Source organism: Typha angustifolia, chromosome 7 (genome assembly GCF_048772165.1).
Source record: "Typha angustifolia cultivar Huaian chromosome 7, ASM4877216v1, whole genome shotgun sequence".
NCBI lineage: Eukaryota > Viridiplantae > Streptophyta > Magnoliopsida > Poales > Typhaceae > Typha > Typha angustifolia.
The window spans coordinates 8,899,189-8,971,277 of record NC_133245.1 but is presented as its reverse complement, the minus strand read 5'-3'; the positions used below and the strand labels follow the sequence as shown (position 1 = coordinate 8,971,277).

Sequence of the window (72,089 nt, the reverse complement as noted above, 5' to 3'; positions counted from 1 at the left end):
TTTACTATCTGCATGGACCAGCATAGCTTACCCTACTTCATGGAGCAACGTGTGCACACTCCACCCTAGCAACGGTGGGTCACAAATCTCCTTCGGTATGACTACGAATTTGTCTACAAAAAGGGGATCGAGAATCGAGCGGTCGATGCCCTTTGGCACCAACTAGACACAAGTGAGCTCACCTCTTTTTCAGCATTAACCTTTCCTCTAATTTCAGATATGTGGGGAACCAATACAGAGGATCAAATCATAGAGGAGCTTGAGTTAGAGTTCAAAGATCGTTTCCCAAATTTCAAACCTTGAGGACAAGGTTGCGGAAGCATGGTGGATTGATACAATTCGAACTTCACCGATGTCATCTCAAGCATGGATTTACTTTAGGGGAGTCATTGTTTCTTATTTTAATGTTTAATTCTTAAAAAAATAAGTTTTCTGTATGTCGGGTTCGAATGCGGGTGGAATGCGTTCGAACGTGATTGTGAACACCTGCATCACATTCGCATATCTAGGGAGTGTGAATTGTGCATTCAAATGCGCTGTGAACGCCTACATCGCGTTCGCAAATCCAAAGAAGAGAGAAATAGATGCGTTCGAACGCGATCGATGAAAATATACTATTTAGGGTTATTTTTGAATTGTTTGGTTAGCCTCTAAAAGGTGTGGATGGCAACCATAGAGTCATTATTGATGAATTGAGTTTTTGCCTTCCCTCCTCCGTCTTCTTTGCTCTCATTCTCTCGTTCCTCGGCAACGCCGCTTCTAACCTCCCTCAACCGGCCAATCACCCTACTATTTTAGGGGTGGCCCTCTCCTCCCCCTTCTTCCAATCTATCCAACACTTGCCCTAACCGTTCTATTAGCCATAATTCTTCCACCACCTCTTTTCATCGGTGCCACCCCATTAACATCGATCCACCTCCAACCATCATCATCTAGGATCTCGTGCCTCCATCCACAGATCCTAATCAGACCCCCTGATGTTTCTCTACTAATCGGACAATATCTAGAGATCCCCATATCTGATTTGTCTAAAACTTGATTTCTTGGAAAGCTCTTTTTCGGGGCTACCACATAACAAAATCTCATGACAATCCAACGGTAGCATCTTTCGAGATCTATTTACAAAGTCCCATGTCAGATCTAGTCCAGATCTGAGAATTGGAAGAGATCGAACTTAGCCTAAAGGAGAGATCGTATCATGTCGCCTTCTATCGCCGCGTTACTTGGACACTAGCGGCCACCACCGCGTTACTTGGACACTAGCGGCCACCACCAACGGTGCTGGCCTCGCTCGTTAGCCTCAATTAACTTACCTCTTCACGTCGAAGAGGTGGATACTCGAGATGGGGGCTTCAAGCCCATTTTTCATTGAATTAGGAAGCTCCATAGCTGCCGACCGATGGTTCAAATTGGGTTGCAACCCAAGTCAACCTCGTCGACTTTGGGGAGTCGGTGGAGCTTGGCTGCTGGTGATAGGGATCACCGGTAGCAACATCACTCTCTCTCTCTCTATTCTTAGAGAATCTGAGCTAGTGGGGGTTGATCAATCCCCCCCCCCCCCCCCCCCCCCCCCACTAGCTTGTGTTGGCTACAAGATGGGCCACAGCCCACACCTGTAGCTAGCAGTGGACTAGGCTCGTGAGGCTAGTCCACCCGACCCCTGTGGACTACGGGGTGGGCCACAGCCCACGCTCCTAGCCAGCGGTGGATTGGGCTTGTGAGCCTAGTCCACTCGACCTCTGTGGGTTACAATATGGGTCGCAGTCCACACTCGTAACTAGGGGTGGATTGGGCTTAGCCTAGTCCATCCCAATTTTTGTGTGGTTAATGTGGTGGACTAGGCTCTTAAGCCTAGCCCACCCAATTTCTAGGCAACTATAGTTTGGGTCGTGGACCATACCTGTAGCTAACCCATCTTTCGGCCTAGTGGATTGTGGGTAGGCCCACAGCCCACTTCCTTAGCATTAATACTGACTGGGCCTTGAGCCCAGCCAAGCTTGTGAACCCTTGAGCCCAGCCCAACATGTGGACTATAGGCTAGTCATTATTAGTCGTTTATTTTTATTTAACTTTTGTTAGCTACTTTTTTTTTATTTATTTTCTCAATCATGTTATTAATATAATTAGGAATAATACATAATTAAAATAGTCATTTAAATTTATTAGTCTTTTCAATTATCTTTGACACTTACAAATGTGGATGACTCTAATTTGACCATAAATAACCATTTTTAATTAATACAAAATAATATATTAATACGAAAGGATAAATGTAAAACCAAGTCACCTACTCGAACCTAGAAAATCAAACTTAATTTATATAACAAGGTATTCATATGTTTATTTTATCTTATAAATTATTAGACCCATTATTATGCAAGGAGGATCTCGAAATTTAGGAGAAGCCGACTGATTAGGAGAGTGAGACAGATTCCAGAGATATTCTAGGCGAGTTAGATCCTATATTAGTCTACGAATAATGTCTACATATGTCATTTCTTACTTGCATTAATTACATGTTGTTTCTTACTTGCATTAATTACTACTAATTGCACATGTATGATAGGCTCCATGCATTATTTATAATACATGTTACTTTGATGATCATGATATAATAAATAATAGAAGTCATGGCACCACATACACATATCATTGTTAGTCGAATCCCAACTAGGCAGCGCCCCTCTCACCCACTCAACCCGGGGTTAAGAGTATAGTGTATTATATAGTATTATATTAGCGATCTACACCTAAGGTTGTTAGCTGGTGGAGCATTCAGGTGATTACACTACCCTAGTTGGAGACTAGTCTAGTATGATATTAGTAAAGATGATTGACAGGTAGGGTTATAGTTCTAGCGGTACCCAAGGACGTAGGGTTAGGGCGTCTATCGAGCTGTGAGCTCTTACTCGTCATATGTGATGATTCTGCTCTGTGCAATGATTCAACTATAAGTAATGATTCTGCTTTATGCGATAATTTACTAGAGCGGTGTTGATAGGCCTACGACTGGGGTCCTTAGTCTGATGGCCATAGACAATCTGTCATATGCAGCATCGTTAGGCATGTATGGGCGACAATACCGCTAGATGACTAGTCCCCCCTCGATACTATGTTGCTTTGTGAGATATGACATTAGTGACATGGTTTCTGCGTGGATTTTTATATATATATAGAGCTATGATGATGAAAGTTATTAAAAATTGTACTATACACATTTCCTTGATATGTTCATAATTATGAATTTGCATTTCTATTTATCATGCAATACAATATTCATAAATTACTATTGGATTATACTTGTTGGGCCTCGTGCTCACCGCCATTTTGGTGGAAATATTTCAGAGCTAATTATGGAGGACGCGGATATCGAGAAGTAGCAGATTTGTTTTCCTATTAGTATTATTTATTCTATTATTCTTAGTTAGACTTAGCCCCTGCGAGGGTTTTTATGCTTAAAATTTGTGTATGGACTTGTATTCCTAGAGGCTTGTTGAGGCATGTGATAATTATAACTTTGGATTATTTGTTTGGATTATTATGGTATTTCTAGACTTATCCAGATACTTTGTGAGATTATTTCACTAATAGGTCACGTGAGAATTACGTAGAACTCTTCATGTGAGGAACACGTGATTTTTAGAAGTGGGTGTTTCAGTGGGGTAAGGATGAGCCGATTGAGTGGGGTGAGGGCTCGAATAGGGTGAGGGTGATGGGTGATGGGTGAGAGGGTGAGGGTGAGGGGTGAGTCAAGTAATAAGGCAATAATGCTTATCGAGCCTATCGAGCCAAGCCTGAGCAAGCCGGCTCCAACTCAGGCTCGGCTCGATATTAATTTTGAGCTAATTTTAGTTGCTCGGGCTCAGCTTAGCTCTAACTGAGTCGAGCCGGACTTGAGCTTCAGCCGAACCAAGCCCGAGCCAAGCTCGAGCAGATCATCAAGCTTGACAATCCTACTCCCTGCATATTATTGTTGACAAAGTAAGTCCAATAAAATTGAATCTTGCTTAGTAGTCCAGTTGCCAATCTTTTGCTAGAGGAGCCTGGCTCGTGTTTCCTTGGCATGTTCCCCCTATCTTTAATATAATTAAGAACATAAACTATGTAATGAATAGAAATTGTTTACATAAGTTTTTATAATAAAGAAAAGTCTATGGTGCATATTGTAAGCCCACACTAACCACCAATGCAAACTCATGTCAGCATACTTATAAATCCACATTGCATACTTATAAATCCACACTACTTACTTATAAATCCACACTGTATAGTATAAATCCGCACTACATAAAATAGGTATACAGTGCATACTATAAGCCCGCACTAATTACTGAAAAAGGACATGCGTGCATAGTTATAAATCCGCACACCATAGTATAGATCTGCATTCATAGAAAATAAATTCATAGGCATATCTTAAAGGATAGAAATAAATCTTAGAAAAAAGTTACTCTCATACAAGAAAAAATAAAACTATTCTAAAAAAAATCAGAAAATAATGGAAGTAGCTATGGCAAAAGGAAATTACTTGTGCTAGTAGGAGGTCACGATAGCAGATCTACTACTAGAACAGATGGAGATTAGTGGATGGTGCAAAAGGCAAGACTATCAACCTCCGGTGCTTAACTCCTCGGTGCTTGCTCATTGATCGGAAACAATCACCTTAGTTTCCTCCTGTTGGTTGATCGGAGAGAGAAGAGGTGTGCTCTTGTAAGGAGAGTGTGTGCGTATTATGCTCGCACTGTGCGGACAATGAGAGAGCTTGGTGCTGGGCTTGGTGAAGGAGACCATGACTTCCTTTTAATAGAAGAGAAAGAGGAAAGAGGGAATATTTACTATAAATGAATGAGCGATAATTAGTGCTATCAACTCACAAGGGTAAAATAATAATTTTAGGGTATTAATAAATTGTTTTTAGAAAGTTGTATAGAATAAGATAAGATAAAATGTTAAATTAGTATATTAGAATAAGGTAAGATGTTGTTTAATTACTACAATAGAATAAGAAGGGTTATTGTAATAACCCAAGTAGGGTAAAGAAAAACTTGCTGGGCACGACGCGACTGGCCATACTGTGGCCGGCCTCGTGCCCAGCATGCCATGCTTGCTGTGGCAGTGGTGGAGGTGCCACGCACCTCCACCGAGCAACTCTTCTCTACGCCGCGACGACGTGTGGAGGTGGGATCCAGCCCACCAGCCGTTTCGCTACCACCGTGTGACCATCTCTCTCTCTCTTCCTCACATTCTCTCTCTCTCTCTCTAGCTCTCTCCCTCTCTCTCTCCCTCTAGTCCACCAATAGTCATTGACCGCTGGGAAGAGCCGTCGTCGGCCCTTCTATTCACCGGTGAGCCTCCATCTCTGTCCTCTCTCTCTCTCTCTCTCTCTCTCTCGGTTTTCTCTCGAGATCGCCAGAGGTGTGAGCCGCCGGGGAGAGGCCGGCCGTTGAGTGGCCAGCAGCGGCCGTACCCCTCCACTATGGCCTAGCCCTCTTCCCCTTTTTCTTCTTCCTCTTCTTCTTCTTCTTCTTTCCTCCTCCTTCCTTTCTTTCCTTCTCTCGAGTAGCACCCTGCAACGAGGTGCTGGGCATGCTGCTCATGGTGTTAGGCTCAGCACTTGCTATGTTAAGGTGCTAGGCTAAGCCTAGCACTATGTATAGTTTTTTTAATATATATATATATATATATATATATATATATATATATATGCATATTATTGATTACTAATTATATTTGATTATGTTATTAATTATTTAATTAGTTTAGTTAATCTAATGTATTTAATTTATATGAATTAAATCTAATTATATCATAGTTAGTAAATAAATTTAATTATATCATGTTTAGCAAAATACCTACAACATAAATTACTATATTAATCCAAGATAGGTAATAGTAATTATTAGGATTATGTACGTATATTCTTGCATAATTATTTGCAGTAACTTAGTTTTTATTTTTTTAATTATCAAAGAGAACAATAGGCAGATAATTATGTTTTAAATATACTATTAGATAATATAATTATGGTTAATAAATAACAAAACAAATATAGTAATGAAAAATATATGATTATAACGAGAAATTATCTTTTAGCCAGGTTAATTTTAATTAATAGAAAGAGTGATATTATATGTTATAAATAATTTGAAATTCCGACCTCCTTGTTCAAGACCCTATGGACTTAGCTATCGAGGCTTGATTGTTGTCGTAGCAGTGTGAACGAATGGTTGTTTGGTAATTGCAGTGGTGGTGAATAGTCTTATCCCTTAGACACCATTTTCAAATTATGATATATTATATAATTATGTATATGCATGTTTTGGCCTCCAACATGATTATATGACTTTATCTAAAGATAATTACAGTCGAGCATATTTATCATACATGTAATTAGGCTGATCTTGGATATGAGTATGATGATGATATATAGAGATGATTAAATATGACTACATTGTTATAATTTTATGTCCAGTTGATCTGTAGCATGAGTATGTATGTTGTGATAGATTAGTATGTGTATGCATGTGTTGACTTGATACAATTCGGACTTCACCAATGTCGTCTCGAGAATGGATACACTTTAGGAGTATCTTTGTTTCTAGTTTTATTGTTTAATTTCCAAAAAAATAGGTTTTCTGTAAGTCACGTTCGAACGCGGGTGAAGTGCATTCGAACGCGGTTGTGAATGTGGTTGTGAGAGTGTGCATTGTGTGTTCGAACGCTGCATTCGAACACACTGTGAACGTCTGCATCACGTTCGCAAATCCAAAGAAGTGGGAAACAGGCGCGTTCGATTGTGTGTTCGAACGCCTGCATCACGCTCGCAAATCCAGAGAAGAGCAAACTCGGTGTGTTCAAACGCAGTCATGCGCGTTTGAACGCAGTCGGCAAAATTGTATTATTTAGGGTTAATTTTGAGTTGTTTGGTTAGCCTCTAAACGAAATGTGGATGGCAACCAGAGGTCATTATTGAAGAATTGAGTTTTGCCTTGCCTCCTTCATCTTCTTCGCTCTCGTTCTCTCAATCCCCGCCGACATCGCTTCTAACCTCCCTCGACCGGCTAATCACTCTAGACCCTTAGGGGAGGCCCTCTCCTCCCCCTCCTTCCAATCTATCCAGCACTTGCCCTAACCCTTCCATCAACCATAACCTTTCCATCACCACTTTTCACCGGTGCCACCCCACAAATGCTGGTCCTCCACGAACCACCATCATCTAGGATCTCGTGCCTCCATCCACAGATCCTAAACAAACTACCCTGATGTTCGTCCACTAATCGGATAATATCTCGAGATCCTCACATCCGATTCACCGGAAACTTGATTTGTTGGAAATTTTTTTTCTGGGGCTACAACATATCTAAATTTCACATCGATCTGACAGCGGCATCTTTCAAGATCTTATTATAAAGTTCTATGTCAAATCTAATCCATATCAGAGAATTGGAAGAGATCGAACCATAGCATAAGAGGAGATCATATCAAGCTTGGTATCAGAGCCAGGTTCCTCAGACACGCACTTCCTATGATGACAACCAGAGCCATGGCTGCACGGCAAGATGAAGAAGAAGAGATTCTCCCAATAGAGGAGGGGGAAACGGTTGTAGGGACTTCCACCCGCAGAACCGCCTGATCTAATCGGAATACGGAAGAACCTAATGTTTAAGCCATGTTGGGGTCTCTTTCCGAACAAATGGCCATTAACAACCAGATGATGATGGAGATGATGCGGGAATTATGGGCGATGAGGAAAGCCATGGAGAACGAGAATGCACCATCGACTCCACGACGCAAGTCCACTTCCATGAACCCACCGCCGTCGGTTCAGAATTTTCAACCACAAGAGCCGCTACTGCCACCACCCTATGGGCAGAGGCAGGCAAGGATGGTTCCACCAGGCCCAGTTGTAGGTGAATCCATCCGACGAGCAAACCACTATGGAGATCACCTTGGAGATCAAGATCCATGGGCGGGTCAATACGATTCGGAATCACAGCGAGTTAATCAAAACCGAAGGAGAGATCATCAACCCTTCATGGTGCATCCTCCCCCGATTAGACAAGGACATGGACATGATTTGGAACGAGACAACGGCATCCGTGGACAAGTCGTGTGTCTCGAATTTCCCAAGTTCAAAGGTGGCGACCAGATCGATTGGTTGTATAGGGCGGAGCAATTCTTCACATACCAAGGTACGGTGGAAGAATACAAGGTGACACTTGCGAGCTTCCATGTTGAGGATGCGGCACTTCATTGGTTTCGAGCAGCCAATGCTAATGAGGCTATTGAACTTGGGCTGAATTTTGTGCTGATATCATACGGCGATTTGGAGCGTCGGGGTATGAAGACTTTCATGCTCTCCTCTCAAAGACGGTGCAAAATACCACGGTTGGGGCATACCAAGAAGAATTTGAGAGGATAAGTAGCCGATTTCATTCACCATGGATAGATCAGCAACTTCGCAGCACCTTCATCTCCAGGCTGCAAGGAGATATACAAGCCGATGTGAGGGCTTTAAAGCCTAGAACCTTAAAGGAGGCCTTCGAAGATGCGGTGCTCATGGAAGACAAACAAAGGGCCATGAAGTTATACCTGAAATAGAGTTGGACGAGCCAAGGAAGCCGTAATCAAGCTCAACCAACCATAGTGGCGCGAAATATTACTAGAGTACCAAGAACCGCTGCTGCGATGGTGCCTCCTCGAGCACCCTTGAAGCCATCCCAAGATGTGAAGTATACACCTAGAAGTCCGGGATGAGCACTCACACCTGCTCAAGTGAAGGAACGAAGGGCCAAAGGCCTATGCTTTCATTGTGATGAGAAGTTTGTGCCCGAGCATCGCTGCGCTAAACCGATGGGATCGGTGATGCTAATCGACGGATTGGGGGATGTGGAGGATGAGTTTGCAGCTGAAAATGAAGGTGTGGCTAGAAATCAATGAGAAGAAGCTCAGGACCAACCCGTGGAGGACGTGATAGCCGAAATCTTCTTCCACGCCTATTCGGGGACAGCTACGCCAAAGACTTTGCAGGTGAACGGTATAGTCAAGAAAACCACAGTGAGAATCTTGATTGACATCGGATCTACTCACAACTTCATTGACAAGAGGCTCCTTAGGAAGATTGGGCTTGAGTTGGAACCAACGGAAGGGTTCAATGTGACGATTGGAGATGGCACCACATTGCGAGCAGATTTTATTTGTGAAGGTGTGGAATTGAAGGTGCGAGGCCAAACTTTCACGTTGGATCTTTATCCATTGGCCTTACGAGGTGCCGATATTATTTTAGGAACCCAATGGCTTCAAAGCTTGGGGCCCGTAACATTTGATTTCTCAAACCTCACACTGACATTTCAGAGGAATGGTCGAAGGGTGCTACTTGATGGAAATCAACCACGGCAAGGGCCGACATTGCAACCACTTGTGGGCTTTCCTTGTGCAGGGGACCGAGCTCTACTGTTACAAATGGCTGTTGCTGAACCAAAACATCAACCACCAAGGGACATAGCCGCTGACATGCAAGAGCTGCTGTAGGAGTTCAAGGATCTCTTTGAGGAACCCCGAGGACTGTCGCCGACCCGCCGGCACGACCATCGCATATAGATCATTCCAAGGGCTGAACTAGCAAATGTTCGGCCATATCGGTACCCGTATGTCCAAAAGGAAGAGATCAGTAAATTGGTGGTGGAAATGCTCGAGCAAGGGATTATTCAACCGAGTAGAAGTGCCTACTCGTCGTCGGTGCTGCTGCTTCGGAAGAAAGACGGGAGTTGACGATTTTGCGTCGACTACCGAGCCTTGAATGCAATTACTATCAAGGACTGGTATCCAATACCGGTGATTGAGGAGTTGCTGGATGAACTCACAGGGTCGGCCTACTTCAGCAAACTTGACTTAAGAGCTGGGTACCATCAAATCTGCGTCGACTCAGAAGATGTGCACAAAACGGCGTTCCGAACTCACGTTGGCCACTATGAGTTCCGACTCATGCCATTTGGGCTCACCAATGCACCGGCCACCTTCCAAGGGCTGGTGAATGACCTTTTCCGCCCGCTCTTGCATCGGTACATGCTCGTCTTCTTTGACAATATTCTAGTGTATAGCAGGAATTGGAGCGAGCACTTGCGGCATGTGCGGGAGGTATTAAAAATCTTGCGACAAAACCAGTTAAAAGTCAAGATGAGCAAGTGTCTTTGGGGAGAGTTACGAGTGGAGTACTTGGGACATATAATCTCAGCAAGAGGAGTGGAAGCCGATCCAAGCAAGATCAAGAATATGGTGGACTAGCCGATTCCTACTAATCAGCAAGAATTGAGGGGATTCCTTGGGTTGACAGGGTACTACCTGCGATTCGTTTCCAACTACGGCAAAATTACTGCCCCGCTGATCTCCTTACTCAGAAAAGGTGGGTTTCAATGGACGGGCAAAGCGACGGAGGCCTTCGAAGCCTTGAAGACAGCTATATCTACTGCTCCGGTTCTAGCACTACCAAATTTCAGCAAGGCCTTTGTGGTGGAATGCGACACTTCGGGTGAGGGCATTGGAGCAGTTTTGATGGAAGAGGGTAGACCCGTGGCATATATGAGCAAAGCATTGTCAAACCAGTCGCGACAGTTATCCACCTATAAGCGCGAAATGCTAGCGATTCTACACGCCGTCACCAAATGGTGACCTTACTTGATTGGCCAACGGTTTACTATCCGCACGAACCAGCGTAGCTTACCCTACTTCATGGAGCAACGTGTGCACACCCCAGCCCAACAACGATGGGTTATGAAACTCCTTGGGTATGACTACGAATTAGTCTATGAAAAGGAGATCGAGAATCGAGTGGCCGATGCCCTTTTGCGCCAACCGAACACAAGTGAGCTTGCTTTGTTTTCAGCACCAACATTCCCTCTATTTTTAGATATGTGGGGAACCAATGCAGAAGGTCATACCATAGAGGAGCTGGAGTCAGAGTTCAAGGTTACAAGTTGTTACAATCTATAATCATCTATATCACAACACATAATTTCTTTTCCACTATACAAAATCATCATATGTCTTACTTATCCATCCACAATCCATAATTATAACCCTCATAAAGATCAAAATAGTCTTTCTGCGCATATATCTCTTTACATCAATCTCCTAATATCAAATATATCCATAAAATATCAAAAATCCAAAAATATGTTATATCTGCTCAGAATAACTTCAAATCTACTTATAATAATTCTTCTGTACAAAATTCATATCTCCACATATTTACAAATTTCTACGCTTTATCACAATATATGAACAACTCCATATATCTAATATTATGCTCCACAGACTATGACACCTCAATATCAATATTAATGCATGATTTTAATAATACCTCTTCCTATTCATTAGTCGCTCAGATAACTTCTCAATATACCAATATCACCAATTATTTCTATCCATATCGACAAGTATCAAAACTTAATAATCTTAACATCACAACCTAGATTCCTATATCAACCAATTTATACCAAACTCATCGAGATTGACTACTAGGGTAACCCTAAAATAAACCGACAACTACTATACTTGATGGTTTGCCAGATCATCCTTAAACCTAAGCTCTGATACCACCTGAACTGTAACGCCCCCACCCGGCACGGACACGTGCACGCCCACGCGCCCACACGGCACGCGCGGCGCACACGACAGGTCAGGCGAGGCCCGTCACGCACAGATACACTCCTGTGCACATACAATCATGACATCATCAAATAACACCTGCTAACATATCTATGATCACATAATCCATCACCAAATAAATCATACTCTTAACCAAATAAACCTGTTAATATATGAATATCAAAATACACAATAATACACACTAGACCGCTACATAATCTGGTAGGACCCACACAGGCCACAACAAACCATCAAGATACAACTAAACAACTAATACAAGAGTACACTATGATTCGACCTGTATTATACAAATCATCGTCTAATACAAAAGAGTACAAATATCAAATACTGGTACAACTCAATTTCTATATAAACTATCATCTATGCCATCTCGCATCTATAGCTCACCTCATCATCACTCTAAAATATCTTCTCAAGTCGCTATCACGTACCACATATCTGAGGGGTTAGAAAAGAAATAAAGAGAGTCATGAGCAAAAGGCTCAGTGAATAGACCTTACCCCGAATCAGTGATGCCAAACAGAGAGTAAATCATGTACTGGATAATATGAATCAGAAAGAGTATCATGTCATGAATGAGTATATGAATGTATCCTCAATAATATATAAATGAAAAGTAGATAATACGTCATAACTGATAAAAGTATATAATCCTCGACCATGAGTAAACAAATCTCCATGTCATCTATCATCATAACTCTCTCTCAAATATGACACATGATGCATGCCGATCATGACTATGCTATGATATCAAATGCAACCATATATGATGCATATTGACCACTCGATAATCAGGTAACCGAATGATAATGAAATCATATGCATTTCTCAACATCACGATCATCACCGACATCTCGGTATAATATCATCATACTAGACCACTATGCACAGTCAACACCCGGTACCCAGTCTCAACATCATGCCCGAAGGCTCAGAGCATACTCTGCCATCCGCAAGGAGTATCTCAAATATAACCATACCCTGCCATCCGCTAGGGTATCAACATCCATCCAGACCGGGCACCCTTCTAGCTGATAGAAATCTCGTGAGGATAACTCGCCACATATGCCCTGGCGAACGGCATGTGTCCGAATGTCTGCTGCGCACACAGACTAACGACCTCGGACGTAAGGCCAACAGGATCGCGACCATGTCGAGCGATCAATCATCCACCAAGCGCGTCCTAACCCTCGCGCCCACTCGGGTATCCTCACGCTTTCTATCAACTATCCTATCAATCACATTTCATGCTTTCCTTTTTAAATGACAAATCATATGCATATATCCAGTACAATAACAAGTCAATGCATAACCGGAATTTAGGTGGAATAGGAATCAAGAGCAAAATGATGTAATGCAAACTCCAACCATGTATCTAACACATGCATACTCATGCTAATCTACCACATGCATACTCATGATAGAAATCATCCCGACATAAAATCATAACAGCATAATCATCTCCAATCATCTCTATATATCACCAATGTACTCATATCCCAGATCAGTCTAATCAAATGCATGATAAAATATGCTTGACTGAAATCATCTCTATATAAAGTCATATAATCATGCTGGAAGCCAAAATTATGCATGTACATAATATGTAATATATCCTAATTTGAGAAAGGGATCTAGAGGATAAGACTACTCACAGTCTGATCAGAAGATACAAACCACGCATCTCTCACGTCCGTCAGGTAACCGAGTGACACTCATCGCTAGCAAGGTCCACGGGGTCTCAAATAAGGGGGTTCGGGATCTGAAAATGTTTAAGTAACATAAAGTTAGTTGTTTATCCCATTATAATCCGTTCGAGTAAAATATGATGATTTATTAGATTTTAGAATTTCTACTTGTTTTTATGATTGGCTAGATTTTAATTATAAATAAAATATAGATAAAAATCTAATTATAATTAAATTATATCTTGATTAATTAGGGACTATGTAGTCATTATCTTATTTGCTACAAAATAATAATGTATAATAAATTAATAGAGTTACTTAAAAATGTATATCATAAGAATATTAGAATATAAATCTAATAATTATAATTTACAAATTTATCTATTAATCTAATATACATATAAGTAAGTACATAAATAAATATAAGTATTACCTATATTTATGCCTAATTAATCATTAATTATAAAAATTATCATTAATAAAAATACATTGAAGGATATATAATATTATTAAAATAGTTAATGTCTAAATAATCTATTTGCATTAATTAAGAAGCAAAATACTTAAATAAATAACATAAATAAACTAATTAGTTAATAAATTAATTACAACTGCCATCAGTGCTGGGCCGAGCCCAACACTGTGCAGAAAGAGAAAAGAGGAGCTAAGGAAGAAGGAGAAAAAGAAAGAAAGAAGGAAAGAAAGAAGAAGAAGAAGAAGAGGAAGAAGAAGAAGAAGAAGAAGAAGAAGAACAGAAGAGAAAGAGAAGAAAGAGGGGAGGTGAGGGAGGCGGTTGCGGACCCGGGCCGGCGGGGAGGGCAGCGGCCGGCCTCTCGCCGGTGGCTCGGCTCCGACGAGCCCACCCTCGGGCAAGAAAGAGAGAGAGAGAGAGAGAGAGGGAGAGAGAGAGAGAGAGAGAGAGAGAGAGGAGCTCACCGGCGCTCGAGGAGGTGGCGACGGCGACGACCGGCCTCGGAGAGAGAGAGAGAGAGAGAGAGAGATAGAGAGAGAGCATCCAGAGAGAGAGAGAGAGAGAGAGATTTAAAGAGAGAGGGAAGGCGGTGGGAGGTGGCTGCGGCGGCGCTGGGGCCCGCCGCTGCCAGATGGCCGCAGCCGGTTGGCTGCGACGACGCGAGGGGGGGTGCGTGGCACCTCCCCCACGCAGCCCCACTGCATGGGCACGAGGCCGGTCACACTGTGGCCGGCCACGTCGTGCCCATGCAAAATTAATTTTTTTTTTTTTTGGTTGGGTTGTTACAGTGATGGACGTGTTCGAGGATTTAGAGAAGGTGATCAACATGCACAAAGGTTTAGATCTGAACTAAGGATCTTTCGCGAACCTGACAATGCTATTCGGGGGAGAACCGCACGTTTGGACTTTCCAAAATTCCAAGGCGGTGATACAACGGATTGGGTATTTCAAGTTGAACAATATTTTGATTGTCTAGGTACAGCGGAAGATGCAAAAGCCTAGATGGCAAGCTTTCACCTCCAAGGAACGGCATTGCATTGGTATAGATCGATTATTCGTGGTGGTGGATTTATTGGATGGGCTGATTTTTATCGGAGGATTAAACATAGATTTGGGACAGCGGCATATAAAGATTTTGCTGCCACATTAAGCAAGATGGTTCAAAGGACTACCGTATTGGAGTACCAAGCTGAGTTTGAAAGAGTTAGTAGTCGTTGCGAGCCACCGTGGCCTGAACGTATATTGATGAGTACCTTTATTTCAGGGCTGCGAGAGGAGATACAAGCAGATGTTTGTGCTCTATGTCCTACTACTATTGAGGAGGCCTTTGAGAAGGCCATGTGGATGGAACAAAAACATAGGTCTCTAAAGATGGTAATGAAAACTAATTGGGGCAACCGAGATAGGCGGTTTGCACCTAGAACGTCGACTACAAATTCTGCGGTTTCAAAACTAGCGGTTGCGACTACTAGACCATGACCACCTTTGAGACCTTTTTCCAATGTTAGAGGAGGCAGTAGACCCCCCCCCCCCCCCCCCCCCCCCCCCCACGAACTCCGAACTCTCACACCTCCCCAAGTGGAGGAGTGAAGAGCGAAGGGGCTTTGCTTTCGATGTGATGAGCGTTTCATCCCCGGTCATCGGTGTTCTAAATCGATCGGGAGTGTGATATTTATCGATGGTCCTGAGGAGGAGGATGAGATTGATGATGATGGAGAGTGTCCAGAGAAGACCCATGAGGAGACCGTTGAGGAGAGCGTTGAGGAAAATATCCAAACTGAAATATCGATGCATGCATATTTGGGTACTTCTGTGCTGAGAACGTTACGAGTAGATGGACTCGTTAGAAAGCATTGTGTGGACATCCTCATTGATTCGGGGAGTACACACAACTTTCTAGATGAGAGGTTAGTGAGGAGATTAGGTTTGGATGCCGAACCGACTACGGGGTTTGACGTTGCTATTGGAGACGGCACGAAGCTTAGGGCGGAGAGCTTGTGTCACCGAGTCAGTATACAGGTGAAAGGACAAGACATCATTGTGGACTTGTATACGTTGGCACTACGAGGAGCGGACATTGTCCTTGGTGCTCAGTGGTTACAAAGTTTAGGGCCCGTCACATGATGAAATATAAACAAGGAAACAAAGATGTGCGGCTTGATGGTGTACGGACTTCGTCGATTCCTACAATGCAGCCTATTGTGGGGCTGCTTGGTGCGTATGATTTGGCATATCTTCTTCAGTTAGAACCAGCAGGAGATGAGCCGCAAACGAGTTCAGGTACTACAATTGAATTGTCTAATTTATTAGATAACTTTTCTAAACTATTTAAGGAACCGTAGGAGTTGCCACCGAGGAGAGCGGCGGACCATTATATAGAGATTGTACCCGGGGCTGCACCAGCTAACGTGAGGCCATATTAGTATCCACATGTGCAAAAAAAAGTTATCTCAAAGATGGTAGCCGAGATGTTAGAGTAAGGTCTCATACAACCAAGTCATAGTTCATACTCATCCCCCATGTTATTAGTGCGAAAAAAGGACGGAACATGGCGTTTTTGTGTCGACTATCAAGCACTAAACGCTATTACTATTCAGGATCAGTATCCTATTCCGATTATCAAGGAGTTGCTGGATGAACTTGTAGGGGCAACTATATTTAGTAAGCTTCACTTGAGAGCCGGGTATCATCAAATTAAAGTTCACCCGGCAGATGTGCACAAAATGGTATTTCGGACTTTGGATGAGCATTACGAGTTCTGAGTGATGCCTTTTGGTCTCACCAATGCTCCAGGTACCTTCCAAGCCCTCATGAATGATATATTTCGGCCTCTCTTGTGAAGGTATGTCTTAGTATTTTTTGACGATATTTTGGTGTATAGCAGGACTGAATTAGAGCATTGGCGGTATTTGGAGGATGTGCTAAATTTGTTGGAGCAAAATCAATTGAAGATGAAGAAGTCCAAGTGCCTATGGAGAGTACCAAAGGTGAAGTATTTAGGCTGCATCATTTCAGTAGATGGTGTAGCGGCGGATCCTCAAAAGGTTGCATGTTTGACCGCTTGGCCTATTCCTACTACTACCACTGAATTGAGAGGATTTTTGGAGCTGACTAGTTATTATCGTCGATTCATCGCCGGAGATATGGCAAGATCGCTGCTCCTCTCACTTCTTTGTTGAAGAAGAACTCTTTAAGATGGACGGATAAAGCCACTTTAGCCTTTGAAAAATTGAAAACAGCAATGATGATGGCACCCATTCTAGCGCTACTGAACTTCACTAAAGAATTCACTGTTGAATGTGATGTGTCGGGTGTTGGCATAGGAGCTGTACTAATGCAAGAAGGACGTCCCATTGCCTATCTTAGTAAGGCTTTATCATAAAAATCTCAGCAATTATCGACTTATGAGAAAGAGATGCTAGCAATTCTACATGTCATGACAAGGTGGAGGCCTTATTTGATCCGTAGACGATTCATTATCCGAACCAATCAGAGGAGCCTTCTATACTTTATGAGACAGCACATACACACTCCAGCACAGCAGTGATGGGTCACAAAATTGCTGGGGTATGATTATGAAATTCAATACAATAAGGGAATGGAAAATAGAGCGGCAGATGCACTATCGCGCCAACCCGATACCGTCGAGTTTGCAACCTATTCATCTCCTACCTTTCCCTTCCTTGATGAGCTGAGGTATACATGTACATCTGACCCAAATATTTTGAGATTGTTGCAAGAGGTGATGTATTATCCAGAACGCCATCTAGAGTTGGAGAATTGAGGCGATTTGCTGCTAGACCGCAGATGCATTCGGGTATTGGAGTGTATTAGTTCGGTTGCATATCGTTTGGAGTTGCCAAAGGGGTCGAGACTGCACCCTGTCTTTCATGTTTCATTATTGAGAGAGCGCATTGGAGATCATGAGATTGTTGGATCGATTCTACCGGAGCCATTGGAGGAGATAGAGATCGTAGAGCTAGTTCGAGTACTTGCTAGACACTGACGATTACATGGTACCAGATTGGAGATGGAGATTCTAGTTGAGTGGCTTGGCAAGCCATCTGATTAGGCGACATGGGAGTTGGAGACTGATATCTTGGAGCGTTTTCTTGACTTTTCACCTTGAGGGCAAGGTGGGGGAAGCGTGGTGGGCTGATACACTTAGTTAGGATTTTATCTAATTAGCTAAATCCAACTCTGTGCAGTTTAGGAAAAATATTTATATAATATTTAACACATATCCAAATAATATCAAACTAGTTGGATAAGGTCGACAACCTCTAGATCTACAACTTTTATATTCATGACTTCTTAAGATTCGGAATATATCTATGACAAAATGAAAGCTTAATCGAAAAGATATTCGGAGAAGATAAGGAATACTGGTTTAGTTCGTTTGTTAGGGTTTCATATTGTTTTAGGACTTGTTGGCTAGCCTCTATAAATATGTGGATGGCACCCAACTTTATATTGCAATTGGATTCTTGATTTCTTGCCTCTTATCTTCTCTCTAAGACTCCTCCCTCCTCTCTCTTCATCATCTTTCCACCTCTACTGTTGGCAAGGTTTCTCCTCGCTTATAATCTTGATACGATCCTTCCTCGGCTATAGGCTCTGATACCAGATTGATACGAACCCTCTTTTGGTGCTATGGCTCTGATTCAAGATTAATACGATCTTGCACGGAACTTTGAGATCAGATCCCGAAATATCCCGCCGTTGGATCGCTGTGAAATTTTGATATGTTGTAGGCCCGGAAAAGAGCTTTCCAACGGATCTAGTTTCAGGCGAATCGGAGATGGGGATCTCGAAATATCGTTCGTTTAGTGGACGAACGTCAGGATACTCTGTTTTGGATTCCGTGGATGAAGGCACGAAATCCTAGGTAATGGTGGATTGTGGAGGGCCGGTGTTGATGGGGTGGCACCGGTGTAAAAGTGATGGTGGAAGGGTTATGGATGATGGAAAGGTTAGGGATAGCGATGGATAAATTGGAAGAAGGGGGAGAAGAGGGCCACTCCTAAGGGACTAGGGTGATTGGCCTGTCGAGGGAGATTAGAAGCGGCGTCGCCGGGGAGATTGAGGGAACGAGAGCGAAGAAGATGAAGGAGGCAAGGCAAACTCAATTCTCAATAATCAATAATAATTTTGGTTGCCCTACACATACTTTTATAGGCTAACCAACAACTCAATCTTATCCTAAAACTCAATCTTATCCTAAAACTCAATCTTATCCTAAGGTAAATCCAAACTTGAGACGATGTCGGTGAAGTCCGAATCGTATCAAATCTCCCTCGACTGTTGAGCCACCCTCTTCTTTGGGATCTCGACCACTTCATTCCCTTCATCTGCTTCCCTTAATCACTTGCACAATCCACCCTCATCTCCATACCCATTCATAACCCTAACATCCACTCCACCCGTCACCACCACCATCACCCACGTTATTCTGTATTTTCATCCCTGCTACAGTTTGAATCTGCGAAGGGTGTAAATATGAAAGTTGTTTATTAGGAAGATATGGATCCAACCCAGTTGGTTTCGTAATTTTTTAACTACCGGAGAATATCTAAAGAATATTTTCCCACGGTTGCACGGACTGCTTTCTGCAATAAATTCAGATCTTAAGAAATTATTCCGTAGCCGATCTTTTGGTTTTAGATCCCATCAATTTGGTATTCGAGCTTTAACAAATTGGTATCAGAGCTTACCAATTTGGTATTAGAGTCTATCAATTGGTATCATAGCCTATCAAATTTTGAAGAAAATAAGTTTTTTATAAGTCACGTTGAAACGCGGGTGGAGTGCGTTCAAACGCGGTTGTGAACGCGATTGTGAACATGATTGTGAGAGTGTGCATTGTGCGTTCGAACGTACTGTGAACGCCTACATCACATTCGCAAATCTAGAGAAGTAGGAAACAAGCGCGTTTGATCGCGTGTTTGAACGCTTGCATCACGTTCGCAAATCTAGAGAAGAGCGAACTCGGTGTGTTCGAACGCGGTCGGTGAAATTGTATTATTTAGGGTTAATTTTGAGTTGTTTGATTAGTCTCTAAAAGGATGTGGATGGCAACTAGAGGTCATTATTGAAGAATTGAATTTTGCCTTGCCTTCTTCATCTTCTTCGCTCTCGTTCTCTCAATCCTCGGCGACGCCGCTTTTAGCCTTCCTCGATCGGCCAATTACCCTAGACCCTTAGGGCGGCCCTCTTCTCCCCCTTCTTCTAATCTATCCAACACTTGCCCTAACTTTTCTATCAACCATAACATTTCCATCACCACTGCCACCCCATAAACGCCGGTCCTCCACCAACCACCATCACCTAGGATCTTGTGCCTCCATCTACGGATCCTATACAAACTACATTGACGTTCGCCCACTAATCGAACGATATCTCGAGATCCCCACATCTGATTTGATTGAAACTTAATTTGTTGGAAAGCTCTTTTCTGGGGCTACAACATATCCAAATTTCACAGCAATCCGATGGCGGCATCTTTCAAGATCTTATTATAAAGTTTCGTACCAAATCTAGTCCAGATCAGAGAATTGGAAGAGATCGAACCATAGCCTAAGGGGAGATCGTATCATGACTACATGGTTGAAGACTACATTGCATTATTTTTCTCTTGATTCCTATTCTATCTAAATTCCTATTATGTATTGACTTATTATCGTACTGAATATATGCATATGATTTATCATTTAGAAGGAAAGCATGATATATAATTGATATGATAGTTGATAAAAAGCATGAGGATACCCGAGTGGGTGTGAGGGTTAATACATGCTTGGTGGATGATTGATCGCTCGATATAGTCGCAATCCTGTGACCTTACGTCCGAGATCGTTAGTCTGTGTGCGCAGCAGATATTCGGACACATGCCATTCGTTAGGACATATGTGACGAGTTATCCTCATGAGATATTGTTACTCATAGCAGAAGGGTGCCCGGTTTGAATGGATATTGATACTCATAGCGGATGGCAAGGTATGGTTATATCTGAGATACTCCTTGCGGATGACAGAATATGCTCTAAGCCTTTAGGTATGATGTTGAGACCGAGTACCGAGTGTTGACTGTGCACAGTAGTCTAGTATGATGGTGGTATATCAAGATGTCGGTGGTGATTGTGATACGGAGAGTTTCATATGATTATTGAGTAATTATCATAATTTATATAACATTGCATTTGACATCATGACATAGTCGGCATGCATCATATGTGTTATATATGAGAGTGATACGTTAATAGTATGACATAGAAGTTTATTTATACATTATCAAGAGTTTGAATTCTTGATCAGTTATAACATGACATTTACTATAAATCTATGATTATCGAGGACTTGCTTATATATTCAGTCACAGCATGATGCTTCTATCTGATTTATATTATTCAGTACTTGATTTACTCTCTGTTTGGTTTTACTAAATTGGGATAAGGTCTATTTACTGAGCCTTTAGCTCATGACTCTCCTTGTTTTCTCCTTTCCAAAAACTCAAGTGAACGAGTGGAGTATGATACTTTCTTAGAGGTTTTGCTAGTGGGTGAAGAGTAGAGTGTGGTTTGTGTTATACGCTAGATAACTTATGTTATCTAGCGTATTAGTGAATATCCTTCAAAGTGTGTCTTTATCCTTATCTTATATTTTAGCAGGTAACTTTGTACATGTATAATTATTTATATATCATCGTTGTATATATGTAGTTGTGGAAAGCTTTTGATAATGTGTTGTGGCCTATGTGGGGCCCAAGTAGGGATATCTATATGCTTTTGACAGTTAGACTTGAGTTATTCTTAGTTTAGATGTTGTGGATAAAATTATGATATTGATACAAATTTATTTGATTGTCAATAACTAACCAAATAGTCAGGTGCCACGCACGTGCTGTGTGGGCTCGTGCCATGCACGTGTTTAGGGTTTAAGTGTTTACACTTATTCTAGAATAAACCTATTTCTATTCCACAAGTGAACCCCGCTAAGTTTTTTTTGTTATTTGGTGCATCATCTTATAAACCTACGTACCTTCTCTAACATATATGTTGGGGGGTTTTGATTATTTTCTTGCTATTCATTTAAGTTTAAGAAAAAAATTAACGGTCTCACTTTAATCATAAGTATAAGAACTGATTTGAGACTTTTTCAAATACACAAATTTAAAGTGATTTTTGGACATAAATATATAGTGATAAAATGTTGGTAATTTCATGAATTTGAGCTAAGATTTAAGTGGGGCCCACATATTATTAATAATGATTTAATGGTGGAATTAATTTAGCTCAAAGTGTACTTTATTGTCATATATTCACTTAGTCAAATCCATGAAGAGAAGTGAATGAAAATTGGCTCTAAAGTGGGTATCACGGCAATGGAAAATAAAGAAAAGTAAGTTTAGTACCATATTGGATATTTGAGAAATGTTAGTATGGTATATAAGTAACAAACTTCTTATGGGCTTTGGGCCCCAAAAGGGGTACCTATTTTGTGGGTAAATGTTACTATACAATTTAACTCACACACATGCGCGCCGCCCGGCTCGGTTCGATTCGCACGCACGGGTCAATTCGGGATCGAAGTGGTGTGTCCCTTCGATAAACAGTTAATCAGTCAGTTAGTTGGTTGAACCCAACCTGAAATGATGCATCCCTTCACAATGTAACTATTAATTAGTTTTAGACCCGAAATGGTGCATCCATTCGGTGACATTTTGCATCTTTTCGTCAAGCCTGTTTACTTCTATTAATAGGCTGTTAGTCTGCATAATTAGACATAATATCAGAGAGGGAAACTTGGTTCATTCCTTCTAGAGTCGAGTCTTTAAATTTGAGTCTGCATTTGAGAGAGAGTACAGCACTATTCAGATTTAATCAAGGCATTATAAAGCTGCTTCCTTTCCAGTGCAAGACAGTCGTTGTATCCTGAGAGACCGACGTCCACTGTTTTAGAAGCAATCGATGGAGGGCGAATTGGTCTTAAGAAGATAGTGTCCAATACTAGACTCGAATATTCAGAATTTTATTTTGTAATATGTAAGTTCATTTAATTTAATTTGAACGAATTTTTTTTATGACTTTTTGGAATCAGATTGTTATCGCCAACATAAAATGTATCTAACAGTTTTCTTATCATTTAAGACTTCAAAAGTTAGATATGGATTAGACAAAGAACTAACCTTGATATAAATAAACTTAGGTCTTACTAAGTTTTTACCTCAAAAATACAACTATCCAATTTAAGCTCTAAATTAACGGAATCAGAGGTTCTTTCTGCGCTGCCACCGAGCTATTTCTCCGCGCCTTTATACTACATAACTGAGTAGAGTCGAGGTGCCGAGCTAAGTTATAAGCTACTAACAGTTAAATAATTTGTTTACAATAACTTTGCTTGGAGATTGATCTAAACTTGGCACGAGTGGGTGGTCTTATTCCTTATTATATCGTACCGCAACAGGCGGTGGAAAGCTAGTCGCTCTTGTTCGCGCCCATGGATCTCCTCTTCGGTGCATACGGAGCTAACTCCGACGATGACGACGACGGCCGCGAGAGGGAACCCAAACAGCTAACCCTTGAACCACCCCTTAAAAGATTCCGATCGGAATACGCTCCTCAGAATCGTAAGCCCTCCCCGCCAGTGGCAGCCGAATCGCCCCTTCTTCCTGGGAGATACGTATCGAAAAGAGAGAGGGCGATGCTTGCCGCGTGTTCTAAGGCTTCGGATTTGTCTCCTTCTCCTATTCCTGCCTCCGTCGTCACTTCTCCTGGTGCTTTGCTTTACCCTGCGTTTCTAGTAAAAATTTAGCAGCTGTGCTCTCGTCGGCTCGATTGAACTTTTCTATCGATTAGGTGTGATATTAAAATGTATTTGATGATTAAGTGAGGATTAGTTATTAATTGTTGGTAGCTTGTAGAATCTATGGGTGAATCACTTTTTACTTTGGGAAAAGTAATTTCCCCTCAATTTTTTTTCACTTTGTCTGGCTCTTGAATCTTTGGTGTCTTCTTGTTTGCTGATGCATTACTAACTATGGCTACACGAAACGATTAATTAAATTGATAGCGTCCTAGATGCTTGCTGTAATTATATGCTTGTATTCTGCTTAAATTTATACAAATAAAGTTCTGTTGTACATGATTTGTTATCCTCTGTTGACTTCTTAGTTTCCAAATTTTATAGATCTTATGTCCGCAAGCTGGTGTAGTGCATGATTAGTTTAAGTTCCAGCATCAAGTTAACTATCTTAACAGATATAATTTCTATAAAGCTACTTTGGTATAGGTGTTTAACTTTGGGTTTGGCTCAGCCAGAACTTGACCAGCCTAATCCTCACTTAGGGTTCGGTAGCTTATTCATTCTTGAGATTAGGATAAAATAGATTTCGGATCTGTTGATCAAGATCTCATGTTGGAGAGGTCTGTAGCTTAAGCTTAATCCTACCATTACTCAAGTGTAATGTATAGATATTTTTAGCTATAATGAAGTTCTGCTGGAGAAGTATTACTTTAAGGGTTATGCTGCAAGAAAATATCCTGTGTTACTGCAAGTACTATAGACAATTGTTAGAAGTTTTGATTTTGACTGCCAGAGAAAAACAAAAAATTTGGGAAAAACAGATTGATTTTAGTCAATAGTGGTCTGAAACAATGTCAAAATCAACAATCTTGCAAATTTCCTGCTTGATCAATGAGTTTTGAGCTTACTTTTTAACAAATTTCGGTCTTAATTTGCCATAAATTTCAGCCTTCACGTTTTCATCTCAGACAAAACTTCAAACTAGTGATGCAACTATTGCTCCTGTAATAGTCTTCTTCTAGATAATGTTACTAATCATTGTGGTTTACTGTTATTCTAATTCTTTTCCTTTTTTGTAATATTTACTCCTTTTCTTATTTATGATGATAAGATATGTCATTTGATACTAAAGCATATCATGGAAGCTTCATTGTTAGGAGACCTTTTTTTTTTCTTCAATTATTACAATCTGACTAGTTCTACCAATGTTGTTTCCTCTTTGTTTCAGTTGTTGGAACTCTTTCTGATTCAGTTCTACCATTTGATGTTCTGGCATCTTTACGTTATCAATCAATGATGGGATCGAGCAAAAGAGCACCGACAAAGCTCTCTGCTTCCTTAAAAGGCCACACTAAAGCTGTCAATTCTATTCAGTGGTCACAGAGTCATGGTTAGTTATTCTCACGTGGTATTATGCCTTCACAACTTTTTATATCTCCCTTTGGTCTCTGTTATTTTACAAACATGGTAAATATTTTCCTATTAAGATGGTCGAATTCAAATTTCTCTTTATCATTGGTGATTGCCATGAAATATGGAATAATCTGATTTAACTGTGCAATAAGTTTTTGAATTATAGAAGTATGATTTACTTACTTTGCAAGTAAGTTCTTAAATAAATCTATTGGCATCATGAAGGTTTTACAGATAAAGTGTGATTCCATTTCTTCTGCTAGTGAGCTATTATATTTTCTGGTTCTTTATGTATGTTCATACAAATAATGTCTTTGATGTTCTTTTTTGGTTTTTGCTTAATTGTTTTCATTGACTTTTTAGATTCTCCACCTTCTCGTTCAACATTCATGTTAGGATGTTAATTCTGTTGTTAGATAAAGCCCATACTTTTATAAATTTATCTTGTTGAATGAGCATGAGTTACCTTTAGTTGTTACTACAATAATGGCTGTTATGTAAAGTTTGTAGCTGAAATACTCCTGAATCTTGAGTTAGGTAAACTTTGATTCTTTGGACATGAAACTTCCAGAGTAACCGGTAACATCTGTTGTTGAATATTTTCTCCTGTTGATGCATGCAATTTTTTGGTGTCATTGAGTCTAGTGGTCATTCTTGATGATACTCATAATAGCAATTGCATTTTGTTCTTTATTGGTTATCCAACCATGTTTAAGCATTTATGCTTCATCTTAATCATTTCATTAGTTCAATAATTTAATGTGTTTATTTTAGGATGACGATGGTTCAAACTTCTAATTATATAATTGCATTTACTTATTGTTGGTCATGATGTAGAATGATGATATTAGAAGAACCAAGGTCTAGATAAAACATTTATAACTCTTAAGTAAGAGCAATTTCTTAACTCATTTAATGTCTATTCCATTTTCAAAACAAACCTTTTCAAAAACCAAATAGATTACATTTTTTAAAAGCTAATAAGTGGCCACTAAATAATATTAAGACAAAAGAAATAAAATAAAGACAAAGAAAATTGTGCTGGAAGTAAATAGCTACTAAACTTCATTAAATGGATAGCACACTTACTAAGTCAAAGCAAAGATAGTCATTGTCACGACCCGAAATTAGAATTATGACCGGCCATGCACCTCAATACGCTTGAGATACATGAAGCCTTACTAATACTTCCTAAGTGTATAATGGCAAAGATAAATAAACGAAGAAGATCTGTTTTATTAAATTAAAACAATTGCAATGAACATAAAAGAATGTCATTGTTTGTGTCTCTGAAAGAAATAAAATTAACAATTAATTTAAAACATAAATCCAAAAGAGCGGAAAGGTAAATGGGTAGGTCATAAGTGGAGGCAAGGTCTCGGTGCATCTCATTCAGTTGCCACGCTAGCTATTATCTAAGATAGATAAAAAAAATAAAAAAAAAGAAATCTATGAGCCAACAACTATAGCTCAGTGAGTGAAATTCACTTAAATATCAAATAAATTCTAAACATTTATAGTATTGATAAATCCCAAGCTCAACAATATAAATAATAAATTCCAATAGGCATGCTCGTAAATAATGACAATGGTAACAACAGAGAGTCATAACTTGTAGCGTTGCTTAGTTTCAACATATTAATATCTTTTCAATGTTTATAATGTCATTTGTCTCAATAGGTCTATACTCTGTGGATCCATATTAACTAAAGGTTACCTCGAGATGACACTCGGGACTTTTCCTCATAGTTGAGCCGGTTAGGGTCATCAGATGGTATCACTATGTGATCAACACAGTCTGTTTTTTTCACTAACTATTGAAAGAAGTTAGAGTCACCTAGAAAATTTTTCATTTATCGTAGAACTATTCCCTAATCTCATCAGAGTCACCGAAGAAAGTCACCGCAGTGATCTGATATATGACTTTTCCTTAGGCTTCTAAATAGACTTGAGTCATCACGGAAAACCGCAAATGATCTATACCGGGACTATTTTCTAAGTCGTATCAATACTAGTTTCATTTTTTTTTCACTAAAATTTAATATTTGCACAAGGTATCACGATGCACTGAGTGTAATGATTAAATGCACACAGAAAATGTAACAATTAAATTTGCACGTAAGAATGAAATAAATAAATTTGCACACAGTAAATTACATGGACTGACAAAGGTATGAAGTATAATAAAAATAAATATGTGAGTGAACCCACTTATCTGAGTCTAGGTAAGACAACTGAATCTTAAAATCTCTAACTCAAATACTAAAAATAACCACTTTTAATAATAAATAATAATAAAATATTTAAGTTAAATAATATTAAATTTTTTCTACAATATAACTCAAAAATTAATAATTTTGGGCCAAAACAAGTCCAATTGGTTGGGTTGGGCTGTAGTTGGCCCGCAACCTGATACGATTCGGACTTCACCGATGTCGTCTTGAGCTTGGATTTACTTTAGTAGTGTTTTTGTTTTATGTTTTAGTGTTTAATTTCCATTAAAATAAGTTTTCTGTAAGTCGCGTTCGAACGCAGGTGGAGTGAGTTCGAACGCGTTTGTGAACGGGGTTGTGAACGTGGGTGAAGAGAGTGCACTGTACGTTCAAACTTTCCGTTCGAACGCACTGTGAACGTCCACATCGTGTTCGCAAATCCAGAGAAGTGAGAAACAGGTGCGTTCGATCGCGTGTTTGAACGCCTGCATCGCGTTCGCAAATCCAGAGGAGCGAACTTGGTGCGTTCGAACGCGGTCGGGCGCGTTCGAACGCGGTCAGCGAAAATTGTATTGTTAAGGTTAATTTTGAGTTGTTGGTTAGCCTCTAAAAAGATGTGGATGGCAACCAGATTGATTATTGATTATTGGGAATTGAGTTTTGCCTTGCCTCCTTCATCTTCTTCGCTCTCGTTCTCTCAATCCCCGGCGACGCCGCTTCTAACCTCTCTCGGCCGACCAATCACCCTAGACCCTTAGGGGTGACCCTCTCCTCCCCCTTCTTCCAATCTATCCGACACTTGCCCTAACCCTTCCATCGACCATAACCCTTCCACCACCACTTTTCACCGGTGCCACCCCATTAACGCCGGTCCTCCTCCAACCACCATTACCTAGGATCTCGTGCCTCCATCCACGGATCCAAAACAGACCACCTTGACCATCGTCCACTAATTGGACGATATCTCGAGATCCCCACATCTGATTCGCTTGAAACTAGATTCGTTGGAAAGCTATTTTATGGGGCTACAACATATCAAAATTTCACGTTGATTCGACGGCGGCATATTTTGGGATCTTATTTCAAAGTTTCGTGCTAAATCTAGTCCAGATCAGGAAATTGGAAGAGATCGAACTTTAGCCTAAAGGGGAGATCGTATCAAGCTTGGTATCAGAGCCACTGTTCCTCGGACAAGCGCTTCTTATGATGACCACCAGAGCCATGGCTGCACGGCGAGATAATGAAGAAGAGATTCTTCTAATAGAGGAGGGAGAAACGGTTGCGGAGACTTCCACCCGTGGAACCGCCCGATCTAATCGGAATATGGAAGAACCTAGTGTTCAAGCCATGTTGGGGTCTCTTTCAGAGCAAATGGCCATCAACAATCAGATGATGATGGAGATGATGCGGGAACTACGGGCGACAAGGGAAGCAATGGCGAACGGGAACGCACCATCGACCCCACGACGCGAGTCCACCCCCTTGAACCCACCGCCACCGGTTCAGCCTTTGCAACCACAAGAGCCGCTGCTATCACCACCCTATGGGCAGAGGCAAGCAAGGATGGTTACACCAGGTCCAGTTGCAGGTGAACCCATTCGACGAGCGAACCACTATGGAGACCACCTTGGAGGCCAAGATCCGTGGGCGGGTCAATACGATCCGGAACCACGGCGAGTTAATCAAAACCAAAGGAGGGATCATCAACCCTTCATGGTGCATCTTCCCCCGGTTAGACAAGGACTTGGACGTGATCCGGAACGAGACAACGGCATCCGTGGACAAGTCGTGCGTCTCGAATTCCCTAATTTCAAAGGTGGCGATCCGATCGATTAGTTGTATAGGGTGGAGCAATTCTTTGCATACCAAGGTATGACAGAAGAATACAAGGTGACGCTTGCGAGCTTCCACCTTGAGGATGCGGCGCTTCATTGGTTTCGAGCAGCCAATGCCATTGAGGCTATCGAAATTTGGGCTGAATTTTGTGCTGATATCACACAGCGATTTGGAGCGTCGGGGTATGAAGATTTTGATGCTCTCCTCTCAAAGACAGTGCAAAAGACTACGGTTGGGGCATACCAAGAAGAATTTGAGAGGATTAGTAGCCGATGTCATCCACCATGGACATATCAACAACTTCGCAGCACCTTTATCTCCGGGCTGCGGGGTGACATATAAACAAATGTGAGGGCTTTAAGGCCTAGAACCTTAAAGGAGGCCTTCGAAGATGCGGTGCTTATGGAAGATAAACATAGGGCCATAAAGATACACCTGAAACAGAGTTGGACGAGCCAAGGAAGCCACAATCAATTTCAACCAACCATAGCGGTAGGAAACATCACCGGAGTACCAAGAGTTGCTGTTGCAGTGGTACCTCCTCGAGCACCCTTGAAGCCATCCCAAGATGTGAAGTACGCACCTAGAGGTTCGGGACGAGCACTCACACCTGCCCAAGTGGAGGAACGAAGGGCCAAGGGTCTATGCTTCCGTTGTGATGAGAAGTTTGTACCCGGGCATCGCTGCGCTAAACCGATGGGATCGGTTATGCTAATCGATGGATTAGAGGAGGCTGAGGATGAGTTTGTAGCTGAAAATGAAGATGTGGCTGGACATCAAGGAGAAGAAGCTGAAGAGCAACCCGTGGAGGATATGATAGCCGAAATCTCCCTCCACGCCTACTCGGGAACAGCTGCGCCTAAGACCTTGCGGGTGAACGGTGTAGTCAAGAAAACCACCGTGAGAAACTTGATTGACACCGGGTCCACCCACAACTTCATTGACAAGAGACTCTTTAGGAAGATTGGGCTCGAGTCGGAACCCACGGAAGGGTTCGATATGACGCTTAGAGATGGCACCACATTGTGAGCGGATTTTATTTGTGGAGGTGTGGAATTGAAGGTGCAAGGCCAAACTTTCACAATGGACCTTTATCCGTTGGCCTTACGAGGTGCCGACATTGTTTTGGGGACTCAATGACTTCAAAGCTTAGGGCCCGTAACATTTGATTTTACAAGCTTCACATTGACATTTTGGAGGAATAACCAGAGTGCTGCTGGATGGAAGTAAACCGCTGCTTGGACTTCCAAATGAAAGGGACGCAAGGGAGCTCACTTCTTTCTTGGCACTCACCTTACCTTTCTTCTCAGATCTGCGAAGAGCCAGTGCAGAGGATAGTGATCTGGTCCGACTCATGGAGGAGTTGTGAGAGAACCCCTCAAGCCACCCCGAGCACGAGGAGCGCGATGGGTTAGTAATAGAGCGCGGGCGAATCAAGGTAATCCGGAACGAAGAGCTACGGAGACTATTGATAGCACACTTCCATGATCCTCCTATAGCAGGTCATGAAAGGGTATTACGTACCTACAAGCAGCTGGCCCAAAACTGTACATGGACAGTGATGAAGATGGACGTGAAGAAGTATGTGTGTGAATGTCAAATCTGCCAACGAGTCAAATCCGAGGCACTCAAGCCCAGTGGGCTGCTGCAACCACTATCTATATTTGGGAGGATATCTCCATGGATTTCATCGAGGGGCTGCCGAAGGTTCGAGGACAATCGGTGGTGTTTGTTGTGGTGGATAGACTGAGCAAATATGCTCATTTCATAGCATTGTCTCACCCGTTTTCAGCGAAAAGGGTTGCTGAAATTTTTGTTCGGGAAGTGGCACGTTTGCATGGGATGCCTAGGACGATCGTGTTAGACTGGGATCGCATCTTCATCAGCGAGTTTTGGTCTGAGTTCTTCAGATTACAAGGGACTCAATCAACCTTAGTTCAGCTTATCACCGCAGACTAGAGCAATACTTGCGATGCTTTGTGGCGGACCGACCAAAGGATTGGGTCAAATTTCTTCCATGGGCTGAGTGGTCATACAATACCGCTCATTACTCTAGCATCGGCATGACCCCCTTTGAGGCAGTTTATGGGCGTACTCCCCTTGTCTTACGTGCCTACGATAGACTCGCAGCGGCGGATAGGATCAAGCTTGACTTAGAGCTTGCTGATAGAGATGAAACATTGAGACGGCTCAAGACTCACTTAGTCACAGCCCAAAACGGCATGAAACAAACTCATGACAAAGGCCGATGTGAGCGAGAATTTGAGGTGGATCAATTAGTTTTCGTTCGAGCGTAACCGTATCAGCAATCCACATTGAGGCCAATTTTGAACCAAAAGTTGGGTTACAAGTACTATGGTCCGTACCGAGTGCTACAACGAATCGATCCAGTAGCTTATCGGTTGGACCTACCTGAATGAATCAGGATACATCCGGTCTTCCATGTATCGGCATTGAAGGCCCAAATCGGGTCTAACCATATGGTGGGTTCGGCCTTACCCGAACCAATGAAAGAAGATGGCTCCACTGAACCGGTCCGAGTCTTAGGCCGTAGGAGAAGACGCCATGAGTCCAGATTATAGACTGAAGTGCTGATTGAGTGGCTGGGCAAACCTACTGACGAGTCTACATGGGAGCCAGAGTCAGATATCATGGATCGCTTCCCAAATTTCAAAACTTGAGGACAAGGTTGCAGAAGCGTGGTGGATTGATACGATTCGGACTTCACCGATGTCGCCTTGAGCTTGGATTCACTTTAGGAGTGTTTTTTATTCATGTTTTAGTGTTTAATTTTCATTAAAATAAGTTTTCTGTAAGTCGCGTTCGAATATGGGTGGAGTGAGTTCGAATGCGTTTGTGAACGGGGTTGTGAACATGGGTGAAGAGAGTGCACTGTGCGTTCGAACGCACTGTGAACGCCTGCATCGCGTTCGCAAATCCAGAGGAGCGAACTCGGTGCGTTCGAACGCGGTCGGTGAAAATTGTATTGTTAGGGTTAATTTTGAATTGTTGGTTAGCCTCTAAAAAGATGTGGATGACAACCAGATTGATTATTGATTATTGGGAATTGAGTTTTGCCTTGCCTTCTTCGTCTTCTTCGCTCTCGTTCTCTCAATCCTCGGCGACGCCGCTTCTAACCTCCCTCAATCGGCCAATCACCCTAGACCCTTAGGGGTGGCCCTCTCCTCCCCTTTCTTCCAATCTATTCGATACTTGCCCTAACCCTTCCATCGACCATATCCCTTCCACCACTACTTTTCACCGGTGCCACCCCATTAACGTTGGTCCTCCTCCAACCACCATTACCTAGGATCTCGTGCCTCCATCCACGGATCCAAAACAGACCACCCTGACTATCGTCCACTAATCGGACGATATCTCGAGATCCCCACATCCGATTCGCTTGAAACTAGATTCGTTGAAAAGCTATTTTCTGGAGCTACAACATATCAAAATTTCACGTTAATCCGACGGCGGCATATTTTGAGATCTTATTTCAAAGTTCCGTGCCAGATCTAGTCCAGATCAGGAAATTGGAAGAGATCGAACCTTAGCCTAAAGGGGAGATCGTATCACAACCCACCCAACCAAATACTTAAATGGATTAGGCCAAACTAATACTATTAAGTTAATGGAACCGAGTCAGGTCCCTTGGATTCAGATCCATCCCGATCTAAATCCAAAACTTAAAGGGAGAAGGCTAGACTCGGGTTGCCCGAGTCTGTGTTTTCCAATTTGGAGGGAATCCGAAGGGCAAGAGAGAGAGAGAGAGACGTCGACGGTCACCACCGGCGACGGTTCAGTGGCCACCTCAAGCTTGCCGACGTTCTCATGACACCGCCGTCCTCATGAGGTAGAGGAGAAGCTGCATACGATAATCAACTCCATAGCCGACGGTGACCGGAGCCATGAGGGCTCCAAAGGTGAACGCCCACCGCGCGAGGCCAATGGCAAGAGGGTTCCAGTGATGGAGTGGTAGCGACCCGAAGTTGCCGATCGGCGTAACTCGTCAACGAAACCGATCATGAATTAGGTATTTCTATTTTAACCTATTAAATTGAAATTAAAATTGAGGGGTGGGAGAGGGTTTACCAAGGAGTCACGTAGTGTTCTTCGATGGCTCCAGCGGCACTCCAGCAGGCTGATTCCACGGCGTGACTTGGACGGTAAGAAAGAAGAAAATGAAGGAGGAGAAGAAGAAAAGAGAAAAGGAGGTTGGGGAGGGGGTTTAAGGCACATGCACGAGAGAGAACTAGGGTTTAATTTATAGATTAAGAATCCAAATGTAATTTGATTTGAATTCAGCGAGATTTCTGTTGCGCCTCGTCGCATGTCGGAGAGGGAAAGAGGAGGGGGTTGCACGTGCACCCTCTTCTCTCAATTTTTTTTTTGTTTTGGTTCTCACAGTCATGTCGACTGGCATGGGGCCTATCGGTGGCGTACTAGTATGTGGCTCGAGGGGTGCCGCACGGCACCCATCCTAGTAGTGCTTCACTCTTTGTCATCGCTCGTCGCGAGCCAGCCCAAGGTTGCCAACGTCGCGGATGCCCTAGCCCTTGCTAGCTCGAGGAGGAAGATGACTCGAGTGGAGCGGGTTGGGTCGATTTCGAAAAAAAACTTAAATTGCGGATCAAGAAGTTGAGAGTGAAATCCTGCTAAAAGAAGTAATGTTTGTGAGTGAAGATTTTGACTATGTGGAGTAGTGAGTTGAGGATATGGTATGGTATGGCCGATGAGTGTTTGGTCTCATTCGATAAAAAGTCCATTTTTCATTCAGTCATCTCGGGTGAATCGTCAAAGTCAAGTATGTCATCTCTGAGTCCTATTTCCATTGATCATCTCGGTCTCTCATCTCGACTTCTTGATCCACAACTTAAGTTTTTATTCAAAATCAACCCGACTCGCTCACTCGATGGAAGAACTGAAGATCATGGCCTGCTGAATTTCGCTTTGTGGTTCGGTGGTGATGATGAGGTTTTCTTGTTGTTCAACGACGAGCGGCTCACTGATTGCAATGATAAAAAGAGAGTAATAGGATATTTGGTTTTGATACCAAAATTGATATAGAATGATAATATAAGAAGAACAAAGTAGCAAACCAACAAAATCCACCTATGGTGTGTTTGAATCTATCAACAAGAAACTAATCCATGGAATTTACTAACGAGGTATTGGAATCCACCATTTCAAATCTCATGACATTCATTCACCTCAAATAACAAGATAACAAGCTTTTATATAGACAAACCCTAAAAAGACAAATAAAACTCTCCAACATAGAAAGATTAAACTGTCCTCAACATCAAGTCTGTCTCTCTCTCACATGAAGTCTGATCATTGATCTTGGTCTAATGTCTGTACCAGGTCATTTGGCAACAACTATGTGGCTTTCATTATGTGGCTTGAAATTAATTATGTGGCTTTCACTATCTAGCTTGAAGTTCTTTATAGTTCTCCAGTGGAGCTTTATATCCCCTGACTAATCTTTTTGTGTATGCTGTACAGGCCATCTTCTTGCTTCTGCTGGAATGGATCAGATAGTCCATGTATGGAATGTATGGAGCAGAGAACAGCCACAAGCACGTGTTTTCAATTATCACAAAGCAGCAGTGAAAGATGTCAGGTGGTCTCCACGCGGGTTTTCATTGCTTTCTTGTGGATTTGACGGTTCATCCCGGTTAGTTGATGTTGAGATGGGGAAAGAAACAGCAACATTTAAGGAAGATCAAATTGTGGAGGTGATTAGATTTCATCCTAGTGACTCAGACCTCTTCTTATCTGGTGGATCAAAAGGTTTTCTTAGACTCTGGGATATAAGAATTGGCACGGTCGTCAAAGAATATCTCAAAGGCCTTGGGCCCATCCTTGATATTGAATTTAGAGCTGATGGAAAGCATTTCATTTCTTCAAGCGACACCACCAGAAGCAACATTAGTGAAAATTCTATCATTATTTGGGATGTATCGCGACAAATTCCTTTGTCTAACCAGGTAATTCTCTTCCCTTTGGTTCTCTTATAGTCAGAGGTTGACTGCCTTAGCTTATCTATCTTTATAAAGAGTGGGAGACAATTGGCCAGAAATATTCAAATTATAGGTGTATATCATATGGTGTCCAAGCATATATCACATTATCACTACATACCTCACACTGGTAGTAGAAATGAAACACCCACCTCCAAAAATCATGTCTTCTTTACGTGGCAAAAATCATGTTTTCTTCACGTGGAAAAAATCCATGTAACTTTCACATGACTATCAGTGTAATAATCTCACAAATTATTTAAGATAGGTGATGCAGGACAACGTCTTGATTGCAGAGTTAAGAAGTAGGGAAAAATAATCAAACTCGTGGAATCCACCAATCAGAGTGTCAGAATCTATCGACGTCGGAATTCACCAACAAACACTCAATATACAAAAGCTTTCAAAATATTCATTAACCTATAAAAGATAATTACAAGCCTCTATATAGACAAAATAAAGTAAAAGATAAAAGATAAAAATAGCCCTAGAAGGTGGCTAGTCACAACCCTCGTTAAGCCAAATGGCCACGGGTGCAGTCTTTTTGTGCCTATGAGAATAAACATGACGAAAAGTGGTGTTCCCACCAACTCTCCCGAGGTGGAAGAAATTTGACTCAATCGAGTGGCTCTGATAGTACTTCAAAATGTAATAACCCAGAATTTTAAAACATAAATAAATAAAATAAATTGGAATATACAGTTTAGATAATAAGGAATTTTACTTTATCTTTTATATTTTAGGATTTTTATTAAATTAAATTAAATTTTTAGATATATCTTTAAGATATAAGAATCCTTATTCTAATAGGACTCTTATCAATTATAATATGGGGGTCCTAGAAGAAAACCCTAAAGTTATTTTTTTTTTAGGAGAGAAATTATTATTCTTGAGAGAGATTAGAGAAAAAAAAAAGAATAGAAAATAGAGAATCATATCCAAAAGAAGAAAAGAAAAGAGAAGGCAATCTTGAAGCGCTTTAGAATTCGTGCAAGATTACGATTAGGATGCGAAAATCAAATTATTTTGGATTGAGCAATCAAGGCAAGTTCCCACTCATATTTTCTTAAAATTTTATTATATAAAAATAGAATTGATAATTTATAAATATCTTTATGTTTATTCTTATCTTATTTAATTTTATAAAAACTTTATAATATGACGATATCAATTATACAGGAAGTTAAGAAATTCGTTGTTTTAAGAATTTTCAATAAGGAATTAGAAATATTACAATTTTTTATTTTATAGAAAATTTTCATATTTATCGTTCTTGAAAAAAAGAAGAGATTTTGTTGTTTATTATTTTTCAAATTTCAAAGTATTTATTTTTATTGCAGAAAATAAGAAATAAATTAGTAATATTTATATTTAAATGAATTTGTAGATTTCTGAAAATAATTAATATCTATTTCTATTCTAGAAAATAAGATATAAATTAGAATTACTTCAATTTAAAGGAATTTCGGATTTGTAAAAAAAATATTTATTATTATATTTTATTTTCAGAAAATAATAGAGGAGATCTTTATGCTAATATATTGAAAATTCTAATATTATTTAAAAATGCAAAAAAAATCCAAAAATTTAGAAAAAATGACAAAACCAAGGTCCCGAAAATAATAATTATTCATATGAATTCTAAACACCAAGGTTCGGAAAATCGGTATCGAAATCAAGATTGGTCGTCCGAAAAAACGATACGTATCGGCTGTATCGGCCGTTTGTATTGAATCGGACTATTTTGATTAAATAAAATTCTAAATATTATTTAAAATTATTGAGAAATTTCTAAAATTTTTTAAAAAATTATAGGAAAATAAGAGAATAATAATTACTTATATATAAAGCCTAAAAATCTCTTTTCCTCCCTATCATCTTTCTCTCTTTCTCTACAGCAAGCTTGCTATAGTGCTGATACCAGTTAGATTGGCCGAAATTGGAATCTATGCTAAAAACTAAAAAAAATATTAATTTACTTAAAACTTTGATAAATGCTAAGTTGGATTTCATAAATTTCAGCCGTCATCATCATGATAATCGTTATAAATTTGTAAATAATAATGTCTAGGGTTTGCTGTTCTAAAGAGTAATTGAATTGTATTAGACATTTCAAATGGATTATTGTTTTGAGGAGGATAATAATTAGTATATGGATCTTATGTCTCAATACAAAATAATAACCAACACTTATGATGACTCCAAACAATGAATAATTGATGAACCATATTCATAGGAAGCAATATCATCATAACGATATCGCTAATATGTATATACATTCTTAGTTTTTCTGTTTTTAAATTCCTATGCATTCTTGATTTTTCTCAACAAATGTACAAGAGACGATTTCACCACCAGATATGTTAACAAGGATTTAGGATCATTAGGGTTATCCTTGGTATTGGTAGCTATACTATCTCTCGTTGCCAAATAATTCATACTAATCTTTACCCTCACTATGGTCTCCCCCCAATGTGTTATCTTACCATCGGTTATCTCAATTATCTATTTCTCTAATCCATAGAGCCAAAAAGATCTTCATTGTCAATTAAGTATGATTTTGATGTGGATTACGGAGAAGGTAGACAAATTTAGTTCATACTACGACGAAGATACAATTTGACTTAAGATTTTTATTATTGGTGTTAAATTTATTGCCTCTTATCCATAAATGGATCGCCATTCGGTTAGACTGTTATGAGATTTAGCTGAACTAACTTTATTGGTATTGAATTACCTAATTCTCAATCTACACCTCTTCATCTAAAACATATTTAGTGCATACATTTTATGAAAAACTAATTATGTTGAAAACTTGAAACAAATAATAGTAAAATTATTTGATTAAATCATAACTCACTTTTTTATTACAAAAGATTTGTTTATAATATTATGCTATGGTCTACTGATTAGTTTCCTAACTCCTGTCAAGACATAAATATTATTAGTGACATTTGCTTAAATTGAAATCTTGGATTGGATTTAGAAAATATTATGTAGAAATTTATAATTTGCAACTTGTAAGCACTCAAACTTCAAAATAAATAATAGTAAATTAGTAAATTAAAATCATACCTACCAACAGCATATATATTATTATTATGCAGTTGTTTGTTCTACTTGGAGTTAATCATCTTTCATCACTTTCTATAATTTTTTCCTATTTTTTTTATTGATTTTTTTATTATGTTTATAGTCTCATACAAGAAACCTATTTTAGACTTGTTGTTACAGTCTACAAGTCGTAATATCTTAACAAGATGCTCAAATACTATGTTGGCTATTGTAATACTATCTCAAAATAAATTTTTAATAGCAATATTTTTCAAAGTTTCACCTAAATATTGATTCTTAGGTTTTCATATTCTTAATTTTTATAGACTATTTTTCTGATGCGAATGTCCATAGGATTTCATCTTTATATTGCTTGATGCTCTCCAATATAAGAAATGATCGACAAATTTAGTGAGGTCGGGTCTGATGATCTCTTTATTGTCAATTATCTGCTTAAGTAAATTAAGAATATAAATATGGTTATACATAAAGTTTGTCGATCTCTGATTTTTATATATGACTATGTTAATTTTAAGAATTTTGATAATATCCTCCAACATGAGATCAATACAATGTGTTGCAGCGTTCAATAAATATTTTCTTCTATTATAAGTAATTGTCTAGCAGCTTTATAATTTAATTTATTATCAATTGAAAAATATAACTTGCACTTTTAAATGAGTGGTAACATCAATAAGTTTTCAAAATTTTATCCCCATTTTGAGTATACAAAAAAATTAATTATATTTCTCAAATTCTTTGTAGTCTACCTTCATACATTAGTATACAACCAAATTTGTTTAAATACTTTTTAAATATCTCCATATAAGTGAACCTCATTTACCTCTAACTCAACATATTTAGTAGCAATGTTTTTTGAATTAGGAGGCGAAACAACAAACACCACTGATTGTATAGCATCCATCATAGATATTATCGGCTACATTGAAAGAAATTTTCTGTAGGTCACGTTCGAATGCGGTTGAGGGCGCGTTTGAATGCCTTTGTGAACGCCTGAATTAGGTTCGCAAAAACAAAGAACGCGAAATGCACGTTTGAACGCCGTATTCGAATGTATGCATCAGGTTCGCAAAAACAAATAACGCCTTCTGTGCGTTCGAATGCAATTGGCGAGAGTCCACTAGAATTAGAGTTAAAAATTGTTATTTTTGGCTTGTTGGCTAGTCTCTGTAAAGGTATGGATGGCAACCAAAATCATTATATTATTGGAATATTAGTTTCTTGCCTCTCTATCTTCATTCTACCCTAATCTTCCTCCTTCCTCTTCACCAACCTACCACTTCTATCGTTGGCAAGGTCTTTCCTAACTTCTAATCTCCCTCGTCTATCGAGTCTTCCATCTTCTTTGGGATGTTGACCACTTCTTCCCCTTCATCTTTATCTCTTAAACAACATCAACCATCCACTCTCATCTCCATTATCATCCATAACCCTAACATCCACTTCACCCGTCACCACCACTATTATCCATACTAAATCGTAATTTCATCCTAGTTGCAGTTCGAATTTGCGAAGGGCATAAATACGAAAAACATAGATCAGGGAGTTACGGATCGATTCCACTTGGTTTCGTAATTTTCTGATTATAGGAGAATATTTGGTGAATATTTTTCTTCGGTTACATGGACTGTTTTCTGCAATAAATCCAGATTTTGAAAGAATCGTTCTGTAGTCTATCAATCCACTATTTCTAGAGTTAATAATTATCATTTTTGGCTTGTTTGGTTAGCCTTTTAAGATGTGAATGACAATAAAAAACATTATGATGAATGAATATTGATTTTTATCTCCTTTTTACCCTTATCTCCCTTCCTCTTCCTTAAAGCCCTAGCCGTGCACCATCTCGACTTTGGTGTTATTCTAACCTCTTGTCTGTCGAGTCCTCCTTCTTCCTTGGGATCTCGGCCACTTCTCCCCATTCATTCTTATCTCCTAAACTTCACAAACCAACCACCCTTATCTCCATTATTATCCCTAACTTTATCATCACCTCCACCCGTCACCATCACTATTACCTTTACTCTTGCATATTTTCATCTCAGTTGCAGTTCAAATTTGCAAATGGCGTAAATACCAAAAATGTAAATCAGAAAATTACGGATTGACCACCTTTGATTTCGTAATTTTCTGACTATGGGAGAATATCTGATGAAAATTTTTTCTCGGTTGCACGAGCTATTTTCTAGCAACCGATCCAGATCTTGAAGATGATGTTCTGTTCTTATTAGTGGTATCAAAACCCGGCGGACCTCGGTCCTCCATTAATGGTGGAGACAAGTCAGATGGCATCATCAAGGAGATCAATGGAAGGCACACCAACAATGGAAGACTTGACCCACGAAAATCCTAACCGAGAGGCCGATCCCCTTGGTGAGGTCACGGTAGGACCGAGTCAACCGATGCCCGTGGGTGTGAGCATGGGCTTGACGGATGAACTTAGCGGCATCTTTCCCATTCTAACTCAGAGATTAGGGACATTAACAATTTCATGGTAATTTGGTGTAGCACTGGGGGTAGGCGGTTCGATTGGCATCCCAGTGTAGATGCTGATCCGCCATGTGCATAGAGATGTCATTAATCAATGAGAATGTGCTGATTGAGGCATCTAGTGAAGCAGACGAGTTGATCGAATGTCTCACTCTCGAGATCACTCAGCATCAGCATCTCAAGTCAAACTCAGTAGGTTCTTCTATGAAAGTTCAAATAAGATTCCACTAGAAAATAGAAATGTGCTGATCTCTTTTTTATTTTGTGGGTAATGTTATGTCAGAATGATAGAATCAAGGGGTATTTGGATTTTATAGTAGTGCTCTTTTAATCTAGAATCAGTAAAGCAGAAGTTACAGAATAAAGTAAATGCTTTAGAAAGTGAAATGAATAGAACCGGATAGATAGAGATTTTAAAAACGTGAGAGTTGTATATTGAACTATGGAAATTGGAATTTAGCACAATTTTGATTCTATTACTTTGTGTCTTCACAGGTTTATGCAGAGGCATACACCTGCCCGTGTGTAAGGTATCACCCATCCGATGCTTCGTTTGTTGCACAGTCAAACGGTAATTACATTGCAATTTTCTCAGCGAGGTCACCTTTCAAGTTAGACAAGTACAAAAGATATGAAAAGCATGGAGTATGGGGCTTCCCCATAAAGTGTAATTTCAATTGGGATGGCACCGAACTAGCCTCTGGTTCCTCAGATGGTTGCTTATACTTTTATAACTACAGATCCTCTGAACTTTTGCGAAAAATAAAGGCTTTCGAAGAGGCATGCATTGATGTAACATACCACCCCATAAGACCCAATGTGATAGCTTCGTGCAGTTGGAATGGTGAGATATCTGTATTTGAATGAGATGTTTTCTTGCATCTTTCTTTTTGTACAGGTATTTCAAGCTGTCTGATGCAAGCTAGCTGAGCTAAGTTGTAGTTCTCTGAAGAAAAATGACTTGTAGGTTCGTTCACCTCTGCTATCTGCGATCTGGAGAAACATGTGAAAATTAAAATGAAAATGACAAACTCATCTCCTCGTGCTTCTGAAAAGTGCAACCCTGATTATTCCTTAGTAAGAATGGGTACTCGATGATGAGAAGACATGAAAATTTTCCAATATTGATGCTTGTTTTGCGAAGAAACGTACCTCCTCTGATTGATTTTAAGTTAATTCATCACTGTGATTCACTGATTGGGTTTTATTGGCTCATAACGAAAGTTATAGGTTTAATTCCCCGTGAAAGCAAGGTGGTTGTTATTTAGTGGATTTTTCACTTTAGCGTTTTTAGCTTTATATACATTTAGTTTAAATTCAGTGCGATATATTCATTGGGAGGATTGGCTCATATATCGAGGATTAATCTCCTTGTCTAACCTATAGCTCACATGCTCATAAGCAATCAGTTTGATTTTAAGTTTTGCAACTCTGTATTCAACCTCATTTTTCTAGACCAAGAAAATACCAACGATTTTTATGATATTATATTATGCTACCCAATTGTTCATTTATACTTTTGTGAAGGACTGTTTTTACTGTCTTAAGTTTATTCTATAATAAGCTCTTTTATTTTGGTGTAATAACTAAACATTTTTAACTTATTCTCGTATAGTAATTTATTATTTTTTCTCATTTTATTTTATATAATTTTTAAAAATAATTTAATAATAAATTATAATTAATGTATTATTATTAGATTAGATACCACTTAACTATACATAATCTTAGTTACAGCTTAGATTTATTCTCTCTCTCTCTCCTTTTTTAAAAATAGTCATGTTACATAAAATCTGTATTGCCATGCACTATAACGTATTGCCATATACTGTATTATTATATACTGTCGTGTATTGTCACGCACAGTATAACCACTTTAGTGCCATGCACTTTAGGGCATTGTCATTGTATAGTTGATGCATTGTCATGCACTGCTGTTAGGGGTGAAAACGGATCGGATACGGATCGGATAGTGCTCAACCTATATCCGGATCCGTATTTTTAGTTCGGATTCGGATACGGATATTGGACGGATAACAAAATTTAAAACCATATCCTAACTAAACGGATACGGATAATTTTCGGATAAAAGATCGGATCTTAAACGGATATTGATTAAATTTAAAATATTTATAATATTTTATTTAAATATAATTAACCCAAAATTATTAAGAGTTTTACAACAAATAATTTTTTTGTATGTCAAATATATAAAATTAGAGAAATTAATCTCTATAAATAATATATAATATATTATTAGTAATAATATTAATACTTACTATTTAAATAAGCAAACTAAAAACTGTAAATCATTTAAAAAAATATGCGGGTAAACGGATATCCGATATCCGTATTCGAATCCGAAAAATTTATCCGACCCGTATCCGAATCCGTATCCGAATTTTTTTCAAAAATTCAATCCGTATCCGAATCCGAGTCGGATAGAATTTTTTTATCCGAATCCGATCCGGGTCGGGTCGGATAGCGGGTCGGGTCGGAGTTAATCCGACCCGTTTTCACCCCTAACTGCTGTGCATTTGTAAGTTTGCTTAATGCAAATATATGAAGCATTTTAAGCTCATCTTTATAACAAAAAAAATTATATTATGCGTAATTTTGTCATTGGATTATTTGCACTGAAAATCCACTGGATTTTCGATTTGGCGAGGTAGGGTCATTTTTGGTTTTCCTTGCACTTGAGTTTTTTTTCCTAGTTTCTTTTCAACTTTGCCCTTTCTGTCATTTAGAGCCTCATTTAATGTTGACGGGACACAATGAGAGTAATGGGTTCTCGTACCAAAGATAAGTTACACAATGATTCCTTCAAGATATGGATGTATTACAAAAATCAGTCTGCGCAATTGTGAGAAAATATTTGCCAAAGCAGATTCGAACTACAATTGGAACGAAAACACAAAAGAATGCGGGTGATAGTGGTGGTGACGGGTGGAGTGGATGTCAGGGTTATGGATGAGTATGGAGGTGAAGGTGGATGTGGTTAAGAGATATAGACGAAGGGAACGAAGTGGTAGAGATCCCAAAGAAGAGGGGTGACTCGATAGATGAGAGAGATTAGAAGTTAGGAGAAACCTTGCTAACGGTAGAGGTGGAAGAATGTGAAGAAGGATGAGGGAGAGAGTCTAGAGAAAAGATAGGAGGTAAGAAATCAATAATCTAATACCATAATGAATTTGGTTGCCATCCACATATTTGTAGCGGCTAGCCAACAAGTCCTAAAACAATAAGTAACCCTAATTCTAGAGGATTCTCGTCGATCGTGTTCGAACACACAAAAGACGTTCTCTGTATGTGTGAACGCGATGCAGGCATTCGAACGCATCCGTTCGAACTTGCCTAACCGCGTTCGAACGCACAATTTGCGTTCTTTATATTTGTGAACCTAATGTAGGTGTTCTCAAGAGCGTTCGAACGTGACTTACAGGAATTTTATTTTAATAAAAATAAACAATTAATACAATAAGAAAAGATCCTAACTAAGTGTATCAGTCCACCACGCTTCCCCTACCTTGCCCTCAAGGTATAAAGTCGGGGAAACGTTCCAAAATGTTTGTCTCTAACTCCCAAGTCGCCTCATCGGATGGCTTGCCAAGCCACTCAACTAAAATCTCCATCTCCAATCTGATACCATGCCGTTGTTGGCATCTAGCAAGTACAAGAACTAGCTCTACAATCTCTATCTCCTCTAATGGATCCGATAGAACTGATCAAACGATCTCATGATCTCCAATGCGCTCTCTCAGTAATGAAATATGGAAGACATGATGCACTCTCGACCCCTCCAGGAGCTCTAAACGATATACAACCGGACCAATACTCACCATGACCTGAGATGGACCAAAGTAGCGATGTTCTAATGTTTGGTTATGCCATCGGACACAAGGTCACCTGTCAATACGATTGTACCCTCACAAATATCCAACTACCGATGTCGAACTCCTACTCCCTATAGCTATAGTCATAAACTTGGTTCATGCGGTTTTGACTAAGTTTAAGATGAGCACGCAACTTCCTCAATGTGGTATCTATATCCATCAACACTAACTCCACCTCTGTCCGGTCTGCAGATGCCACTAGATCATAAGCGTAACGTCGAAGCCATGCATCCATACACCATCTCAAATGGAGACATGCCAATGCTACTATGGTAGGCGGTGTTATAAGACCACTCTACTCACGGTAAGAACTCCAACCATCGTCTCGGCATTTCTCTAATAAAGCACCTCAAATATTGCTCAATGCCTCAATTAACCACTTCGGTTTGGCCGTCCGTTTGTGGATGGTAGGCCAAACTAAAGTTCAATCGAGTCCCCTTTTATCTGAAAAACTCAGTCCAAAAGTCGCTCATAAATATATGATTATGATCCGAGACAATTGTGCATGACATGCCATGTAACTGAGCAACATCTCTAACAAAAATTTCATCCACTGACTTGGCTGAAAATGGATGTGATAATGCTGAAAAATGCGCATACTTGCTCAATCTGTCAACTACCATAAAGATAACGAAATAACCATGTACCAGCGGAAGACCCTCTATAAAGTCCATAGAAATGTCTTCCCAAACACGGTCCGGTATAGGTAAAGGCTATAGTAATCCAGTCGGTTTCAATGTGGTTGCCTTAGTCTTTTGACAGACTTCGCAAACACGGACAAAACTCCTCACATCCTGCCTCAATCCTGGCCACGTGCAACTCTGAAATATCTTTCAATCTAAAAGAGTCATTTTTCAACAAAGAAGTGAGAGGAGCAGCGATCTTGCCATATCTAGTGATGAATCGGCGATAATATCCGGTCAGCCCCAAAAATCCTCTCAATCCAGTGATAGTAGTAGGAATAGGCCAAGTGGTCATACATTCAACCTTTTGAGGATTCGTCGCTACACCATCCGATGAAATGATGTGGCCTAAATACTCTACTTTTGGTACTCCCCATAGGCACTTGGACTTTTTGATCTTTAATTGATTTTGCTTCAACAAATTCAGCATGTCCTCCAAATGCCGCTAATGCTCCAATTCATTCCTGCTATACACCAAAATGTCGTCAAAAAATACCAAGACATACCTTTGCAATAGAGGCTAAAATATATTATTCATGAGGCCTTAAAAGGTAGCTTGAGCATTGGTGAGACCAAAAGGCATCACCCAGAACTTGTAATGCCCATCTGGAGTCCGAAATGTAGTTTTGTGCACATTCGTCGGGTGAACTCTAATTTGATGATACCCGGCCCTCAAGTCAAGCTTACTAAATATAGTCGCCCTGCAAGCTCGTCTAGCAACTCCTCGATTACCGGAATGAGATACCGGTCCTTGACGGTAATAGCGTTTAGTGTCTGATAGTCGACATAAAAACGCCATGTCCCATCCTTTTTTCGCACCAATAGCACGGGGGATGAGTATGAGCTATGACTTGGTTGAATGAGGTCTTGCTCTAACATCTCGGCTACCATCTTTGAGATACCTTCTTTTTGCACATGTGGATACCAATATGGCCTCGCGTTTATCGGTGCAACTTCTGGTACAATCTTTATACGATGGTCTGCTGCTCTTTTTGGTGGCAACTCTTGTGGCTCCTCAAACAGTCTAGAAAAGTTATCTAATAAATTAGACAATTCAATGGTAGTACTTGAACTCATTTGAGGTTCATCTCCTATTGGTCCAAACTGAAGAAAATAGGCTAAATCATACACACACAAGGCAACCCCATCATAGGCTGCATCGTAGGAATCGACGAAGATCGAACACCATTAAGCCGCACATCTTTATTTTCTTGTTTAAATTTCATCCATATGCTCCGGAAATCAAATATGACGGGTCCCAAACTCTGTACCCATTGAGTACCAAGGACAATGTTCGCTCCTCGCAGCGCCAACAGATATAAGTCCACAATGATGTCGTGTCCTTGTACCCATATACCGCTCCGACGGTACAAGCTCTTCGCCCTAAGCTTTGTGCCGTCTCTAATAGCAACGTCAAATCCCATGGTCGGTTCGGCATCCAAACCCAATCTCCTCACTAACCTCTCATCTAGAAAGTTGTGTGTACTCTCCGAAACGATAAGGATGTGCACACAGCGCTTTCAAACGAGTTCGTCTACCTATAATGTTTTCGGCGTGAAAGTACTCGAATATGTATGCATCGATATATCAACTTGGATATCTTCCTCCACGCCTTCCTCAACGGCCTCTTCATGGACCTCCTCTGGACACTCTTCATCATCAGCAACCTCATCATCCTCCTCAAAACTGTCGATGAGCATCACACTCCCGATTGGTTTAGAACACCGATGGCCGAGGGTGAAACGCTCATCACATCGAAAGCAAAGGCCCTTCGCTTTTCGCTCCTCCACCTGGGTAGGTGTGAGAGTTCGAAAGAGGTCTTGTGCCTCCTCTAACATAGGAAGAAGGTCTCAAAGGTGGTTGTGGTTTAGTGCTTGTAATCGCTATTTTTTGAACCCATAGAATTTTCAATTAGCGTTCTAAGTGCAAACTGCCCATCTCGGTTGCCCCACTTGGTTTTCGCTGCCATCTTTAGAGACTTATACTTTTGTTCCATCCTCACGGCCTTTTCAAAGGCCTCCTCAAGAGTAGTAGGACAAAGAGCACAAACATCCATTTGTATCTCATCCCGCAGCCCTGAAATAAATATGTTCATCAATGTCTGTTCGAGCCAAGGTGGCTCACAACGACTACTAACTCTTTCACACTCATCTTGGTACTCCAATATGGTCGTCCTCTGAATCATCTTACTTAATGTAGCAACAAAATCTTCATATACCGCTGTCCCAATCTGCGTGTAATTCTCCTGCAAAAATCAACCCATCTGGTAAATCCACCACCACAAATAATCGATATATACTAATGCAATGCCGTTCCTTAGAGGTGAAAGTTTGCCATTTGAACCTTTGCATCTTCTACCATATCTTGACAATCAAAATATTATTCAACTTGAAACACCCAATCCGTTGGATCACCGCTTTGACATTTTGGAAAGTCCAAGTGTGCGGTTCTCACCCGAATAGTGTTGTCGGGTTCGCAGAAGATCTTTGATTCAGGTCTAAACCTTTATGCATGCTGATCACCTTTTTTAAATCCTTGAGCATGTCCATCACTATCTTCAAAAGGACCAACCTCATCCTTAGAGTGCCAATCCTCCTCATCGATGAAGCGCACCGGTGCCACACGCCTCTTAGGTTCCACCACCGTCGATCATAAGTTTTGTAACGGAAGTGAGAGATGATGTGTAGGCATAAGTAAGAGGTGATCATTGACACTCACATGACACACTTGGACCTATGGGTTATTGGTTCCTTGAAATCATTGTGATCATTTTGAATTGCGTTAACTCTATGCAGTAATATTTAGAACATGCCCCTAAGTTCATCCGCCAAGCCCATATTCACACCCATGGACGTTGGTTGACTCGGTCCTACCGTGGTTGCTCCAAATGAATTGGTGATAAGCTCTGATACCAATTTGATAGGCTTAGATACCAATTGATGAGATCTGCAACTAAAGATAGGCTACGCTAAGAATCCTCAAGATCTGAATGTATTATAGGAATTAGTCTGCGCAATAGTGGGAAAATATTCGTTAGATATTTTCCGATAGTCATAAAATTACGAAACCAATTGGGTTGGATCCATACCTTCCTGATCTACAACTTTCATATTTACACCTTTCGCAGATTCGAACTGTAACAGGGACAAAAATATGAAATAACGTGGGTGATGGTGGTGGTGACGAGTGGAGTGGATGTATGTTAGGGTTATGGATGGGTATGTAGATGAATGTGGATTGTGGAAGTGATTAAGGGAAGTAGACGAAGGGAACGAAGTTGTCGAGATCTCAAAGAAAAAGAGTGACTCAACAGTTGAGGGAGATTAGAAGCTAGGAGAAACTTTACCAACGGCAGATGTGGAAGAATGGTGAAGAGGGATGAGGAAGGAGTCTAGAGAGAAGATAGGATGCAAGAAGTCAAGAATCCAATAACATAATGAAGTTAGCTGTCTTCCACGTATTTATAGAGGCTAGCCAACAAGTCCTAAAACAATATGAAACCGTAATTCTAGAAGATTTCCGTCGATCGCATTCGAACGCGCCTGATTGCGTTCGAACGTACTCAAAAAGCTCCATCTCTAGATGTGCAATACAGGCATCCGAATTCGCCCGACCGCGTTCGAACGCACAATATACGTTATCTGTATTTGCGAACCTGATATAGGCGTTCACAAGGGCGTACGAATGCGACCTACAAGAATTTTATTTTAATGAAAATAAACTCCTAATGCAATAAGCAATCCTAACTAAGTGTATTAGCCTACCACGCTTCCTCCACCTTGTCCTCAAGGTGAAAAGTCGGGGAAACACTCTAAGATATCAGTCTTCAACTCTCATGTTGCCTCATCAGATGGTTTGCCAAGCTACTCAACTAGAATCTCTATCTCCAATCTGGTACCATGTCGTCGTCGGTGTCTAGCAAGTACTCAAACTAGCTCTACGATCTCTATCTCCTCCAATGGCTCTGGTAGAACCAATCCAACAATCTCAGATTTCTAATGCCCTCTCTCAACAATGAAATATGAAAGACAAGATGCACTGTCGACCCCTCTGGCAGCTCCAAATGAAAAGTAATTAAACTGATATGCTCTAACACTCGAAATGGACCAAAGTAGCGATGTAATAACTTTTGATTACACATTGGACGCAAGGTCACTTATCGATACGGTTGCACCTTCACATCCTGTCTCAATCCTAGCCACGTGCAACTCTGAGATATCCTCCTATAAGTCCTCGAGATACCCTCATGACCAGCCTCTAGAGTTTGGCCACGTGCTCCAACAATTTCTGTCACAATCTATCATTTGCGGGCATCCGAATGCATCCACGGTCCAACAACAAACCGCCTCAATTCTTCAACTCGGGATGGCGCTCTGATAGGCTTTGACACCAAATTGATAAGCTCTGATACCAAATTGATAAGCTCTGATACCAATGATAGGATCTGGAACCAAAGATAGGCTACGCTAAGATTCCTTGAAGATATGAATTTATAATAGAAATCAGTCTGCATAACCATGGAAAAATATTCATGAGATATTCTCTAGTAGCTAGAAAATTACGAAACTAATTGGCTTAGATTTCTAACTTCCTGATCTACAACTTTCATATTTATGCCCTTCGCAGATTTGAACTATAGCAAGGACGAAAACATGGAATAACGTAGGTGATGGTGGTGGTGATGGGTGGAGTGGATGTTAGGGTTATGGATAGGTATGGAGATGAGGGTGGATTGTGGAAGTGATTAAGGGAAGTAGACGAAGGGAACAAAGTGGTCGAGATCGCAAAGAAGAGGGGTGACTCGACAAACGAGGAGGATTAGAAGCGAGGAGAAACCTTGCCAACGGTAGATGTGGAAGGATGGTGAAGAGAGAGGAGGGAGGAATCTAGAGAAAATAGGAGGCAAGAAATCAAGAATCCAATAGCATAATGAAGTTAGTTGCCATCCACATATTTATAGAGACTAGCCAACAAGTCCTAAAACAATATAAAACCATAATTCTAGAGGATTCCTGAAACACCCACTTCCAAAAATTCACGTGTTCCGCACGTGGAGCATGTCCACGTGATTCCCACGTGATCTGTTAGTGACATAATCTCACCAAGTATCTGAATAAGTCAAGAAATACTATAATAATCTAACAAATAATCTAGAATAATAATATCATAGGCCTCAACAAGCCTCTAGGAATACAAGTCCATCACAAATTTGCTAAAACATAAATACCCTCGTAGGGGCTAAGTCCAACTGAAATAATAGAATAAACAAATGCTAAAAATAAGGAATGAATCTGCTACTCCTCGATGTCCGCATCCTCTATAATCATCTCTGAAATATTTCCACTAAAAATGGCGGTGAGCACGGGCCCAGCAAGTAAAATCTAATAATAATCTAAGAATATTACATGATAAATAAAAATGCAACTCATAACATGTCAGGGAAAAATGTACATTATGACTTTTTAATAGCTTTCATCATTATATCTTATTTTATATAGAAATCTACACAGGAGTCGAGTCACAATAACATATCTCACAAAGCACCATAAAAATCTAGGGGGACTAGTCAACTAGCGGTATTATTGCACATACATGCCTGGCGACGCTGCATATGACCGGTTGTCTGTGGCCATCAGACAAAGGACCCCAGTCGTAGGCCCATCAACACCGTTCTAGTAATTATCGCATAGAGTGAAATCATCACATACGGCTGATAAGAGAACATAGCTCAACAAACGCCCTGACCCTACGTCCTTAGGTACTGCTAATATCATACTACAATCCCTACCTCTCAATCATCTTTTCTAATATCATACTAGTTAAGTCTCCAACTAGGGCAGTGTAATCACCTGAATACTCCACCTGCTACCGACCTTAGGTGTGCGCCGCTAATATAATACTATATAATATACACTCTACCCCTAACCCCGGGTTGAGTGGGTAAAAGGGCACTGTTTAACTGGGACTTGACTAATAGTGATACGTGCACATGGTGCCATGACCTCTATTATTTATTTAACATAATCATCACAATAACAGATATTATAAACAAGCATAGAGTCTATCATACATGTGCATTAAGTGATAAATAATACAAGTAAGAATTGACATGTAAAATGCAAATATGAAATGTCATATAAGTTTCATAAGTAAGAAAACGGCATTTAATTATCACAGGTAAGAAATGACATAAGCATGCATTTTTTAAAGACTATTATAGAATTCTACTCGCCTGAGTTATTTCTGGAATCCATCTTACTCTCCTAATCAGTTGGCTCTTCTTGATTTTCGAGATCCTTCCCGCACAATAATGGATCTAATAATTTATAAATAAAATAAACATAAGATTAATGGACTTATAGACTAACTATCTGGTTGTATGAATTTAAGTTTGATTGTCTAGGTTCGAAATATTATTTGTCTTAATTTAAAAAAATAACGGTCATTTAGAGTCGTTTACAATGTAAGTGTCGAAGATAAATGAAAAGACTAATAAATTCAAATACCTATTTTGATTTTGTATAGTTCCTAATTTTATTAATAACATGGTTGAGAAAATTATAATAATTACAATTTAGGTAGCTAATAGAATTTAAGAAAAAATAACAGACTCAAAATTAATTAGTCTAGGGTTAAAATGTTAAAGGTTGGGCTGGGCTCAAGGCCCAGCAAATTAAGTGAGAGTGAGAGAGGGAGAGTGGGCTGCAGACCTACCTGCAGCCCACTGGACCAGAGGTAGTGGACTGGGCTCAAGAGCCCAATCCGACAAAATGAGGAGGTGGGCTCCCGCAGCCCACCAGAAACTAAGGGGGTGGACTGGGCTCCAGAGCCCAGTCCACCGAGACCTTAGAGAAGAGGGGACTGAGGACTTGGGCTGCAACGCAGCCCATGCCATAGCCCAGAGAGAGAGAGAGAGAGCGGTGGGGGGCCCAACCTCCATCTTCTCCTCGTCTCCTTGACAGAGAAGGAGAAACAGGGGAGAAAGGGATGATGCTGCCGGTGATCCCCCTCTGCTTCGGCAACTCCTCCCCAAGTTGACTAGGTCGACTTGGGCGCAGGAGAGGACAGAACCTCCAGCTAGTGTGGTCGGAGGGTGAGAGTTGAGGAACTCCATGGCCGGCGGCCATGGAGTTTTCAACTCAGTGCTAGGTGGGCTCGAAGACCTCTTCTTGGGTACCTACCTCTTCCAAGTGAAGAGGTGGGTCAGCTGAGGTTGACGAGTGAGGCCACCACCGCTGGTGGTGGTCGCTTGTGTCAAAGAAACCCGGTGAAGCGGGGGGGGGGGGGGGGGGGTGAAGCGGGGAAACTTCCCGGACCGGTGGGTGGTCGACCCGAGGTCGCCGGTCGACGAATTTCTCCAGTGAAAGCAGACAAAAATAAAATCCTAATTACGCATGATTAACTAGGTTATTTTCAAATTGAAATAAAGAGGGGATGAAGGCTAACCCGAGGATCGAGGTGAGGGGTTTTGCTTGGCTATCGGTGCTCCGGTGACTTGCTGCCCGCGATGAAAACTTCGACGGCTCGGGAGAGAAAAGAGAGTAGGGAAAAGTGAAGAAGGGGAAATTACAAAAGAAGGAAACTCGAGGGGGATGAGTGGAGATTAAATAGAGAAGAGGTGGAGAGGGCAACAGAGTGGAGTTAACTCCACTCCGACGCACTTCTCTCCCACCTCTCGCAACTAACTGTGAGAGGTGGGGGAGGGGGAAGAAGGAGTCACTGCACGCACATGGCGCATGCGCAATTTGTTTTTTAATTTTTTTTAACAGGTGTTACAATTCCTATCGATCACGTTCGAACGCGCTCGATGGCGTTCGAACGCACTCAATAAAGCCTCTTCTCTAGATTTGCGAACGCGACATATGCATTCAAACGTGGGCATTCAAACTCGCCTGACCGCGTTCGAACGCAGGCGTTCACAAGGCATTTACATGGCGTTCACAAGGGCATTCAAACGTGACTCCACTTGCATTTGAACATGATCTACAGGAATTTTATTTTAATGAAAATAAACACCTAATACAATAAGAAAAAAATTCTAACTAAGTGTATCACGCTTCGGATCATCCATCACCTCCTACAACAATCTCAAAATATCTAGGTCAGATGTACATGTATACCTAAGCATGTCAAGGAAGGGAAAAGTAGGAGATGAATAGGCTGCAAGCTCGGCGGTATCGGGTTGGCGCGATAGTGCATCCGCTGCTCTATTTTTCGTTCTCTTCTTATATTGAATTTTATAATCATACCCTAGTAATTTTGTGACCCATCGCTGTTGTTCTGGAGTGTGTATGCGTTTGATACGATTCGGACTTCACCGACATCGTCTCAAGTTTGGATTTACCTTAGGATAAGATTGAGTTTTAGGATAAGATTGAGTTTTAGGATAAGATTGAGTTTTAGGATAAGATTGAGTTTTAGGATAAGATTGTGTTTTAGGATAAGATTGAGTTTTAGGATAAGATTGTGTTCTAGGATAAGATTGAGTTGTTGGTTAGCCTATAAAAGTATGTGTAGGGCAACCAAAATTAGGATTGATTATTGAGAATTGAGTTTGCCTTGCCTCCTTCATCTTCTTCGCTCTCGTTCCCTCAATCTCCCCGGCAACGCCGCTTCTAATCTCCCTCGACAGGCCAATCACCCTAGTCCCTTAGGAGTGGCCCTCTTCTCCCCCTTCTTCCAATTTATCCATCGCTATCCCTAACCTTTCCATCATCCATAACCCTTCCACCATCACTTTTACACCGGTGCCACCCCATCAACACCGGCCCTCCACAATCCACCATTACCTAGGATTTCGTGCCTTCATCCACGGAATCCAAAACAGAGTATCCTGACGTTCGTCCACTAAACGAACGATATTTCGAGATCCCCATCTCCGATTCGTCTGAAACTAGATCCGTTGGAAAGCTCTTTTCCGGGCCTACAACATATCAAAATTTCACAGCGATCCAACGGCGGGATATTTCGGGATCTGATCTCAAAGTTCCGTGCAAGATCGTATTAATCTTGAATCAGAGCCATAGCACCAAAAGAGGGTTCGTATCAATCTGGTATCAGAGCCTATAGCCGAGGAAGGATCGTAACAAGCTGGTATCAGAGCCACCATTCCTCGGACAAGTGCTTCCAATGACGATCACTCGATCTAATAGGAATATGGAAGAACCTAGCGTTCAAGCCGCGTTGGGGTCTCTTTCCAAACAGATTGCCATCAACAAGCAAATAATGATGGAGATGATGCAGGAAATACGGGCATGGACGAAACCTTTTTCAACAAGAAAGGCAATCACAAGACAGCATGGGGAACCCTCCACAACATACCCAACATCCTCCACGGCCTTCCCGCTCATCACAAAAATAGGGGAGAGTTCGGCTATCCGGCAAGATCGAGATTCTACACCTCGACCCATGGTCAGCCGCAACGAACTGCCACCGGCTACAATGAGATCCTCAACCATTGTAGCAGCCCTCGGAACCTCCACATCTTCCCATGCACCGGAGACCTCGTCGACAAACCGCGAAGTGCTGGCTACCCCACACCTGGTCGCTGGATATCCCTCATCAGGAATCCTCATCAGTGGTGAAGGAGATGATCCGAAATCGCGAATTTCGACACTTGGGCCGCCTTTCACTAGCTCCCTTTGCAACCATAGTGAGTCGGCAACTAAGAAGAAATCGCATATGGCCTCCAGCGATCTTCTACCATTCTCCTCGGTCAATCGACAGTCGACCACGACAGCTTCATCACCAGCGATGACGTTGCAGCTCCCTGCCAAGCTACCACTCAAAGGAGAAGGCCACGATCTTCCACCCATGGCAGCTGAAAGCGCAGATGTTGCTGGACATCGAGGAGAAGAAGTTGAGGAGCAAAACGTGGAGGACGTGATAGCTGAAATCTCCCTCCACGCCTATTCGGGGACGGCGGCACCAAAGACATTGCGGGTGAACGGAGTAGTCAAGAAGACCACAGTGAGAATCTTGATTGACACTGGGTCCACCCACAACTTCATTGACAAGAGGCTCCCTAGGAAGATTGGGCTCGAGTCGGAACCCACGGAAGGGTTCGATGTGACTATTGGAGATGGCACCACTTTGCGAGCAGATTCTATTTGTGGAGGTGCAGAATTGAAGGTGCAAGGCCAAACTTTCACATTGGATCTTTATCCGTTGGCCTTGCAAGGTGCCGATATTGTTTTGGGGACCCAATGGCTTCGGAGCTTGGGGCCCGTGACCTTTGATTTTATAAGCCTCACATTGACCTTTTGGAGAGATGGTCAGAGAGTGTTGTTGGATGGAAGTAAACCGCTGCTTGAACTTTCAAAAGAAAGGGAGCTCGCTTCTTTCTCGGCACCCACTTTTCCTTTCTTTTCAGATCTACGAAGAGCCAGTGCAGAGGATAGTGATCTGGTCCGACTCATGGAGGAGTTGAGAGAGAACCCCTCAAGCAACCCCGAGCACGAGGAGCGCAATGGGTTAGTACTAGAGCATGGACGAATTAAGGTACCCCGAAACGAAGAGCTACGGAGGCTATTGATGGCACACTTCCATGATACTCCTATAGCAGGTCATGAAGGGGTATTACGTACTTACAAGCGGCTGGCCCAAAACTGTACTTGGACTGGGATGAAGACGGACGTGAAGAAGTATGTGCGTGAATGTCAAATCTGCCAACGAGCCAAATCGGAGGCACTCAAGCCTAGCGGGCTACTGCAACCACTACCGATACCAGAGCGTATTTGGGAGGATATCTCCATGGACTTCATCGAGGGGCTGCCGGAAGTTCGAGGACAATCGGTGGTGTTTGTTGTGGTGGATAGACTGAGCAAGTATGCACATTTCATAACATTGTCTCACCCGTTTTCAGCAAAAAGGGTTGCTGAAATTTTTGTTCGGGAAGTGGCACGCTTGCATGGGATGCCTAGGACGATCGTGTCAGACCGGGATCGCATCTTCATAAGTGAGTTTTGGTCCGAGTTCTTCAGATTGCAAGGGACTCAAATCAATCTTAGTTCAGCATATCACCCCGAGACGGATGGCCAAACCGAGGTGGTGAATCGTGGACTAGAGCAATACTTGCGATGCTTTGTGGCGGATCGACCAAAGGATTGGGTCAAATTTCTTCCCTGGGCTGAGTGGTCATACAATACCGCTCATCACTCAAGCATTGGCATGACCCCATTTGAGGCGGTTTATGGGCGCACTCCCCCTGTCTTGCGTGCCTACGATAGACTCGCGGCGACGGATAGGACTGAGCTTGACTTGGAGCTTGCTGATCGAGATGAAACATTGAGACGGCTCAAGACTCACCTAGCCACAGCACAAAACCGCATGAAGCAAACGCATGACAAAGGCAGACGTGAGCGAGAATTTGAGGTGGATCAATTGGTGTTCGTTCGAGCTCAACCGTATCAACAATCCACATTGAGGCCAATTTTGAACCAAAAGTTGGGATACAAGTACTATGGTCCGTACCGAGTGCTACAACGAATCGGTCCAGTAGCTTACCGATTGGACCTACCTGAAGGAACCAGGATACATCCCGTCTTCCATGTCTCAGCATTGAAGGCCCAGATCGGGCCTAACCATGTAGTGGGTTCGACCTTACCCGAACCAATGGAGGAAGATGGCTCCAATGAGCCGGTTCGAGTCCTAAGTCGTAGGAGAAGACGCCAAGGATCCAGATTAGAGACTGAAGTGCTGATTGAGTGGCTGGGCAAACCTACTGACGAGTCTACATGGGATCTAGAGGCAGACATCATGGATCGCTTCCCAAATTTCAAACCTTGAGGACAAGGTTGCGGAAGCGTGGTGGATTGATACGATTCGGACTTCACCGACATCGTCTCAAGTTTGGATTTACCTTAGGATAAGATTGAGTTTTAGGATAAGATTGAGTTTTAGGATAAGATTGAGTTTTAGGATAAGATTGAGTTTTAGGATAAGATTGTGTTTTAGGATAAGATTGAGTTTTAGGATAAGATTGTGTTTTAGGATAAGATTGAGTTGTTGGTTAGCCTATAAAAGTATGTGTAGGGCAACCAAAATTAGGATTGATTATTGAGAATTGAGTTTGCCTTGCCTCCTTCATCTTCTTCGCTCTCGTTCCCTCAATCTCCCCGGCAACGCCGCTTCTAATCTCCCTCGACAGGCCAATCACCCTAGTCCCTTAGGAGTGGCCCTCTTCTCCCCCTTCTTCCAATTTATCCATCGCTATCCCTAACCTTTCCATCATCCATAACCCTTCCACCATCACTTTTACACCGGTGCCACCCCATCAACACCGGCCCTCCACAATCCACCATTACCTAGGATTTCGTGCCTTCATCCACGGAATCCAAAACAGAGTATCCTGACGTTCGTCCACTAAACGAACGATATTTCGAGATCCCCATCTCCGATTCGCCTGAAACTAGATCCGTTGGAAAGCTCTTTTCCGGGCCTACAACATATCAAAATTTCACAGCGATCCAACGGCGGGATATTTCGGGATCTGATCTCAAAGTTCCGTGCAAGATCGTATTAATCTTGAATCAGAGCCATAGCACCAAAAGAGGGTTCGTATCAATCTGGTATCAGAGCCTATAGCCGAGGAAGGATCGTAACAGCGTTGTCCCATTGATACACTTAGGATCTTTTCTTATTGCATTAGGTGTTTATTTTCATTAAAATAGCATTCTTATAGGTCGCATTCAAACACCCTTGTGAACGCCTTGTGAATACCTGCATCAGGTTCGCAAATATAGAGAACGCATATTGTGCGTTCGAACGCAGTCGGGCGAGTTTGAACGCCCACATTCGAACGCTTGTGTCACGTTCGCAAATCCAGAGAAAGGGCTTTTTGAGTGCGTTCGAACGTGATCAGGCGCGTTCGAATGCGATCAATGAGAATCCTCTAAAATTAGGGTTTCATAGTGTTTTAGGACTTATTGGCTAGCCTCTATAAATATGTGGATGGCAGCCAACTTTATTATAGAATTGGATTATTGATTTCTTGCCTCCTATCTTCTCTCTAGACTTTTCCCTCCTCCCTCTTCACCATCCTTCCACATCTACTGTTGGCAAGGTTTTTTCTAACCTCTAATCTCCTTTGACTATTGAGCCACCCCTCTTCTTTGGAATCTCGCCACTTCATTCTCTTCGTCTAATTCCCTTAATCACATCCACAATCCACCCTCATCTCCATACCCATCCATAACCCTAACATTCACTTCACCCGTCATCACCGCTATCACCCACATTATTCTATGTTTTTGTCCCTATGGCAGTTCGAATCTGCCAAGAGCATAAATATAAAAGTTGTAGATCAGGAAGTTACGGATCCAACCCAATTGATTTCGTAATTTTCTGATTACCGGATAATATCTGACGAATATTTTTCCACGGTTGCGCGAACTAATTCCTGTAATAAATTTAGACCTTGAACGAATCTTAGCATAGCCTATCTTTGGTTCTAGATCTTAACAAGTGATATCAGAGCATATCAATTTGGTATCAGAGCCTATCATTTGGTATCAAAGCAGGTGAACCTCAGACCTCCATTCATGGTTGAAACAAAGAAGATGACATCAACTAGAAGACCTATGGAGAGCACATCGATAAGGGAGGACTCAATGCACGATGATCCTAACTATGAGGCCGATTTCTTTGGAGCGACCACAGAAGGACCGAGTCAACCAATGTCCATAGGTTCGAATATGGATGAACTAAGGGGCATGTTCCAAACGTTGTTGCATAGAGTTGACAACATAGAAAAGATCACAATGAATTTAAAGAATATGTCATGAATTGATTGGGTTCGTCATCTCCTCGACGACGAATGGAGTTTCAAGAAAGACCAGCAGTGGGACCCCATCGAACTGATACCTCATAGGTCCAGGTGCATCATATGAGTATCAATGATCCCCTCCTATCTATGCCTTCACATCATCCCCGACCTCCATTACAAAACCCAAGAATAGCAATGGTGGAACCCGAGAGGCGTGCGGCATCGGTGTGTTTCGTTGATAAGGAGGATTGGCACTATGAGGATGAGTTTGATCCCTATGGAGTTGGTGATGGACGTGCTCAAGGATTTAGAGAAGGTGATCAACCTGCGCAAAGGTTTAGACCTGAAACGAGGATCTTTCACGAACCCGACAATGCTATTCGGGGGAGAACCGCACGCTTGGACTTTCCAAAATTCCAAGGCGATGATCCAATGGATTGGGTGTTTCAAATTGAACAATATTTTGATTGTTAAGGTACAGCGGAAGATGCAAAAGTCTAGATGGCAAGCTTTCACCTCCAAGGAACGACATTGCATTGGTATAAATCGATAATTCGTGGTGGTGGATTTATCAGATGGGCTGATTTTTATAGGAGGATTACACGCAGATTTGGGCCAGCGGCATATGAAGATTTTGCTACCACATTAAGCAAGATGGTTCAAAGGACTACCATATTGGAGTACCAAGCTGAGTTTGAAAGAGTTAGTAGTCGTTGTGAGCCATCGTGGCCCGAATGTACATTAATGAGTATATTTATTTCAGGGCTACAAGAGGAGATACAAGCGGATGTTCGTGCTCTATGTCCTACTACTCTTGAGGAGGCCTTTGAGAAGGTCGTGAAAATGGAACAAAAGCTTAGGGCTCTAAAGATGGTAGCGAAAACCAGTTGGGGCAACCAAGATGGGCGGTTTGCACCTAGAACGCCAGCTAGAAATTCTACGGTTTCAAAAACAGCGGCTGCGACTACTAAACCACAATCACCATTTAAACCTTCTTCCGATGTTAGAGGAGGCATTAGACCCCCAGTTCGAACTCTAACACTTGCATAGATGAACAAGCAAAGAGCAAAGGGCTTTTGCTTTCGATGTGATGAGCGTTTCACCCCCGGTCATCGGTGTTCTAAATCGATCAGGAGTGTGATGCTTATTGATGGTCCTGAGGAGGATGATGAGATAGTTGATGATGGAGAGTGTCTAGAGGAGACCCATGAGGAGACTGTTGAGGAGGGCGTGGAGGAAGATATCCAAGATGAAATATCGATGAATGCATTCAGGTACTTCCGCGTTGAGAACGTTACGAGTGGACGGACTCGTTAGAAAGCATTGTGTGCACATCCTCATCGATTCGGGGAGTACACACAACTTTCTAAACGAAAGGCTAGTGAGGAGATTGGGTTTGGATGCCGAACCGACTACGGGGTTTGACATTGCTATTAGAGATGGCACGAAGCTTAGGGCGAAGAGCTTGTGTCGTTGAGTCGGTATACAGGTGCGAGGACACGACATCATTGTGGACTTGTATCCGTTGGCGCTGTGAGGAGCGGATATTATCCTTGGTGCTCAGTGGTTATAGAGTTTGGGATCGATCACATTTGATTTCTGGAGCATGTTGATGAAATAGAAGTAAGGAAACAAAGATGTGCGACTTGATGGAGTTCGGACTTCGCCGATTCCTGCGATGCAGCCTATGGTGGGGCTGCTTGGTGCATATGATTTGGCCAGCAAGAGATAAGCCTCAAACGAGTTCAGGTACTACCATTGAATTGTCTAATTTATTAGATAACTTTTCTGGACTATTTGAGGAGCCATAGGAGTTGCCACCGAGGAGAGCGGCGAACCATCGTATAAAGATTATACCCAGGGCTACAGTGGCGAACATGAGGCCATATCGATATCCACATGTGTAAAAAGAAGTTATTTCAAAAATGGTAGCCGAGATGTTGGAGCAAGCCTCATATAACCAAGTAATAGCTCATACCAAACGCTATTACCGTCAAGGACCGGTATCCTATTTCGGTTATCGAGGAGTTGCTGGATGAACTTGTCGGGGCAACTATGTTTAGTAAGCTTAATTTGAGGGCCGGGTATCATCAAATTAGAGTTCACCCGACGGATGTGCACAAAATTGTATTTCGGACTCTGGATGGGCATTATGAGTTTCGAGTGATGCTTTCTGGTCTCACTAATGCTCCAGCTACCTTTCAAGGCCTCATGAATGATATATTTCGGCCTCTCTTGTGAAGGTATGTTTTGGTATTTTTTGACGATATTTTAGTGTATAGCAGGACTGAATTGGAGCATTGGCGGCATTTGGAGGACGTGCTGAATTTGTTGGAGCAAAACTAATTGAAGATCAAGAAGTCAAGTGCCTATGAAGAGTACCAAAGGTGCAGTATTTAGGCCACATCATTTCAATGGATGGTGTAGCGACGGATCCATAGATCTCCTTGTTGATGTTATCTTTCTTGTTTCAACCATTATTGGAGGTCTGTGGTTCACCTGCTCTGATACCACTGATAAGCTCTGATACCAATTTGATAGGCTCAGATACCAATTGATGAGATTTGGAACCAAAAATAGGCTACGCTTACCAATGGTAGATGTGGAAGGATGGTGAAGAGGGAAGAGGGAGAAGTCTAGAGAGAAGATAGGAGACAAGAAATCAATAATCCAATAGCATAATGAAGTTGGCTGCCATCCATATATTTATAGAGGCTAGCCAATAAGTCCTAAAACAATATGAAACCCTAATTCTAGAGGATTCCCGTCAATCGCGTTCGAACGCGCCCGATTGCGTTCAAACATACTCAAAAAGCTTCATCTCTAGATGTGCGAACGCAATACAGGCGTTTGAACTTGCCCGACCACGTTTGAACGCACAATATGCGTTCTCTGTATTTGCGAATCTGATGCAGGCATTAACAAGAGCGTTCGAACGCAACCCTCTTGCATTCGAACGCGACATATAGAAATTTTATTTTAATGAAAATAAACTCCTAATGCAATAAGAAAAGATCCTAACTAAGTGTATCAATTGGCCTCACGGTTAGGGTCATTGTGGATTGAGTCTTCCGTTGTCGGTGTGCTCTCCATAGGTCTCATTGTTGATATCATCTTCCTTATTTCAACCATTAATGAAGGTCTGAGGTTCACCTGCTCTGACACCAAATTGATGGGTTCTCGTACCAAAGATAGGCTACACAACGATTCCTTCAAGATCTAGATATATTAGAGAAATCAGTCCTCACAACTATGGGAAAATATTTGTCAAATATTCTTCAGTAGTCAGAAAATTATGAAACCAATTTGGGTTAGATCAGTAACTTCCTGATCTACAATTTTTGTATTTACTCCCTTTGCATATTCAAATTGCAACTAGGACGAAAATACGAAAGAACGCAGGTAATAATGGTAGTGACGGATGGAGTGGATGTTAAGGTTATGGATGGGTATGGAGGTGAAGGTGTACGGTGGATGTGGTTAAGGGATATAGACGAAGTGAACGAAGTGGTCAAGATCCCAAAAAAGAAGGGTGACTAAAGATCCTAATTTTTTCTATGTAAGTTTATCTATTCGCTCTTTAATTAGTAAAGTAAGAGATTAATTAGAGATAATTGTGAAATAATTATGATTAGTTAAATAACCAAAAGTATGAGTCTACATGATTATTATTTATTTTCTTATGTAAATTATAATCGTAAAATATGTAAATTCTGCAATGCATAGAAAAATAACAAAATTTGTTAAAAATTAATGAAAGTTGTTATTATATTTACGAAAGTTGTTAATATGTTATATACTTTTCTTCAACTTCTTTTTTTTCTTGTTTGTTCTTCTTCTATCCCTTAGTAATTCTTTCTTTTTTTCTATACAATTTTATTTAATCACTCTTTAATTAATAAAGTAAGGGATTAATTGGAAATAGTAGTAAGATAATTATGATTAGTTAAATAACCAAAAGCATGACTCTATATGATTATTATTTATTTTTATATAAATTATAATGGTGAAATATGTAAATTCTGCAATGTATAGAAAAAAATAACGAAAGTTGTTAAAAATTTGTGTCATAGATATATTTCAAATCTATAAATTTCGTACTTAAACTATAAATTCTTTATCCCACTGTAGATATATTTCAAATATGAAGAAACTATAAATAAAAAAATTCTAGATTATGATGTCATAGATTATATCCAATTGGTTTCATAATTTTTAAACTTCAAATGATTATCTTGTGAATATTTTTTAAAACTGTACACAATTGAAATTTCATAGTTTAAGAACGGATTTTGTACTTAAAGTATGAATTTCATATTTAAACTACGAAATTCTAATTCTGCATAATTTTAGCAAAATATTCAAAAGATCTGTATCTGACATCCAAAAAATATAAAACTAATTCGATAAAATCTGTGACATCATGATCTAGAACTTTTATATTTGAAGTTTTTCATATGTGAAACTTATCTACAGTGAAACAAATAATTTGACAAGAAATTCGTAGTTTAAGTATGAAATTTATAGTGTAAGTATAAAATTCTGACAATAATTCATAGTTTAAACTATCTCTAATTAGTCTCTTACTAAGAGTGATTGGAGATACTTATATAGAAAAAAATATCTCTAATAAGTCACTTTCGTGAATATAAGGACAACTTTCATTAATTTTTAACAACTTTCGTTATTTCTTTTACATTGCAGAATCTATATATTTCACACTACAAATTTACATATAAACAAGTTAGAGATAGTTTAAATAAAAAAACTTTTTGATTAATGTTTCAAAAATATAACTTAATCAAATATTACAACTAAATTACAATATATACTTAGAAAACTATGAATTATTGTCAAAATTTTATACTTAAACTATGAATTTCATATTTAAACTATGAATTCTTCATTCCACTCTAGATATATTTTCAATCTGAAGAAACTCTGAATAAAAAAGTTCTAGATTATGATGTCATAGATTTATTTATATTGAAACAAAGAATTTGACAAGAAATTCATAGTTTAAATATGAAATTCTGACAATAATTCGTAGTTTAAACTATCTTTAATTAGTCTCTTAGTAAGAACGATTAGAGAAATTTGTATAGAAAGAATGTGTCTGATTAATCGCTTTTATAAATATAATAACAACTTTCATTGGTTTTTTGTTATTTTTTTTACATTGCAGAATTTATATATTTAAAAATTACAATTTACAGATAAACAAATTAGAGATAGTTTAAATAAATAAAAACTTCTTAATCAATGTTTCAAAAATATAACTTAATCTAATATTACAACTAAATTAGAATATATACTTAAAAAACTATGAATTATTATCAAAATTTCATACTTAAACTATTTAAACTATGAATTCTTCATTCCACTCTAGATATATTTTCAATCTAAAGAAACTTTGAATAAAAAGGTTCTAGATCACAATGTCTTAGATTTTATCTAATTGGTTTAATAATTTTTGGATTTTAAATGATTATCTTGTGAATATCTTTTTAAAACTGTGCACAATTAAAATTTCGTAGTTTAAGTACGAAATTTTGTACCTACAAAGAAAAATATTTAGAAGATATTCATCTGAAATCTAAAAAATCTAAAACAAATTGGATAAAATCCGTGATATCATAATCTAGAACTTTTGTACTTGGAGTTTTTTAATATTTAAAAATTTATCTACAGTAAAATAAAGATTTTGATAAAAAATTCGTAGTTTAAGTATGAAATTCGTAGTTTAAGTACGAAATTTATAATTTAGGTAAATTATAATATATACTTAAAGAACTATGAATTATTATCAGAATTTCATACTTAAACTATGAATTTCGTACTTAAACTAACGAATTTCATACTTAAACTACGAATTTCATACTAAAACTACGAATTTCTTATCAAATTTTTGTTACACTATAGATAAATTTTAAATATGAAGAAACTTTAAATATAAAAGTTCTAGATCATGATGTCACTGATTTTATTCAGTTAGTTTTATATTTTTTGGAAGTCAAATGCATATCTTATGAATATTTTACTAAAATTATGCAGAATTATAATTTTGTAGTTTAAGTATGAAATTTATACTTTAAGTACAAATTTCGTAATTAAATTACAAAATTTCAATTGTGCACAGTTTAAAATAAATATTCATAAAATAATCGTTTGAAGTCCAAAAATTATGAAACCAATTGCATATAATCTATGACATCATGATGTAGAATTTATTTATTTGGAGTTTCTTTAGATTCGAAAATATCTTCAATGGTATGAAGAATTTATAGTTTAAGAATAAAATTCATAATTTGAGTATGAAATTCTGACAAAATTCACAGATTAAACTATCTCTAATTAGTCTTTTCTTTTATTAATTAAAGAGCTATTAGAGACTTGTATAAAAAAAAGAAAAGATTAAGAGATAGAAAAAGGAGCAGTAGAAGAAGAAAAAAAAAATTAGCAGCAACATATGAAGTAGAAGATGAAGAAGATGAAGATAAAGAAGATGAAGAAGAAGATGAGTATGGGTCATTTCTCTCTCTCTTATAATGTCCCATCAATATTTAGTGAGACACTAAAGGACAGAAAGGGCCTTGGAAGAAAAGTAAGAAAAAAGCTTCAAGTGCAAGAGAAACTGAAAATGACACTAGCCTGTTAAATCAAAAATCAAGTGGGTTTTTGATACAAATAACCCTTTGGTTTTAAACTTTATCAATTCTCTCTACGATTTTATTATTTTTTGATACTTTAATATCAACTTTATGTCACATTAGATGTAATTATTAATTTTTATACTAGTATTGAACTAAATATTTGAATTGCTTATATAATATTAACTCTCTTCTATTAGTATTAAAAGTTAGAATAGTTATACCTATTCTACCTTTATTTCACAAGTAAATTGATGCTTCTTGCTGTTTTGGTGTTGCTTTTCTAGTTACCTAATCCGTTTAATTATGAAATAAGGCCATTGTTGGAAGAATTATTTTAATTTTATTATACTAGAAGAAGAGAGCTAATGTCATATAATATATTCAGTATTTAGTTGAATATTAGTATACAAAATAATAATTAAATTTCATATGATATATAATTAATTATTAACGTAAGATAGAGTGATAAAATTGTATTGAAAATTAGTGATACTTTATATCAAATGATTAAAGTACATTTATTGGATTTAGAAAAGTACTATTATTTAATAAATATATACTAGTATACAAAGTTGTATACCTTTTTCGTACTATTATAATATCCACATTTTACCTTAGTACTTGCTCAAATTTATTTTTTCTGCAGACTTTGGGGTCACCGGTGCCTAGCTATCGAGAGAGACGATTGAAAATAAAGTGACATGTAAGTGAGTGTTATCTTATTAAACAGTAAAATAACAATTTTATTATTAAATTGAAATAATTTGAGTATATGAAGTGAGAGGAAAAAGAAACATGAATTACTATATCAACATAACCTTAAGTAGTTGTTCAATTATTATACGAGCATAATGAGGCTCATGGCAGAAGAGGCAAATTCTTATTCCATAACAAGTGAATAGATAATATCTTTTCTGGCACCTTTGTGCCCAATTCTACAATTTTGCAGTCTGGATCTTCCGTAATTGTATACCTCACTGGAAAAGAAAGGACCTATGAGATTATAGATGTCGAAATAATGAAGCCTGCTTGAGCTCTGCTCGGTAAGGCCGGATCAGCTTATATTTGAAGTGAACCAAGCTTTGATCAATTGAATCACGCTAAAATTTAATTGCAAGATGAGATTGAACACAATTGAGTCTGATTAGGCTTCGATCAATAAATTATAAATAATAAATGACTAACTATATATATAGTAAATAGGATTTAATCTCATTTAGAGTTAAAAACCAAAACTAGTTTGGTGTAGGAAAGTCTAATTCTATTAATTATGAATTATGTTTAGAAAAACGAAACTAAGAAATAGTAGGAACGAAAGTTTCAGAAATTAAACTTGGGTCGAAATATAAAAAATGAATAATAAGAACCAAAAAGTTTAAGAAAGATTAGGAAAAGTAAAACACGGTAAATACATAATTATGATTTTTTTAATAGAAAACCATTATGACCAAAGAAAGAAAAACTACAGATCCGATTAACATTTGGATCGGTCTATTTCACTATAAAATGTAGATGCAAGATTCCCATATGATCAATTATATTGTGCTTTCAATTAACTACTAAATGAACACATATTATTTCTTATTGGTTGTCCTTGATACAATACGGATCACCCGCTGAAGGTAATATATGTGTTTGCTATCTTCTCCTCTGCTAGTAGAGCTGTCAAGCTTGTCGACTCGTGAGCTCGGCTCGAGCTTGGCTCAAAAATAATTTCAAGACAAGATTGATCATGAGCCGGCTCAATCAAAAAGGCTCGATAAGTTTCGAAACAATTATAATAAATGAATATATATATATATATATAGTAGTACTTTCTATGTTATACTATAATTTTGTCATATTCTAAGATTCACTTGGTGTTATGATCCCGATTCAATGAGTGGATTTGGATAGAAGGGAGCTCAATGGATGGCTGGAGTTCAGTCAAGGTTAATGGTGGGTTGTTGTTCTAGGGCTGTGGTAAAATCAATGTGTATGGTGCAATGGAGGTGGACGATAGAGAGAAAAGACAATAAGGGAGAAGGTGGACGTCCTAAGAAGAAGGGGGGTCGGTCGGAGAGAACAAGTAGGCCTTAGCCGTTGGCTAGAAGAAGAGGTGAGGGTGCTCGAGGAAGATGAGAGGGAAGAGAGAAAAAGAGATGAACCAAAATGATCAATAATGCTCCAACTAGGTGCGGACCACATATTTGGTGGCTACCTGTGCTAGGATGGCTCAGGTGGCCTTAGTCCCATCCTAGTCTGATCCAACCAATCCAACCATAAGCAAAATACTAAAGCAAATACATAAGCGAATGACCCAAGCAACATAGACTCGATCTGACTCAACTTGACCCATAAGTCAGGTCACAATAGCCCACCACGCTTCCATCACCTTGTCCTCAATGTGTCAAGTCAGGGTAGCACTCCATGATCTCAAACTCCAGCTCACAAGTGGCCTCGTCGGATTGTCCACCTAGCCACTCCAGCTCCTAGGGTTGACTCTTACTCGAGCTCATAGTAATGACACGTGGAGTATGGGATGCACCCATGACCTCTTTGCCAACTCCAACCTGTACGCGATGGGGCCAATTCGCTCTAATACACGAAAGGGCCTAAAGTAGTGGTGTGCTAACTTTTGGTTGCATACCAATCACAGTGTCACCTGTCGATATGGCTGAACATGCACAAAGATAAGGTTTCCAACTACGAACTCTAATTCACAGTGTCGGCGATTGAAGACTCGCTTCATGCGGTTCTATGCTGTTGCCATGTGTCTCCATAGCCTCCGTAATGTCACATCCCGATCAACCAACTCCAAATTAGCCTCCGTCTGCACCGTGGTTGCCCCCAGGTCATATGTCAGTAAGGTAGGTGGGGGTCTGCTATACACTGCCTCAAAAGGTGTCATCTCTGTGCTAGTGTTAAATGTAGTGTTGTATGACTACTATGCCTAAGGAAGGTAATCGTACCATCTCCTCCGCCGCTTTCTATCAAAGCACTATAAATACTACTCAATGTCCCAATTAACCACCTTGGTTTGGCCATCCGACTAAGGGTGGTAAGTCGAACTAAGGTATAACTAGGTCCCCTAAAGTGTGAAATACTTTATCAAGAAATCACTAATGAAGAATCTATCACGGTTGGACCCAATTAAGTGCAGCACGCCATGAAGCTTGGCCACGTCGTGCATGAACACCTCTGCAGCTATCTTCATCGAATATGGGTGCGCCAAGATAGAGATGTAACAACCCGTATAATATCAAAAAACAAAATATTGCATGGCACGACGTGGTCGGCCATAGCATGGCCAGCCTAGTGCCACATGATACATTTAGTTACGGTCTTTTCTTATTGCATTAGTTGTTTATTTTTATTAAAATAAAATAAAATTTTTTAGTTAGGTTGAGTTTGAATGCCCTTACGAACGCCTGCATTAGGTTCGTAAAAACAGAGAATGAAAAATGTTTGTTCGAATGCCTGCATCATATTCGCGCATATAGAGAATGCTTTTTGTGCGTTTGAATACGATCGGCGGGAATTTTCTAGAATTAGGGTTAATAATTTTATTTTGGCTTGTTGGCTTGTGGATGGCAGCTAAAATCATTATACTATTAGATTATTGATTTCTTGCCTCCTATCTTCTCTCTATTCTTTCTACCCTAATATCTCTCCTCCCTCTTCACCAACCTACCACCTCTACCGTTGTCAAGGTCTCTCCTAACTTTTAATCTCCTTCGTCTATCAAGTCCTCCCTCTTCTTTGGGATCTTGACCACTTCTTCTCCTTCGTCTTTATGCTTAACAATATCTACCATCCACTCTCATCTCTATTATCATTCATAACCCTAACATCCACTCCACCCGTCACCACCACCATCATCCGCAATATATCGTGTTTTCATCCTAGTTGTAGTTTGAATTGTCAAACGATGTAAATATGAAAAACGTAGATTAGGAAGTTATGGATTGATTCCACTTAGTTTCATAATTTTCTGATTATGAGAGAATATTTGGTGAATGTTTTTCCTTGATTATACAGACTACTTTCTACAATAAATTCAGATCTTGGATGAATCGTTCCGTAGACCCTATCATTGATATCAGAGCCTATCTTTTGGTACCGTAGACTCTATCATTTGGTATCAGAGCCAAGAGAACCTCAGACCTCCACTAATAGTTGAAATAAGGAAGATGATGTCGATAAGGAGATCAATAAAGAGCACATTGACAAGGGAAGACTCAACCCATGATAACCCTAACCGTGAGGCTGATTCCTTTGGAGCGACCACGGCAGGACTGAGTCAACTAACGTCCATGGGTGTGAATATGGGCTTGGCGGATGAACTTAGAGGTATGTTCCAAACATTGCTGTATAGAGTTGACGCAATGCAGAATAATTATAATACTTTAAATGAATATGTCATGAACCGATCGGCTTCGTCATCTCTTCGACAACGATCGGTGCCTCAAGAAGGACCGGCGGTAGGAGCTCACCGAACTGATACCTTACAGATCTAGGTGCAATATGTTAGTGTCAATGATCTTCTTTTACCTATGCCTACACATCATCCCCCACCTTTGTTACAAAACCTAAGACCGGCAGTGGTGGAACCCGAGAGGTGTGCAGCACTAGTGTGCTTCGTTGATGAGGAGGATTGACACTTTGAGGATGAGGTTGATCTCTTCGGAGATGGTGATGGGTGTGCTCGAGGATTTAGAGAAAGAGATCAACATGCACAAAGGTTTAGACCTGAACCAAGGATCTTTCGCGAACCCGACAATGCTATTCGGGGGAGAACCATATGCTTGGACTTTCCAAAATTCTAAGGCGATGATCCAACGGATTGGGTGTTTCAAGTTGAACAATACTTTGATTATCAAGGGACAGCGGGGGACACAAAGATCTAGATGGCAAACTTTCACCTCTAAGGAACGGCATCGTATTGGTATAGATCGGTTATTCGTGGTGGAGGATTTATTGGTTAGGATGACTTTTGTAGGAAGATTACATGCAGATTTGAGATAGCGACATATGAAGATTTTGCTGCCACATTAAGCAAGATGGTTCAGATGATGACCGTATTGGAGTACCAAGCAGAATTTGAAAGAGTTAGTAGTCGTTATGAGTCACCTTGGCTCGAACCGACATTGATGAGCATATTTATTTTAGGGCTGTGAGTGGAGATACAAGCGGATGTTCATGCTCTATGTCCTAGATGACAGCGAAAACAAGTTGGGGCAACCAAGATGAGTGGTTTATGCCTAGAACACTGGCTAGAAATTTTGTGGGTTCAAAGACAGTGACTGCTAGTACTAGACCACGACCACCTTTGAGACCTTCTTCCGATGTTAAAAAAGGCACAAGACTCTCCGTTCGAACTCTCACACCTACCCAGGTGGAAGAGTGAAGAGTGAAGGGTATTTGTTTTTGATGCGATGAACGTTTCACCTCTAGTCATTGGTGTTCCAAACTGATCGGGAGTGTGACGCTCATCGATGGTCTCGAGGAGGATGATGAGGTTGTTGGTGATGGAGAGTGTCCAGAGGAGGTCCATGAGGAGGCTGTTGAGGAGGGCGTGGAGGAAGATATCCAAGCTAAAATATTGATGCATGCATATTTGGATACCTCTGCACCGAGGACGTTACGAGTAGACGGACTCGTTAGAAAGCATTGTGTGTATAGCCTTATTGATTCCGGGAGTACACACAACTTTCTAGATGAAAGGTTAGTGAGAAGATTGGGTTTGGATTTTGAACCGACCATAGGGTTTGATGTGGCTATTGGAGACGGCACGAAGGTTAAGGTGGAGAGCTTGTGTCGCCGGGTCGGTATTCGGGTGCAAGGACACGACATCATTGCCGACTTGTATTCCTTGGCGTTGTGAGGAGCGGACATTGTCCTTGGCACTCAGTGGTTACAAAGCTTGGGACCCGTCACTTTTGATTTTAGTAGCATGTTGATGAAATTTAAGCAAGGAAATAAAGAGGTGCAACTTGATGGCGTTCGATCTTTGTCGATTTCTACGATGCAGCCGATGGTGGGGCTGCCATGTGCAAGTGATTTGGCCTATCTTCTTTAGTTAGGACTAGTAGGAGATGAGGCTCAAATGAGTCTAAGTACTACCATCAAGTTATCTAATTTATTAGATAAATTTGCTGGACTATTTGAGTAACCAAAGGAGTTGCCACCAAGAAGAATGGCGGACCATCACATAGAGATTGTGCCTGGGGCTACATCGGCGAATGTGAGGCCATATCGGTATCCACATGTGCAAAAGGAAGTTATCTCCAAGATGGTAGCCGAGATATTGGAGCAATGTCTCATTCAACCAAGTCATAGCTCATACTCATTGCTCGTGCTATTGGTGCGAAAAAAGGATGGGACATTGCATTTTTATGTTGACTATCGGGCACTAAACGCTATTACCGTCAAGGACCGG

At 40.2% G+C, this 72,089-nt stretch overlaps 2 protein-coding genes across 2 annotated transcripts; both read left to right on the top strand.

Annotated features, from left to right (window-relative positions):
* Positions 1-23,212: 23,212 nt before the first annotated feature.
* Positions 23,213-41,917, top strand: LOC140762963 (uncharacterized). The gene is made up of 4 exons (XM_073100959.1): positions 23,213-23,598; positions 24,856-25,017; positions 34,595-35,079; positions 41,170-41,917. The coding sequence occupies exons 1-4, from the start codon at positions 23,322-23,324 to the stop codon at positions 41,539-41,541; spliced, it is 1,296 nt and encodes a 431-aa protein (XP_072957060.1). The 5' UTR covers positions 23,213-23,321; the 3' UTR covers positions 41,542-41,917.
* An 11,891-nt stretch (positions 41,918-53,808) lies between these two features.
* LOC140763237 (uncharacterized) lies at positions 53,809-57,313 on the top strand. Its single transcript, XM_073101328.1, has one exon. It carries the CDS (start codon positions 54,380-54,382, stop codon positions 57,035-57,037), a length of 2,658 nt encoding a protein of 885 aa, XP_072957429.1. The 5' UTR covers positions 53,809-54,379; the 3' UTR covers positions 57,038-57,313.
* The last annotated feature ends 14,776 nt before the right edge of the window (positions 57,314-72,089 follow it).

Bases quoted from the DNA above. Each gene is read 5' to 3' on its own strand.
- LOC140762963 (XM_073100959.1), top strand. From the start codon at position 23,322: ATGGATCTCCTCTTCGGTGCATACGGAGCTAACTCCGACGATGACGAC. The intron at 23,599-24,855 runs GTGCTTTGCTTT...TCTTTGTTTCAG, and splicing joins CTCCGTCGTCACTTCTCCTG to TTGTTGGAACTCTTTCTGAT. The intron at 35,080-41,169 runs GTAATTCTCTTC...GTGTCTTCACAG, and splicing joins AAATTCCTTTGTCTAACCAG to GTTTATGCAGAGGCATACAC.
- LOC140763237 (XM_073101328.1), top strand. From the start codon at position 54,380: ATGACGATCACTCGATCTAATAGGAATATGGAAGAACCTAGCGTTCAA.